General features: G+C 32.8%; 2 protein-coding genes and 1 pseudogene across 5 annotated transcripts; all 3 read right to left on the reverse strand.

Moving 5' to 3' along the window:
* Window positions 1–26,791: 26,791 nt before the first annotated feature.
* On the reverse strand, window positions 26,792–34,232 carry LOC120082451 (truncated transcription factor CAULIFLOWER A). The gene is made up of 8 exons (XM_039037631.1): window positions 33,888–34,232; window positions 30,945–31,023; window positions 30,762–30,826; window positions 29,352–29,451; window positions 29,222–29,263; window positions 27,778–27,819; window positions 27,583–27,701; window positions 26,792–27,234 (listed from the first exon to the last, which is right to left on the reverse strand). Exons 1-8 carry the CDS (start codon window positions 34,070–34,072, stop codon window positions 27,126–27,128), a joined length of 741 nt encoding a protein of 246 aa, XP_038893559.1. The 5' UTR covers window positions 34,073–34,232; the 3' UTR covers window positions 26,792–27,125.
* A 4,434-nt stretch (window positions 34,233–38,666) lies between these two features.
* On the reverse strand, window positions 38,667–38,785 carry LOC120084322 (annotated as a pseudogene).
* A 5,075-nt stretch (window positions 38,786–43,860) lies between these two features.
* Window positions 43,861–48,058, reverse strand: LOC120083522 (agamous-like MADS-box protein MADS2). Of its 4 annotated transcripts, none has more exons than XM_039039298.1 (8): window positions 47,806–48,058; window positions 46,602–46,680; window positions 46,222–46,283; window positions 45,438–45,537; window positions 45,268–45,309; window positions 44,877–44,918; window positions 44,277–44,434; window positions 43,861–44,170 (listed from the first exon to the last, which is right to left on the reverse strand). In XM_039039298.1, exons 1-8 carry the CDS (start codon window positions 47,988–47,990, stop codon window positions 44,080–44,082), a joined length of 759 nt encoding a protein of 252 aa, XP_038895226.1. In that variant the 5' UTR covers window positions 47,991–48,058; the 3' UTR covers window positions 43,861–44,079. The 4 variants fall into 4 exon arrangements, with proteins under 4 accessions (XP_038895226.1, XP_038895225.1, XP_038895228.1 ...); XM_039039297.1 differs by having other exon boundaries at window positions 46,222–46,286; window positions 47,806–48,057; XM_039039300.1 differs by having other exon boundaries at window positions 46,602–46,699; window positions 47,806–48,038.
* Window positions 48,059–72,089: the final 24,031 nt, after the last annotated feature.

A 72,089-nucleotide genomic window follows, 5' to 3' on the forward strand; every position in this document is an offset into this window, starting at 1 on the left:
CCTGATGTGGTCTTCTTCCAATAAGATAGCATTTGTAGAAACAAACACTTTATTCTCACTCGGATCATAGAAGTATCCACGCCTCGTTTCCCTAAGGTAGTGGTGACGAGAATTTTGTGAACGCAATTATGAGATGCATGTCTTAGGTTATACATTGGTTTTCATGTGTCGGTGGTCATGCATTGAAATGGAAAGTATGCGTTAATCTTATATGTGATGACCATGCGTTTCTGTCACAAGTTTTTTTGCACTCTCGCCAAGTATAACGAGATTGCAAGTTTCTCGGGTGATCTGAGGTCGAACTCAGGGACTTGTAGCTAAATGGTATGCGGTAATGTGTATGCGGCGAAGAAATAAAAGAATGATGAAGGTTATGGGCTAAGCACTACTCCTACTCCTAACTAACAGACAAAGTAGTGGAAGTATGACTGAGAGGTAGAGACGCCGCAACTGTTAACGCATAGTAAAATGCATGGAAAAATAGATGAAAAGGCGAGGATGTCTTCACTATAACACTAAGCTTGACCGCAAGGGCAACCCCAGCCAACGCAAGTTATGCTATACACACTTGACGTAAACACATGCGATGTATATGTGACAGTGTCGATCAGCCTATTTCTAAGCCTTTATATGCCCGCTTACGTGCTCTCACACATAAGCGAGATGGCTGCATACCACCATATCCTAATTAAAGGGTGCATACGCTGTGTATTTGCAAACGGAGCTTATTCCTAAGTTCCCCATTCTTGCTTATGCTATCCAATCCGCTCTCCCTAGACTTAGATTTGGTTTTTAGACTACTCTCCCAAGTATGCCTAAATGATGAATGATGTGCTCATAAGACAAGGTAATCGTATAAACTTGGCTGACGTAAGATTATTCCTATCTCTAATGAACATTTGCTTACATCGCTTAATGCGACCCACCACTTACCCTCCTGAGCAGTTAGTTGTTGCTGATTCTACTCATAGACAAACATTGTGTTCGCTTATAGACAAGCGTTGCTACAGCTTCACACTAAGAAAATAAGGTTTTCTCACAACACTCACGCAACGCACACCTCTCGGTGGTTTGCTACATGCTTCATATTCCTATGTCACATGATTAAGTATATGATACTCTAACAGTCTTACTTAGTGATGTAATGAAAGTAAAGGATGCTAGTAAATGAAGCTGGAGATGGAATTGAAGGAAAATATAGAAATGCATTGGTCACAAAATGTATTAATTCCTTAAGCTAAAATGTAATACAATATAAGGAAAGAAGAGAAATAAAGAGCCAGCTGGAAGCAATGTCTTGCTTCCAGCAGATGTGTGTCAAGGCTGTCGGTGATGCCATGGATGGGCGGTGGAGTAGACTCTCTCAAGCTCTAACTCTGGCGAAGGCTTCGATTGTCACTCGGAATGATTGAAGGGATGAAGAACTCTCAAGCTATCTTCTCATGCTTTGGTCTGGATCACAAGGATCCACCTGAGGGTAGAAACTTACAAAGAGAAAACGCACCACAACCAAGGAAGCAACCGCATATCCAAAATAACAATAAATAAAGACAATAAACTAAACTAAGAAACCATGTAAAAGATAGAGTAGAAGACATCCCTGGAGAAATTGGAGTGTTGTCACCGCAAGGAGTCTCCCATGTAGGAGATGGCTCTCAACTGCTTGGGTTAAGGAGTTCGCCCTGACCATTGGAGCTTTCAGCAATTGTTGAACGCATTATGGTTGGCATGCGCCCAAAACTGCTTCCAGCTCATGCGACAGATAACCTTTCTATCTCGGGGTCAATATTTGGCTTCCGACGCATCGTCTATACTCCAAATATTGTTTGCAGCTTGGTCGCACAATCTACAATACGCCTAATATTGAAAGGGTGTCTGCGAAAACACAAAAAATTCACAAAACATTAGCTGCCAAGTGCCCGGCAACGGCGCCAAAAACTTGTTGGGAGGAAAATTGTTTATTATTATGAAGGACGGATGGGCTTATGCGTTTGCACCCATGTGTCTGAGGTCATGCGTTGGAATGAAGATGCGTTAATCTAGTATGCAATGACCACACGTACCTATCACAACTTTTCTTACGCTCGCGCCAAGTATAACGCGAACGTAAGTTTCTCGAGTCATCCGAAATCGAACACATCGACTTGTCACTCAATAATGCTTGTGAAGCAATGTGTTTGAGGTGATGAATAAAAAAAATAAAAATAAGTTTAATGGATTTACACACTACTCCTACTTCTAACTAAACAGATTGAGCAATAGAAGACTTGCGATGAGAATAGTAGAGACACAACAACCATTAACGCATAGTAATGTTTATTATCTTAAATCGCCTGAGTAATCCTAGCTCATTGCACTAACGCATCACACACCTCTCGGTGGTCAGCCGTATGACTATATCTCTATGGTGCATGGTTGCGTCGAGCATAAGATTGTGCCTATCTCTAGGAACAATGCGAACTTTTATTTAGTGCGTTCCATCTCTTACCTTCTCAGGCAGTTAGACGCAGCTATTTAACTTATAGACAAGCAACATCCCATACACAAACGTTGCAACAGTCTTTCACCAAGCAAAAAGGATTAACTCACTATACTCACACAACGCACACCTCTCGGTGGGTTGCTACATGCGTCCTATCTCTAGGCTACACGATTAAGCATGTGATTGCCTTTTATAAATAAATGCTAAAGATAAACTATGATGGATATGAAGATGATGAAGAAGACGGCAATGAAGGAGTCAAGATTTGCATTGATCACAAAATGTCTTAATATCTTAAGCTAAAATGTAATACAATACAGAGATTATATGAGAAATGAAGGACTCTGCATCAAGGCTGCCGGTGGTGCCATGGATGAATGGTGGAGATGTCTCTCTCGAGCTCTATCTCCAGCGAAAGCTCCGGTCGTCACTCGGTCTGGTTTGTGGAGATGTAAAATTCTCACTGAAAATCTTGTTCAAGCTCTCATCTGTGATTACAAACCTCTGCCTTAAGGCAAAAGTTCAGATGTCTTGAAATGACGGTCCAAAGGCTATTTATGAGTTTAAACGCTGACAGCTATCATGATTGCGTTATGGCTCACTGATGCTTTTATCTTGGTATGGGCCATGTAACATCGTCTTATCTTGTTGATACTCCCAAGGTATGCGCCCGTGCTTGATTCAGCTGAAGCATCAACGTGTTCTACCCGTCTTACGATCGTTCTTCTATTATGGTTACCACTCCGTGGCCTTAATTTCTAATTGATCACCGCATTCGCATACGATCACCGCAACCTCCATGCAATGAACGCATACGATCACCACAACTTCCATGCGATGTATGCATACGATCACCGTAACTTGTTTATCTGTGATTGCTTATTTCAAACGCATGCGTTTGATTCCTGCGATAGCTACAAAAATAGACACTTTGGCTTGGAGTAATGCATAATATTGGGGTCAGTGAGGATTTAGGTTCTAATCGACGCAAAACTCAATTTTTCACAAATTCTAAGTATTATCACCGTGTTTTCTACTTATTAACCCTCATAATTCTAAATAAATGGCTTATAATATCTGGCATTTCTACCAGTTATCACCCATCATCAGGTAGCCTACCAAGAGGAAAACATTCGAACGTGATTACAACTTCGTCGGGTTGGTCACAAGCACGTGTGCTGGACACCCCAAGCTTGAAGTGGCGTAAACTGTTGGGGTTGATGCCCTAAAGTCTCGTGTCCTGTAGTTTGTAAACAGTTTATACGAACGCTTGTGATGCATAATATATGATATTTTACTTCTCTTCTTGATTTTGCTTAGTTGAATGTTTTATTTGCTTTAACAAAAACCAATAAACCTAAAATCCCTGGTTATCTTTATGTAACTTAAGCATGTATGCGGTGACATACAAGTGGATCATGTCTCAAAGGATAACCAAAATGGTCCGTAGTATATGGATATAACAGGGAAACCTTATCCTAGTAATGCTACGGATGCGGCCCGCTTTGTGGAATGGTTACAAGTGTTGTGACTTGTCATAGATGGTTTAATCCTGATCATTCCTATAGGAGAAATGTGAGCGGGGGCATCCTATACAAAGGGTTTGTATAAGACCTGACCATTAAGTGTTAACGTCTTGTTATATAACATCATTCATGACAAAGACTTCACTTCATTAGGATAACCATAGGTAACATGACCTCAATCCTAAGTGAGTTAGAAACTTCTGCCATTGAGGGCGGTCCTTTGATTTGCATGGGTGAGTGGCTAGTTCGTCGACTCAAATCTACCACTTTGGAGATTCGTCTGATTTGGGAGTTGGGAACTCACCTACACAAAATGGAATTCACTCCTTCCCTGAAGCATGGGCAAGTAGATAGATAATTCCCTTAAGGGCTGATTCCACGGCTTGAACGATGTGGCGCCATAACCTTCTCTTGGCTCGAGAGGTGTGCACACATAGTTGGACTATGTTGTATTGTTCAATAGAGGGATCAGTGGGACTTAAGAAGTGAGATGTAACTACAGGGGCAAAACGGTAAATTGGCCCAACTATACTTACGAGCATCTGTGAAGGGTTATCGCATTCATGATTGGTTATATCCGATGGACATAGAAATATATCTGTGGTAAAAAGAGTTCAGTTGTCGGTTTTTAGTGGAATGCCTGGCAGTTAACGGGTGGTGGATCTTGTGGCTAAAGAGTTTAGTCAGCTATTCACGTACTGTTGAAGCTTCGAGCCATAGGTCTACAAGGTCTCCTTGGTAGCTTGGATAAAGTTGAGAATCATTTTTTGGGTCAGTTTGAAATGTTCAAATTGACAAGAGGGAGTTCGATTATATATGATATAATTGAACTAGTTAATAATATATGATATGATTAACTAAATGTATGAGATACATTATTTTAGAGGAAATTGGATATATCACCTATGGTCGTTAAGGTGAGATGCAAGTCTAGTATCAACGGCGTTATATACAAAGTCTAGTCATCTCGTGGTCCAGGTCTTATACAAACTCTTTCTATAGGACACCCCTACTCCACGTCTCCACATGAATGGTTAGGATCTACCATCTATAGTAGTTTAAAACACTTGCAAATCTCTACAAAGTGGGTCGTATCCATAGTGTCACTAGGATCAGGTATCCCACCTTAATCTTTATACTATAGACCGATTTAGGTTATCACTTAAGGCATGATCCACTTGTATATCACATATACATGCTTAAGTTCACATAAGATAACCAAGGAGCTTGTTTTATTGGATATGAGTAAATGCCAGAATTAAATAACACTTATTTTATTCATTAAACATTGTGTATCTTTACAAAACAATAAGACTCTGGGAGAATTAAGATACCAATCCCAACAATCTCCCACTTGTCCTAATGACTCGGGAGACTAATGTACAATACAATATAAAAATGTACAATATACAATACTAGGGCATACCCAGTATCATCTCCCACTTGCCCTAGACAAGATTCCACATATCCTGCAGACCCAGACTCTCTAGGTGACCCTCAAACACTTTAGCCGTGAGGGCCTTTGTAAAGGGATCAGCAACGTTGTCCTCCGAAGCGATCTGCTCGACTATGACATCACCGCGACGCACAATCTCCCTGATCAGGTGATATTTTCGTTCTATGTGCTTACCTCGACGACGACTCCGAGGCTCCTTCGAATTTGCCACAGCCCCACCGTTATCACAATACAGTGTGATTGGAAAATCCATATTTGGAACAATTTCCAAATCTGTAAGGAACTTCCTCAGCCAAACAACCTCTTTAGCTGCTTCACAAGCCGATACGTATTCAACTTCCATAATGGAGTCCACGATGCATCCTTGCTTGATGCTTCGCCAAACTACAGCCCCTCCATTCATAGTAAACATGATCCCGATGTCGATTTACGAGAATCTCGATCGGTCTGAAAGTCAGAGTCTGTGTATCCTATAAGAATCATATCCTTATCTCCATACACAAGCATGTAGTCCCTCATTCTCGGAAGATACTTGAGGATCGTCTTGACTACCGTCCAGTGATCAAATCCTAGATTGGACTGATATCGACTGACAATCTCTATTGCATAGCAAATGTTGGGTTTAGTACGAACATTGCATACATCAAGCTTCCAACAACGAAAGCATAGGGAATCCGTCTCATCTCCTCAACCTCTTGAGGTGTCTTAGGACATTGATCCTTAGACAGAACGATTCCATGCCTGAAAGGTAATAAACCCATTTTGGAATCCTACATCCTATACCTGATCAAAATTTGATCAATGTACGATGCCTGAGACAGGGCTAACCGTTTGTTTTTGCGATCCTGAATGATCTGGATCCCGAGAACATACTATGCCTTACCCAAATCTTTCATTTGGAACTAGGCAGCTAGCCAACACTTAATGTCAGTAAGATATCCTACATCATTCCCAATGAGTAGGATATCATCCACATACAGTACCAAGAAAGCTACTAAGTTGTTAATGATCTTCTTGTAAACACAAGGCTCATCAACGTCCTGGTCAACGCCAAACGACTTGATAGCAGTGTCAAATCTGATGTTCCAAGATCGAGATGCTTGTTTCAGCCCATAAATGGACATATTAAGCTTGCAAACTCTTTGCTCTTAATCTGGAACTACGAACCCCTCTAGTTGAGTCATATAGACGGTCTCCTCAAGATTACCATTAAGAAAGGCAGTTTTGACGTCCATTTTTCATATTTCATAATCATAAAATGTGGCTATGGACAGGAGAATCCGGATAGACTTAAGCATGACAACAGGTGAGAAAGTTTCCTCATAGTCAACTCCCTCAACCTAGGTATAACCCTTTGCCACGAGTCTAGCCTTAAATGTTTGCACCTTTCCATCTACACCTCTCTTTTGCTTATAGATCCACTTACACCCAATAAGTCTTACCTCCATCAGGTGGATCAACAAGCTCTCAGACATTGTTGAAGTACATAGACTCCATTTCCTGGTTCATGGCCTTAACTCATTCATCTTTATCAACATCCTCCATTGCTTTCTTAAAAGACAATGGATCCTCGACCCCATCATTCGTAATGACGTTTTGGGCTTCAATCAAATCCATGTAGTGATCCAGTGGATTCATAACCCTCTCACTACGTCAAGGTAGTCTTAACTCTTGAGCTGGTTGACTAGACGTTCTGACCTCAACAACTCTTGTTGATCTGTTGGCCTATTCAACAACTCTTGTTGAACACTCAGCAGTCTCAGTCTCACTAAAACGAGCTTACTTTGTGGTTTATGATCCCTCATGTTATCTTCTTCGAAGAAGATAGCATTAGTGAAAACAAACACTTTGTTCTCACTCAGATCATAGAAGTATCCTCCTCTCATTTCCTTGGGGTAGCTCACAAAGAGGCAAACCTTCGAACGTGGTTCCAACTTCTTTGGGTTAGTCACTAGCACATGTGTCGGACAGCCCCAAATCCTGAAGTGGCATAAACTACCTTTACGGACTCTCCATAACTCAATAGGTGTTTCAGAAACACTTTTCGAGGGAACGTTGTTCAGAATATAACATGCAGTCTGCACTGCATAATCCCAAAACGAGTCTGGAAGATGAGCATAACTCATCATAGACCGAACCATGTCCAACAAGATCCTGTTTCTCCTTTCTAATACACCATTCTGCTGAGGTGTACCTGGGGCCGCGAGTTGGGACGCAATCCCATGTTTTATCATATAGTTATGGAATTGGAGATCCATATAATCTCCACCACGATCAGATCGTAGTGTTTTTATCTTCTTACCTAACAAGTTTTCAACTTCAGCCTTGTACTCCTTGAACTTGTCAAGGGCTTCAGATTTACGTTGCATTAGGAAAAGATACCCAAACCTTGAATAATCATATATGAAAGAGATGAAATATTCATACCCACATCGAGCTCTAACATTCATCGGACCATAAAGGTCTGAATGTACAAGCTCTAAGACTTCCTTGGCTCTTTAACCTTTTCCAGTCAAAGGTCTTTTGGTCATCTTGCCTTTGAGGCATGATTCACATACCAGCAAGAAGTTTTCTTCTAAAATCTTTAGAAGTCCACTCTTCACCAACTTCTCAATCCTATTGAGGTTGATGTGACCTAACCTTAGATGCTAAAGATGGGCGTTTTCCTTTGGAGAAACCTTTGTCTTTTAGTTGTTGTTGCCGTACTGAACATTTCAGTGTTAAACAAGGCTTTTATGACTAACGGCCTTAGTACATATAAGTTATTTTCCATTGAACCAGAACCAATCTCCATTCCATTCTTGAAAATAAACACTTTATTCTCAGAAAATGAGAAGATATAGCCTTATTCAATTACACAAGAAACCGAGATGAAAGTTCCTCTTAATATGAGGAACTACAAAAACATTATCCAGTAACAGATAACGTTTCTTGTCAATAAATAACTTCAGCTTGCCTACAGCAACAGCTGAAACAACCTCACCATTACCGACTCGAAGAGTCATCTCTCCCTGTGGCAATGTTTGCCAGGAACTAAATCCTTGGTAAGAGGAACTGACATGATTGGTAGCACATAAATCAAGGATCCAGGCAAAATCATCATTCTCTACCAGAGATGTCTCCAAGACCAATAAATCATATTTACTGTCTTGTCTCCTCTTTTGGAGAGTAGTGGGATGGAGGTCATTTGCCACGAAATTCATTTCACATGATTCTTTCCACTTTAATAAACCGGTCATTTTTGAAAGCGTTAAACGGAAATAATAACGAGTTGCTGAAAAGAAAGAAAGAAAACACATTGACCTACGTTAGGTTTTAAGCAAATACCCGTTGTAAAACAAAACAACATCCAATAAGGTTTTACAAAACTAACATGAACCCCGTGTGATATCTAGTTTCGCAATGACGCTTCAAAGGTTTGGAAAAAAGTTGCTGAAGGGAGGTCAGTTATCCCTCCTTTGAATTAAGAAGATCTCAACTAGTCATTAATACCAGAACAACTCTTTTTCCTATAACGACTAGCCATCATTGATTTGGCCAAGAGATCATTAACTTACTTAAAAATCTCCCGTAAGTGTGACCCGCCATTTTAAGCCCTATAGGTCCATCCCAAAAGGCCAATCCAAAAGGAAAAAAATCGATTGGGGCAAAACCTAAAGTGACCCTATCCATTTCTGGAGTTTATCTTGATATTGACCAACTGCACAAAACCCATTCGAAGGGGGCTGCATCGAAGTTGACTCGAGGGCGTATAGAATGATCTCACGGTGTGAACCAATGATAGAGACCATAGGACGTGTTGGCACACACCCTTCACCCACTTACTATAAATACTCTCTCCGTCCACCTTGATATTGACTCATGCAAACACCATCTGAAGGGGGATGCATCCTGGGGCATCTCGAGGCCAAGCATGAATCTCACGGTATGAACATACAGATAGAAACGTGAGTGGAATCATAGACATATCTGATACGCCTCCTCCTCTCACTGAGTATTTTATAACCTAGGGTTTAGTTTACTTAGAAAAAACATGGCTAAGGATTTTAACTAAGTGACTTTTAGGTTTTCCCAAAAGTAACTTTTACTTTGGATAGTTGAACAACTTTTTATCATCATCCATTAAACTCTTTAACAGAGTCTTTGACCAAAACGTTGCATGCTTGTTGAAAATCTATCTAATTCACCTTTCCAAGTAGGTTTCCAGTTAGGGGTGTTACGTTTCCGTCAACTTAAGAACCCCAACCTAGCCAAAACCCGCCTTAGACAAAAAGTCCCTTATAGATAGGTTTAATACAAATTTAATCTTTTACTCCAACCAATTTATTCCTATTAAACCAATTTTAAAAGTTTAATTTAGGTTACTAAACTCTTTAGAACCATTTGAACTTAGGTCTATCTCAATCCAATTTTAAAATCCTTTTAAAAAACTTGAGTTCACCTTAAGTCCGCATGCAACTCTGAATTATTGATTTAATTTCCTTTATAACACTTATAAACGAAAACGACCACAATGCGAAGCTAACACATGCAAGGCATTCATAACGCTTATAAACGGTCTAAGTGTCATGCTCATTGTTTTGTCCATTCATTGCTACTTCTTTTATATAACACTTATACAAAACCGAAATGAAACAAGCAAAACATGCTTCCATTCACCCTTAGACTATAACATTTATAATAAAAGGATGATACATGATAATGCTCAATGCATGCAAAATATAACTCTTATATTTCATGATGCATGCGCATGCTTTCAAGTAATTTCTTTATACAATATTATAACATTTATAATACATGATGCATGAATAATTGCACAACCTAAGGTGGGTTTTTAACTATATAAAGAACACTTTGACATATAAGTACCATACATCACATGTATAAGCAATAAAAGTTAATGAACCAAGTACCATACATCACATGTATAAGCAATAAAAGTTAATGAACCGGGTAAAATTGCCTTAAAACACAAAAGGGAAAGCTAACTATTACAAAGACAAGAAGTCTTTGGTTCAAATAGGCGGACCAGGTCTTGAACCACTTGGCAAAGCATCGTTTCTTTAACCATCCATCGTGTACAAAGAACCCCGCGATCGTCTGTACGATAAAACAAACCCTTCATTCTATCGCTTACCAGCGCTCCCAGAGTTAAACGATCGTTCAGCATTACTATACGAGCGTCTAGAAAAATCCAAACAATTGTTTAGCCATTACAACACGATCCTGTACCTTTACTAAGCAATAAAGCCTGAAGTATACGATCGTTTAGCGTGCTCCGCACGACGCCCGCCTTCCGCGATCGTCTAAGCGACTACGATGCCGCACATCGCCTAAGTGATCGCTTAGCTAGTGTCTTCGTGTCGCATACGTGCTAACTACACGATCGTCTAGTGCACACCTTCTACTAAACAATGAGCATCACATGTTGTTCGTTGCTATCTTGATTCGAGCTGGGAGTGTATTGTATAAAATAAATTGGAAAAATAAGTTCTAACTATAAGTGATGCGTTGATGCTTTGATGCGTTAGTAATTGTAACGCGTTGGTACGTTAAAGATGTATGCAACAGAACGCACAACACTCATTCTATTGACGTTCAAGTTTTCCTAAACCAGACCCAAGTATAAATCTAATTTAAGTTCCTGGTAAGTCCAGGCTTGAACTCAGGGATTCAGTTAAACAAATGCAGACCTTGCGTTGTAGCTATTGTAGGGGTTTTCCTAAATATATGAGAAAAATGTGTTATTTACACTAAAGTGTTGTGCCTGTGCAAGAAGATACAAAAGAGTTGAGTAGTGATTAAATGGATCATGCGAAAATGGACTTTAATGTAAGTGATATGCGTCGGTCTAAGATGAGTGTACATAAACCAGAATGTGATATGGATGAGATGAGATAATTTGTTTATCTTTGTTTATGCGTTAGACTTCATTCAACATTTCTTAATGTGAATAACATACAAAACTTATCTCTAGGATGCATGCATCTAACACAGAATGCAATAAACACCAGTAAGTCTATCTCTAGATGTACTAGGCGTCCTACTTGATGCGATTTAGTTATTCTCTTGAACAATCTAAGTTAAAGATGCTTTTACCAATTGATCAAGTTGGCTTAAGTGTTGAAATGAAGTTTTGCATAAAGTGTAAATGCATTCAACATAAACAAGAAATAAACAATGGCAAAATGTGATGGATCAAATATGTGAATTTTATAAAGAAGAAAATTGTCTTTACAAAAGCAATATTCAATCAAATGCAATGAAAGTCATAAATGAGATGAAAGAAACTGAGTCAAGCCGTAGAGTACAATCTCTTGTATCTCTTTGGCTCAATTTTGTTGTGTACAATCACTTGTATAGGAGTTGGATGAAGTGTCTTTCTCAAGCTTGGCTTCCTCCGCTCCCTGACCGGCGGTGGTGGTGGTTTTCAACCCTTCTGATCGTCTTCGCACCACAGCATAACTTAAACTACGACTACGCTAATTACAGAGAGTGAGAGTCTTGATAAATTTCTATATATTATATAACTATCTGCAAACTCTGGAGGGACTTCATCTATTTATAGGCGTTGGTCATGTCCACTTGATGAATGGGCAGCATTAAAGTCCATGCCCTATCAGCCGCCTGACTCTCGGAAGCTTTTCAAACGCCATTTGCTGCAGATGCCCATACTACAAGTGGTGATGTGACATAATCAGCCTGGATCAATGTATCTTCTCTACGTTGAATTCCCTCCGACGCATGGTCCATGTGTTAGAGCTTTCTCTGCGGAACTTCTTGATTATGTGTTAGCTTTCTGTAAAGATCCTGTAATACAATGCGTTAGCGCCGCAGTATTTAGTAATAAAACTTCTTTTGCATGAGTTTGCTAATGTTTGAGTAATTCCATGCGTTTCTACTAAAAATGGGGAGAATTTATCATTAAAAACCTTAGTTGTTCCAACTTAAGAGCAAAAATAACTTTTATTTCTACAAGTTATCACCACCCCCAAATTTGAACAATGCTTGTCCTCAAGCATTCCAAAATACTTCTTTGTTATTCCTTTGTCTTAAGTGTGCAGAGTTCACCTCTCATCATATTTAGTCATAAGCTTGGGACAAGAGTTTGGAAAATGTAACTCAGATTGACTCTTTTCTAAAAGGACTAATGTTCAGTTTCAGATGCAACAGGCCTTTTATCAACAACTCCTTTCGTTTCTCAAAACATTCTCGTTTTTTCTAAACCAGCAATGCGTTAGATGCTTTTTTTAAGATAAATGCCGGATAAAAAGAAAAAAATTATGAATTTTTAATTACCCATGCGTTGTTCTAGGTATCCCACTTTCGTTTTGGCTTGCCCATACGAGTGTCATGCGAGCATCCAACTACAGGTGAACCCTTCACAACTAAACTCATATCTAATATTCATAAGTTTCAAGATACAATTTCTTCAGACAAGATAGAGGAGTTTTATGGGATGCATTGGTTTAGGAGACTTAACTTCGTTTTGGCTTGCCCCCACGGGTGTCATGTGAGTATCCAACTACGGCTAAGTGCCTGTTCCAACTTAACTCATGCCATTTTGAGGTTTTTCTTTTGAAGTAATGATAGAGGAGTTGCGTTTAAGATTTTTCTTATTTTGTTCCCTTTTCTTTATGATGTACTCGTTTGATGCATCTTCACTCGGATTTCCTTCATCCCCAAATTTGGAGATGAGCTATACTCATCCCAAATTTGGAGACGAGCTAAATCCTCATTGCTAAAAGAGAGACAAAATTTCAAAATAGCTTTGAGAGTCTAAAAGGAGTTTAAGACTTAAAAGCTTGTATACGTTAGAAAGAAAACATGTAGTCTTTTTAGATAAGTTCAGGCTTTGTTGATTTTCCTAACACCTACTCTATACTTATAGATTTCATATTGTTGATATCATTGAGGTCAGGCAAAACACAAGACTTCGAAAATATCTAAAGAACAAAAATAAAGTATGCTAAGGTCAAATGCAAGGAACAAAATGATAGGAATTTCTCATTCATTTTCATAGATTCACATGAAACAAACAAACAAGTCAAACAAATACAAAAGAACATCAACTAAATCAAAATACAAAATAATCCAGCACCCCAAAACTTCATTGTGCTAGCACGTCATCTCTGCGTTCTTCTCCAGGGTCTTCATCCATAAAGCGCAAAGGGTTTCTAAGATGGGCAGGCGATGAAGGCAGAGAAAACATTATAACCAAGACCTGGTTGATGTACTGCGTTGTATAAACGAATTGGTCTTGCATCCATCTTGTTTGCTAGAACCCGATTTTCTTACTGAAGACCTTCGATGGATGCGGCCAATGGTCTGAGCTAATCACTGATGAAAGTTTTCAACTCTTCTAGGTCAGCGCTACGTTGAGGTGGTGTAGGTTCTTCACTTCTACCAACTGGGTCTTCAAAATTTGTTGCGTTGCTTGATCCTAACCCAGTTGGTTCAAAGATAGTTGGAGGAGGCACGAAATTGGGAATTAGGCTTAGTGAGGGCGAAAGAAGGGAATAAGGGATGTTTTGATTTATCTGAGTAGGTTCTTGATGCGTTTGATCAAGACTCCCTTCTGATGGGGCCATTGGTGAGTCATGGAGAGTAAGGTTGACGATTGGCTACACTTCTTCACCCGTAAGATCAAGCTCAGCTTCGTATTCTTCATGCTCTGAAGCTTCATCATTGTGTTCAACAATCTGGACGCGTCTTCTTTTGGGGGCGCGCTTAGACGATCGTGGTTTGGTTTCCACTTCTTTGGTAGGTAAGGCAGGTTAATGCGGCAAACCGCGAAGTAAACACCTTACTAACTTGATATCTATCAAACCATCGATCTCTTCATGATCATCCCCCAGAGGGATGCCCCCGCATTCACATAGTGTATAGATCAGCCATGGGAAGTAGAGTTATCCTCGTGGTTTAGTCTTGATGGCCTTGATCTGATCCCTTATTATTCTTCCAACGTCTAAAGGGATGCACTACATGACGTAATAGGTAGCCAGGACGCATTCCTTTGACAGTGTTTCATCATGCGTTGTAGGCATGATGCTTCTTTTGATCAGATAGTACCATAGGTTTACGTCTGGGGTTAAGTTCCTGGAAGCTAGCATCTTTGCTCTGTTTCTAGATGTTTTCCACTTGCTTCCAGGTTTGGCTACCGTTCTTAATGCATCTTCTAATTGGCTTGGCGTTGGCTGCTCCAAGATGCGATTACCTTTCGCGTCCGGATTACTATCGATGTTGAACTCTTCATTGATCTTGTCGGCTGAGAAACACATTAATACCCCATCAACGAAGGTTGTATTCTTCTCCATGTCAAATTCGCTGCTATAGAATATGCGGACGAGGTTGAACCAAATCCGTGTGTGCCCAACATAGAACTGACTTCAGCCCATTGCGTTTATTGTTTTTGTTATGTATATTGGCAATGGGTGGCGCTCAGCAAAGAATCCTTTTTCTACAAGTATATCACTGAATTGACGCTTTCTTCCCGAGGTCTTCTTAGGTAACGCGTCGGTTACCTTGTGTTTTCCTGCTGTGTGTTCTTTGGCTTCCCTTGCTAGCTCTCTCAATTCATTCTCCAATTTCCTTTGGAGAGTTGTCTTCTTTTGCCTTTGCCTTGCGGGCTGATAGTTTTCCAAGTTCTTCTCTAGTGCGTCGTGCCTTGAGCTACTTTCATGCGTTGCATCCTCAGGACCGAATGTTGATTGCTCATCTTCTTCCTCCAATATTAATTTTATTTTCCTTGTTACTCTCTTTGATTTTAAGGGTCTCTCATTCACGTCGGGTTGGCGTGATTAAGACGCGTATGGGCCAATTCTCCTTTCTTCTTCTCCCTCTTCTTCTTCTAATTCTTCTTCAAGCATCATAGCGTACCGCTCTGCTTCGTCCAATTCAAGTGATGCGTTAGTAGCTACTGAAACGCATCACTGTGCTCTTCCTCTTGGCTTTGATTGAGACTCGCCAAATAACACTAAAAACTTCCTGCTCGTCCAGTCGAGCCAATTCTGCCAACTCTTCAGGGTTGCGCTCTGGCAGGACTGTTAGAGAGGGGTCTAGGTGGAGTAAGTGAGGGTGTGAATGGAGTATGAGGCGACTCAGGGGAGGATATGACGATGGGTGAACACGGCGGTTGGCTTGACGCGTCTGAGTCAACTGGATAAATGGTGGTAGGGGCTCGATAAAAAGTGGGGCGGTGGACGCACGACTGGTGATGGTGTGTTGTGAAGGTAGGCTGGAAGTGGGTCATGCATTGCACCCACCGGCGTTATGTTAGGAATGAATGGTGGTAGGCAAGCTTGGTGTAGTGTTTTACTGGCATCCATAGATGACGGACGCTGCCTCGGTTTCGAAGGTGTTTTGGGCTTTGGCTTAGGGGTAGTTTTGGGTTTTGGTTGAGGAGTTTTGGAAGGAAGGGTTGCGATGGCTTTGGTGGTTTTAGAAAGGGGTTTTGTGGGTGTTGTGGAAGGTTTCGACTGAGACGGCCACTGGGAAGAGGAGGTTGCTCTGTCGTGCGTCGGTTTGGTTTGGATATGGGCTTTAGGTTTTTCTAGGCTCGAGGGAGGTGAAATCAAAACAGACGAGAAGAGTAGGAATTAGGTGAGTCGTTCCTGAAGTCAGGTTTGGTTCTAACTATCTGATGCAGAGACAATTGTGGTCGAGAGTTGCTGGAGTTAGATCGGATGCGGTTCGAGACAAAGAAAGAAAAAAAAAAAATGGAAGGCTAGGGTTTTTTTTCTTTTTTCGTTTCAGTAGAATTGGTCGAATTTGCGGGGAAATGAGGAAGAAGGAGAATGAAACATTCGATCTTTTTATAGGCTGAGAGAGTTAGTGGGCTGACGTCAGCGGCGCCTGACGTCTGTAATAAATGTGAAGCTGAAGGGACGTCGTGGGTTTCTAAGCACTCGAGTGCTTTTGTATTCTCGAGACACGTCCCTTCAATTGGGCCATGCGTTAGACTTAAGTCTGACGTGTCCGTTATTCCCATCCCAATTGTACACAACTTAAAAAAAAAAAAAAAGAAAAAAGAAAAAAAAAAAAGAAAAAAAAAAGTGAAATTTCTAACTCAAGAAGGCAGAAACAAAGAACAATAAATCTTAAAAACATAGACAAAGAAACAAGCCAACAAACTCAAATCATATTTGCAGACTCAGCAAAAATTCAGTCGATCCATCCTCTTTTTCTTCACTCCAATCTCTTCAATATATTGCAGACTATCATGCAAAGAGATGTGTTGCATGGGATGCAGTACATGCTTGAAGTAAACCAAAGGAGAAGATGGGTTCCTTATAAGCTACTTTGAAGATGACTTGAAAAAACCCATTTTCAATTTTGTGTAATTTTTCAATTTCCAAAAACTATTTTGATTTTCAAATCATATTTTATTTCTAAAATCAAAATTTATTAATTTTACAAATTAATTTTCTAATAAAATTAATAAATGATTATTTAAACAATTTAAATAATTCTAATTAATTTAATATCCAATATCAAAATTAATTTTTACACAAATTCATCTTCATATATTTAAATCATATTTAAATATATTTTCTCCAATTCCATTTGATTCTAATTTGAACGTTTCAAATTAACTTATCTACTCTAGAGCTAATCTATTTCCGAGCTAGTAGGGGGACCTCATGGACCTACAGATCATGGGCTCCAACGATCTGAGATTAATCGACTAAACTCATTAGACCGATCTAACCCCCATTTATTAACTAATGGGTCACTCCACTAAAGCCCATAGTTGTACTCCCCTTACTATAGATATATTATGTCCACTCGATATAACCATGATTAGTAAGTTAACACTTTCAGGTTGTTCGCAATAACGGCTGGGTCAAATCTCTGTTTTACCCCCAAAATTACCTCTTGTTCCTTAAGTCCCCATTGATCCCCTAATGAACAATTTTTTTGTGATCCAATCACAAAACCGAGTCCTTCTCATACCAAATGAGAGGGCGGGATCCCTTGTTCAAACCCCGGAATAAACAATTAAGGGAACAACCTCTCTATTATCCCTAAAGCGGGTAGGAGTGAATTCCTCTTGCACCTTATGTCCCCAACTATCTATCCAGTCTTACCCCTGAAATGGCAATTATATTAAGCTGGCGCTGTTGAGCCAACCCTTACCTATAAAAATCTAAGGGTAATCCCAGATAAACAGGAGTTCATAGTTAGTTCAGAATTAAGGTCAAGTTACCAAGGTCATCGCTTTGAAATAATCAGTCTTAAACAGTAAACAGTGTTATAAAGCAAAGGTGACTCATTTCGTAGTCCGATCCTATACAAACTCTTTTGCACAAGGACACCCTCACTTCTCATGTCCAACATGAACGAATTAGGATCACTTCATTTGTAGCACTTTACAACTCCTTGTAACAACTATAGAGCAGGTCGTATCCAATACTGTTACCAGAATACCTAAGTGGCATGTAGTAGATGGATAAGGTTGGGTACCTTATCCTAGTTACATTACGAGTATGGCCCGCTTTGTAGGCGTTACAATTGTTGTAAAGTGCTACAAGTGATCTGATCCTAATCATTCATGTATTAGACATGCAAGCAGAGATATTCTATACAAAAGAGTTTGTATAAGACCGGACCACGAAATGTTTAGTCTCATTATATAATACCGTTCAAAATAGAAACTTACATTTGACCAGGATGACCATAGGTAACATGACTTAAATCTTGAATGAGTTGTGAACTCGTGCCTATGAGGGCGGTCCTTTGATTTGTATAGATGAGAGTGGCCAGATCGCCGACTCAACAAGCTTACCATTTTGGGGATTCGTCTGATTGAGAAGCTGGGAACATAGCTACACAAGATGAAATTCACTCCTACCTTGAAGTACGGGTAAGTAGATAAATTATTCCCTTAAGGGCTGATTCTGGATCTTGAACAATGTGGCACCACACCCTCTCCTTACCCGAGAGGGGTTTAGTCATAGTAGGACTATGATCTATTGTTTATTAAAGGAATCAGTGATACTTAAGGAGTTAGATGTAACTATAGGGGCAAAATGGTTATTTGGCCCAACTATACTTATGAGCAATTTGTGAAGGATCATCGTACTATTGATTGGTTATATCCAATGGACACAGAAATATATTTATAGTGGGATTTAATTATATATGATTTAATTAAATTATTTCAATTATATGTGATATAATTGTCATAGTGTATTTGATACATTATAGTTGAGTGGGAGGAAATAAATATTTGAATGAGATTCAAATATATTTTCTATGAATGTGATTCATAGTTGTTATATTTAATATAAATTGAGATTTATACTAAATGCAATTTAAAAGAGAAAATAAACTATAGTTTATATCGTATGTGATACAATATTAAAACTATAGGTTATATGTTATCTTTGATATAACATATAATTTAATATAAATATAATATGATAAGTTAGTTATCATATTTATTTATATTATTTTATTATTATTATTTGAATAATATTCCTCATCTTTTCTCTCCACCCACTTTAGTGGGTGGTTATGTTTTTTATGGCAAAAGGGAGAATAAAAGAAAAACAGTTTTTCTTCTTCTTCGAAGTTGAGCTTGTTGAACGATAGAGAGTTTTACAAAGGGTTCTGTGTTCTTGTGTTCTTGAGATAATTCTCAATCCACCTCCTTCAGTCAAACTTTCCCTCTAACCAAAACAGTCAGAGCCCATCACTCCTGGGTTCTCACCTCAAGAATACCAATAACTCTTTTGTGGTTGTGTCCGATTTTTGGTTCGAGAAAATCTTGAAGAAGGTCTTCAAGAAGTTGTTGATTCTGTTCGAGGGAGGATTCGTGAAGAAAAATGTCTTCAAAGGTAATGTATCTTGAACCCTTTTCTTGAAAAAGCATGTTGTAATTTAAATTTAATTTCATATATGTTATATGTTAACTGTAAACTTTATATTTGATAATTAATGGAATTTGGACGATCCGCTCCCGCTCAAGGTTTTCCTCACACGAGTTCCTTCATTTACAACAATTGTAACAACTACAAAGTGAGTTATATCCATAGTGTCATCAGGATAAGGTACCTAGCCTTATCCATCTACTACAGACCGTCCAGGTTATTACATAAACATGATCTACCTATATGTCTCTGACCTTGGATCTTAGTTTACTGGTTTTTGGGTTAATGCAACTAAATGTCAAATAAAATACAATTTATTTTATTAGATAGATAATAAGTTTGTACAAATACAATTACAAACTACAAGACCACGAGATTTAGGACATCAACCCCAACAACTTGATCATTCAAAGAAGAACTAGAAAAACCTAAATACAACAATCTACCACCACATCCACCACTAATACCACTAGAAGATCCTTCTAGTGAATGATGAATAACATGAGCAACTAAAGGATGCTTAGTCCCTGAATCTTTAACCAAAGCCAAATACCAACTAACATCTTTATTTTGTTTTATTTGGAACACAGATTGAATATTAGTTTGAACAAAATCCAATAATACTGATAAATCTATAGAAACATCCAACTGCATTTCACCCAATATCAAACTAACTAAATCATTCAAGTATATCATATCATCAACAAAAACTCCAACAACAATATAATTCTCATTAGAATTGTAATGTGTCCACTGTCCACCATAAAGAACAACTACAGGAACATTAACCATGTTATCAAATTAGTGCAAAAAAAAATAGGAAGAAAAGATTTTATTAGAAACTAAGAGTAAGTATATGTGTATAGCTCTAACTATCAGTGAAAGACAGCGATAGAAGTCTATTATTGTCTATTATTGATAGACAGAGATAGAACTCTATCACTGTTTATCAGTGATATCAAATCCCTACATCTTCATACCAAAAAGAAGAACTCTATCAAATTAGCCACATAGTTAAATTACAAGCAGTCACTACAAGAAAAATGAGTTATCTCAACGCCTAAATCGAGTGTCGGGAGTTTGGTCGTTGGGAGAAACAGACTCTCCTAACGACGTAAGAAAGCGTCGAAAGTTCTCCGGGAACTCCCGACGTCGTAAAGGCCTATCGGGAGTTCCCCGAGAACTCCCAACAATTAAAATAGGCGTCAGGAGTTCCCAAGGAACTCCCAACGATTAAAAAGGGAGGAACTCCCGACACCATACATTAGCCGTCGGGAGTTCCCTTGGAACTCCCAATGGCTCTCCCGACACCCATCGAGCGGCATCGAGAGATGGGATCTAGTATAAACCAGATCCTTTCTTCCCCATTTTTCCCCATTCTTCCCCCTTTTCTAACCCTAACCCGCCGCCCAACCATCTCCCCCTGTCGCTGAAGCTTTTCCGGCCCTTCTCTCCCATTTTCCTCTCCTTCCCTACCGATCTACTCCCCCTCGCTCCTCTCCCTCGCGCGCCAGCCACTCTTCTTTTAAGAACCTGCCCCCTCTTCTTCGTCCTTCAAAAACTTGTCGCCGTCACCACTGCCTCCTCCCTTCGGTCTGCAGCTACATTCAACTGCCCACCACCGCCGTCGTCTCCTCCTCTCGTTCAGCCGCCGCCTTCAACCGCCCGCTGCCACCACCAATAATCTTCTCATTTTATTTTCTCTTATATATTTATTTAAATCATTATTTTCTCCTGTATATTAATTTAATCATTATTGATTGATTAATTGAAAAATCATGATTTAAATAATTTATGCAAATTGTTATTGTGTTATTGTAGATGTTTCAATTAATCATTGTAGATGTTTCAATTAATCATTATTGATCGATTCCCATTTGTTGTTGAATGTGAATTAATTTTACTTTCCAAATACCATTTTCAAAAGCTCCAAAAATTAAATCAAAACAAGATTCTCATTTTTACAACATCAAAAAATCCCTTAATTTTAATGTACAAAACACCTCCATATATTCAATTTTATGTCCACACACAATCACATTTTCATCAATAGAAATTATATAATGAATTGGAGAATTCAACAATGATTATTCAAAATATGATGATGATGATGATGATGATGATGATGATGATGATAATTCTAATTCAACTACAATAGTTTCCCATGTGATCATCTATCGGTTTGGAAAAGTTTACTTTTAATTTACCAATTAATACCTTTGTTTGCATGATTTTATAACATCCAGAAAATTTTATTGTGGGATGTGAATTATTTTATGGATTGAGTTGTTATTGTTGATTGTAGATGTTTTAATTTATGCAATTTTTTGTGGATTGTGAATTAATTTATAGCATGTTATTGTGGATTAATTTATTGCATGTTACTATGGATTGAGTTGTTATTATGGATTGTGGATGTTTTAATTTATGCAACTTTTTGTGGATTATGGATTAATTTATAGCATGTTATTGTGGATTAATTTATTGCATGTTACTATGGATTGAGTTGTTATTATGGATTGTGGATGTTTTAATTTATGCAACTTTTTGTGGATTATGGATTAATTTATAGCATGTTATTGTGGATTAAGTTGTTATTGTGGATTGTGGATGTTTCAATTTATGCAATTTTTTGGAGTATGAATGTTATTGTGGATTGTTTTTAATTAGCATTATTTTTTATATAAGCCATAGATTGTGGATGTTTCAACTTACTTAATTTTGGACTTAGTTTAAGAAAAAACATCAATAACATTAGGGGCAAAAAAAGTCGAATCACGTATTATAAATTAGTTAAAATTTTAAATACTACGAACAAACTTGGAAATTTTTAATCAAAGTTCATGCTTAATAAATACTTTTTACTTTGTCCTCTAATCCATGTTATTGTTTTGGATTACAAGTTGGTTAGAAAAGATTTATTTTTAAGGATGAATAAAGAATGGATTAAACTAAGAAATAAGTTATCAGTGGAGTATAGAGAAGGAGTATCCCAGTTTTTAGATATGGCAAAGTTTCATGTTAATGATTCCAGACGAATAAGATGTCCATGGAAGAATTGTATGAATTCAATTTGGGAAAAGATAGATATTGTGGAACGGCATCTATTCACATACGGAATATCTCCCTCATATTGTAAATGGGTATATCATGGAGAGCCAGTAACTTATCTAGAAGTTTTGAAAGTCATACAAGTCATTCAATATAGAATGTTGAAGTAGACAATATAGAGAGTAATGCTGTCAAAGAAAATGAGATGTTGAATCTTATAAACGATTTACAAGTTCCATTGTGTTGGTCCTTATTTACTCGTTTTGTATGTTTTTGATGTTCGGTAGGTTCCATGTTTGTCGTGGGGGGTGGATAGAGTTTCATTACACCGGTCTTGTCGTTGAACTTGGAGTTCTTGTGTGTTTATGAATGTTTACGAAGTTTAATGTGTTGTGGAGGGGGGGTTGAGATTGGGTTAAAACATTTTGGGGACAAAGTTTGAGTTTTATGTGTGTTGGTCCTTGTTAACTCGTTTTGTGTGTTTTTGATGTTCGGGAGGTTCCATGTTTGTCGTGGGGGGTGGGGTAGAGTTTCATTACACTTGTCTTGTCGTTGAACTTGGAGTTCTTGTGTGTTTATGAATGTTTATGAAGTTCTAATGTGTTGTGGGGGTGGATTGAGATTGGATTAAACCATTTTGGGGACAAAGTTTGAGTTTTATGTATGTTGGTTCTTGTTTACTTGTTTTGTGTGTTTTTGATGTCCAGGAGGTTCCATGTTTATCGTGGGGGGTGGGTAGAGTTTTATTACACCCGTCTTGTCATTGAACTTGGAGTTCTTGTGTGTTTATGAGAAGTTTATGTGTTGTGGGGGGTGGGGGAGTTGAGATTGGGTTAAACTATTTTGGGGACAAAGTTTGAGTTTTATGTGTGTTGGTCCTTGTTTACTCGTTTTGTGTATTTTTGATGTTCGGGAGGTTCCATGTTTGTCATGGAGGGTGGGTAAAGTTTCATTACACCCATCTTGTCGTTGAACTTGGAGTTCTTATATGTTTATGAATGTTTACGAAGTTCTAATGTGTTGTGGGAGGTGGGTTGAGATTGGCTTAAACTATTTTGGGGACAAAGTTTGAGTTTTATGTGTGTTGGTCCTTGTTTACTGTTGTGTGTTTTTTTTATGTTCGGGAGGTTCCATGTTTATCATGGGGGGTGGGTAGAGTTTCATTACACCCGTATTGAAGTTTGAACTGTTGTAGATGTTTACCGATTATGACATTTGAATGTTTTTGTTTTTGTTTTATTGTAGAATGCTATTCGGAGATGAGCTGGGACAATTGTTGAAGATGTTGTATTCCAAACGTGTTCTTGACGTTGTTTTCATTTTATTTCTTCTATATATTTGTGATATGAATGTTTATGAAGTTCTAGTATCGACTTTGTTTTATCTGAGGATATTGTAATTTTGATTTACTTGTTATAATATGGACTTCATTTTCGTTGTTTAATTATGTGAATCTTTATTTGGTTTATTATGTTTTACAAGTTATTCAGATCAAATTTTAAAAAATTACAAACAATAAATTAAAAATATTCGATAGACAATTTTCAACTAATGAATGAACTCCCCACGCATATATTACTGCGTTGGGAGTTCTTGTAACTCCCGACGCATTAAATAAAACTATCGGGAGTTCCGGAACTCCGGACGCATGGAACAACCGTCGAGAGTTCGGGAACTCCCGACGCACTTTAAAACGGCTTTGGGAGTTAGTCGGGGAACTCCCGACGACATATGGGCATCGGGAGTTCTAGAACTGCCGACGTCGTAGATCAGATGTTGGCAATTACTGAACTCCCGACGCCCTATATGTGCGTCGAGAGTTCCCCGACTAACTCCCACGCCATTTTTTTAAAAATGCATCAGGAGTTCCTCTCCCGACGGGTTTCTCCCGACCAAACTCTCGACGACTCTTTATTCGTCGGGAGAGGCTCTCCCGACGTATTCCACACTTTTCCGAAAAATTGTGATGTCGGGAGAAGTCAGATTTCTTGTAGTGAGTAGATAGACATTGATAGAACTCTATCACTATCTATCAGTGATAGACAGTAATAAAGATCTATTTCTGCATATCACCAATAGGTAGACATAAAGCTGGAAAACAAGCACATTCTAAGTCCAGTATTATATATACATCTGCACAAACAACAAATAAAAGAAAACAAAGAAGAATAAATATTGAAAAAATATTGAAAAAAAAACAATAATACAACAAGCAAATTTTAGAAAAGGGATAGAGTTCTATCACAATCCATCAATGATAGACAGTGATAGAACTCTATTACAGGCTCTCCAATTTGAAATCGATATGCCACATTACCATACATTTTAATTGAAATCACTTGAATTTCAAGTTTCTATCAGTTGAATTATGTAAATTTAATACCAGATAAAAACTCAGTTAATAAAAAGAATTGTGTCTTGTATTTGAATGAGGACAAAGAGCCCCTATTTATACATGAGTACAAATAACAACTCACCTTAGGTAGAAGAAAAAGAAATTAAGTTACAACAGAATGAATTTGCTCAAACTAAATGCAATTTGCAACAATAGTAAGAATTTTCCATAAATATATGGCTCTCATTCATACTGAAAATAAGATAAATAGATAAAATAAACTTTTCTTTCGTTACTTTTTCGAGAAACAACAATTCATAATTAATTATGATTTTGTTTGATTGACTATTTAATTTTTTATTTCTTAAAAATTAAAGGATAAAATACCTTTTTGGTCCTAGAAATTTGGTCTAATTTCTATTTGGTCCATAATTTCAAAATATTATACATTTAATCCTCAAGTTTTGAGTTTGGTTTCAATTTAGTCCTTAGGTTTCAAAATGCTATAACTTTATCCTTGACATTTGAGTTTTGTTTCAATTTGATTCATATGTTTCAAGATTTACACTTTTAACATTGATTTTTCATTATAAATACACACTTTTCGTCTTTAGAGTTAATTTATGTTAAAAAATTAAAATCATTAAAAGAATTATAATTAATTAAGTTTCACTAATTTTATCACTTTTAAAATTAAATTTAAAATTTTACTTCATATTTTTTTAATTAATTAATAGAAATTGATGGAAATGATGGAAAGTGGGTATTTAATGAAAAATCAAGATTAAAAATGTAAAATCATGAAACTCAGGAATTAAATTGAAACAAAACTCAAATTTCAAGGGTGAAATTGTAATATATTTAAACTTATGGACTAGATGGAAACAAAATTTAAAACTTAAGGGCTAAATGTGTAACATTTTAAAACTTAGTGACCAAATAGAAACTAGAGCCAAAATCTATGGGCCAAAAAAGTATTATTCCCAAAATTAAACTATCTGTTAATTAAAAGTTAAAAAACACTCTTGGTCCCTAAACTTTACGAAAGTAACAATTTAGTCCCTGAATTTTGGTTTATAACGATTTAGTCCCTATACCTTCAATGTTATAATAATTTAGTCCCTGAACTTTAGTATGTAACAATTTAGTCCATATACTTTCAAATTTGTAACAATTTAGTTCCTAACGTAAAAGAATTCATCAAAATTAGATGTCAAGTTTTATTATTTAATGATGTAGACTTTGTAATATATAAAAATATTGAGTCTTTAATTTATTTATCGACTTATTTATGCAAAAAATCTTATTAAATCTTACCACTAATTTCTATGTAGATACTAAATCATTACAAAATTTAAAGTACCAAAACTAAATTGTTACATAGTAAAGTTCATGGACTAAATTGTACAAAATTAAAAATACAATGACTAAATCACTACAAATCAAAGTTTAGGAACTAAATTGTTACTTTTACGGAAGTTTGAAGACTAAAATGATTTTTAACCTTAATTAAATTTGGTAAATCAATTCCAAATATCGCAGACTTTTTGTTTCTATCTTCTTGTGTAACTTAATTAAATTATTTTTCTTACTTTTCTTATATAAATTAATTCTTTCTATAAAAAAGAACAGCGTCATTCAACTGTTGAACATAACTGGAATTTTTGATAATAGCATGAATGAATTTTTGCTACTACTTGAAACATTTGACTTCAAGAACAAGAGAAAGAAGGAAACCTCAGCATTTTTAATTAAATCGAACTCCGAAACATAGTTGAACGATAATTAATACATATTTCTTTCGTTTCGAGATTCAAATCTTCTTAACAGAAATTATAACCAAACCTTTATCCTAGTTTCTTTCCTAACATTTTCAACTATATCAATAATAATAATAATCCACCAAACAAATCTAAAGAAGAAAAATCCCACTATACCAAAGAAGAAGAATATAAATGGTTTCCATATATAAAGAAATTAGTATAAAGTGAATAATTCATTCCACACAATACATAAATATAACATTGTCAAATACGAAAAATGAAACAAAGAGAGGTATATAATTGCTAAATTTGAGAAGTAATTAAAGTTAAATGGCTGCCATTTATACAAAATATATACAATCATGTCACTTAGAGCCTTATTCTCTATAAAATGTATCATTTTTTTAACCAATAATAAGCCTCCATGCTTCTTTACCCATTTTACCCTTTTTTTCCTGAATTACTTACTAAAAGCTACAAAGTTTCACAGAGGATTGGATATATCCATTATCCAAAAGGGTTCATACAGCTAAAGAATTTAGGGTACTATTACTACTACACTACTATATATATGATACATCAGGGGGCTTACAATTATAAGTCTGCATCATATATATATATATATGTATATTATCCCTTTAGTCACCAAGATGGTGGCGGAGCATCCACGGCGGGAGGAGGACACCGGATCTGTCGTGATTGGCGGCGGAGTCGTCGTCCCCAGTGTCGTGTGTTGGGTAAAGACAACTGCAAATATTATATCAATCAACAACTTAATATGAAACTTAGGGTGTATCTGAAAACGATTCTAGAATAGATTAATTTATGTTTGGGAGAGATTATCATTCAAAATCATCTTTGATATATAAAAATTTAAATTTTACATGATGAAAAGCGAGTTTTGGAGTGATTTAAACATGAGAACTAAAAGAGTAAAATTAACGATTTCTAAATTACTCTCAAACATGTACGAAAGGTGTGTTTTGGAATGATTTAGAATGATTTTCAAAATCAATCTCAAATATATAGTGTTATAATATATATTATGAAATATGTTTAGGGAGCTAATTAATATTAATTAATTAAGAGACTAACCTCATGTTAAGAGATTGGAATGGCTGAGGTAGAAGAAGTGGAGAAGATTCAATGACATGGCTATTCTGCTGCTGCTCAATTTGTGGATTTTGAGCTTGTGCTTTCTCCTTCTCCTTTATCTATTATTTAAATAATTACATTATTATCTTTTATATATATATAAATTAAAAATAAAAAACAAAAAAAAAATCACACCTTCTTGGCTAACATGTTATTTTGCTCCTGTAGTGCCTTGTCCTGATCAAACAATGCAAGATAATTTAAGCCACTGGAATAACTGTTAGGTATAGAGAAATGTGATTGTTGGGACTAATTAAAAAAAAAAAAAAAAAAAAAAAAGAACTTAGCAATAATGAGTTTAAATTCTTTTTGTGTTACCAAGGTAATCATTAAGGCTAATGAAATTAAAAATAAAAAAATAAAAAAAGTGTAAAAGCAAGTCCACTACCATCCATTCAAATTCAAACCTATTGTCTTAGTATTGATTTTTTTTTTATGTTGCCTAATTTCTAAATCCACTGCATGGTTGATTTACATTTTTTTCTTAAAAGAATGATTGGTTTAAATTTAACAAAGTTGCAAATGATGTTAACCTTATAATAAATTTCATCAATTCATCTCTTCTTTTCATTCATCTTGGCATTACTTTTAAAACATACACATACACACAAAACACAAAATCGACCGACTGTCTGTCAGATTTCACAAAAAAGAATTTGATCGATTTTCGGTGTTGGTTTTCTCTCAAAGCTGACCGACCGATACATACCCTTAGTTTGAGGTATTTAGACCCCTCCCAATCTTGAGAATACTCTCGAGCGCTAATATATTTCACCAAAATATTGTCTACCTTTCTCCTTCCTACTCACTGTATTTATAATCAAACTTCTCTAATAAACTCCTTAACTATTTGCTAATATGCCCTTAATACTCTAAGTATTCACTAATAACATTTCTATCAGATACCATCGTCTCAACTTCGACCTAGTCCTCTGAAGCTAAATTTCTTGTTGGACCAATACTCTTGATCTTGTATATTGTGCTTTGTTATATGTATCTTTCTTTTGTTAAAAAAAATCACAAAACATCACAGATCAAATTCTATGAATGAAATATACGTTGATACATCAAAAAATCGAAGGATTCGATATTGATTTTGGGTATTTATGAATATCTCCAACATATTTTATTAATGCTTGTAAAACATAAAAATGTTATCAATTTAGTTAAATATGAACAAGAATACTAATAACAATATCAATAACTTAGTTCTAAAGTAAAAACAGCTAAATTATTAATCAAAGTAAATTTTATAAAACTTACGATTTATAGAAATATCCATCGATATCGATATTATATCGATATATACGTCAATATATCCATAAAATCAAGATGTCGATATCGATATTTTAATCTTCTATGGTATCATCTATATAAGATTAAAATTCTATATATCTTACTGAATTTCTTGACAACTAAATGATACAAAGTTAGGTATATGGATGTCTTTCGAGTCGAGTCGAAGTACAAACAAGCTAGTTTGGCCCAAAAGATAGCATGTATATCAAATGATTAATGTCTCCTAGGAGTTGCATTTTTTGAGGCAAAAAAATAGGAAAAAGCAAGTCTTAAAGTTTACCTTTTTCTGAAGCTCTGAAATGGATTCATGCATGAGTTGGTTCTGTAGGAGAGAAGGTTTTGGAGATGCAAGTCAGCAAAATATTTATAGTATGTACAAATCTTTAACATATAGTAAAACATATATATACCTTCCTAGCTCTTATATGCTTGAGTGCAGAATCAAGTTGTTGCTCAATATTTTGAAGCTCTTTTAGACTCAATGAGTCAAGATCTTCCCCCATGAAATGCCTGCAAATTCCAACCACGTTCTGTTTGATAATTATTTAGGTCTCGTTTGGTAATTATTTGATTTTTTGTTTTTATTTTTGAAAATTAAGCCTATTTCGTTCACATTTCTTATAATGATTTACATCTTTTTTAAGTACAATGGTTGAATTCTTAGCCAAGTTTAAAAAACATAAACAACTTTTTCAAAGCTACTTTTTTTTAGTTATCAAAATTTGGCTTGATTTTTTAAATTATTAGTGAAAAGTAGATAATAAAGAAAGAAATTTGGAGGTGGAACTAGTGTCCATAAGCTTAATTTTTTTTTTAAAAAAAAATGACTATAAATAGGACCTTAGGTTTTTTGTTTTTTATTTTTGAAAATTATAAGCTTATAAATATTACTTTCACGTCTAAGTTTTTATGTTTTATTATCTACTTTTACTAATTATTAGAGTGTTGATATAATATTGAATTTGTCATAATCCATTCATTCAAGCTTTTGGGTTAATTGATGATTTAATATGATGTTAGAGAAAAATGAAATCTGTTATAGAGTGTTGATATAATATTAAATGATCATAATTTATCATCTTAAATTTTTGGGTTGATTAATGATACTTGTGTTTTAAAAAACCAAACAAAAAAATTTGAAACTAAAAGAAAATTGTAGTTTCAAAAATTTCCTAAGAGGAAAAAATATCAATTTTAAAAAAAAAATACGAAATCAAAATCAAACAAATACTTATGTCATAAGTATTTCAAAATTAAGCCCATAAGTTCTATTTTCACCTGCAATAAGTTTTCATGTTTTGTTAGATTCTTTCTACTTATGTTTTAAAAAACCACACCATGTTTTGAAAACTAAAAAGAATGTAGTTTTCAAAAATTTGTTCTTTATTTTTAGAATTAGTCTAGAAATTCAAAATTTTTTTTATAAATGAAGACCATAACAGAGAAATTAAAAGGAAAGAGACATTAAATTTTAAAACATAAAACAAAAAACAAAATTGTTATGAGATTTAGATTTGCATTCGGTAACCATTCCATTTTTTACTTTTAGTTGTTAAAAATTAAGTCTATAAATATTCATCCCATCTCTAAATTCCATGCTTTGTTATCTACTTTTTATCAATATTTTCAAAAATCAAACCAAAATTTAAAAACTAATCAAAGTAATTTTAAAAAGCTTGTTTTCGTTTTTGGAATTTAACTAAGAAACCAACTCTTATCCTTAAGAAAGATGCAAATCGTTCTAAGAAATGAAGAAAAATAGGTTTAATTTTAAAAAACCAACGATTATTAATGAGGCTGAGTTAAGAGAGAAATTAAACCTGTGGTTTTTCTGTAAAACCTCAATTCTGGCTTTAAGCTTTGCATGTTCAAGAGTCCAATTTCCCTAAACAAGTGCCAACACACAAAGTAATTTTCATAATATTGAGTTAAGAAATTAAGAAATAAATTATAAAAAAAATCAATAATAATTAATATATAATGGGAATGAGTTCGGTATGTACATTTGATTGGTTATCATTTGCAACAAGTCTCCTCTCTGCATATGAATACCTTTCGTAACGCTCAAGGATTTTCTCCATGCTGTTCATATAAACTACACTCATTAACACCATATAAAACCCATAATCCAAATATAACGTTCAATTATAAATTCGGACTTATAATTGAGAGGAAATTAAAATTTAGTCTCTATGATTTGATAAAACCTTAAAAATAGTCCATATGGTTTGATAAAATCCTCATAAATAGTCACTAATGTAAGGACTGAATTCTAACTTTTTCCAAATCATAGGTACCAAAATTACAATTTAACCTCAAAATAAGATATTAGAATAGCCATCACGAGTGTAGTTTAGTAGTTAGCACATCTTCGTCTATTCCGAAGTTCAAATCTCCGTCTTACATTTTATTTACATCTAGTTACTCTAGCATTATATTAATGTATACATTGTGGTTACATTTTGTTATTTTTTAAAAATATAAACTTTTTGTTAATATGAATATAATTCAAGTGATATAAAACTAGTACTATCGGCTTCAAAGTCAGAGATTTGATTCTTCCACCCCATAAATGATAAGAAAAATGTAAACTTTATGGTGTGAAAAAAAATAAAATTCAAATATGTTAGATATGATATCCATGCTTCTTAATATTATCTCCCTATTAAGTAACTCAAATCAAGTAAATTAAATCTCAGGACATTATTATGTAATAATTCAAACTTATAACATAATAAAAAAGATTAACCTGAAGGGAAAAAAAAATAGATAAGAAATAATTCTATTTCTTATCAAAGTCAGAATCAAATGAATATACTTGAGATCAAATTGAGTGAAAATGAAGAAAATATGAAATCATTTGTTCCACAAATAAAAGCACAAAATCACTTAATGAGGAATATATAAGATAGGTCAATTTCCTAACTCCAAAGTTTTTCCTAGTAAAGTAGAAAATGACACATCTTCACATTTATGTGGTTACAAAGTTTAAATGAAAAAAAAATCGAAACAAAAGTCTTTAGATTTAAATCTCCGTAAATTTTAATTAATACAGTTTAATTATTATTTATGATATACATATATTCGATTAAAGGTTAAATGATTCTAATCTATCGAAGTATGTTCATATTGATTGACAGTATAATAAAAAGAGATATATATAGAAATTTATTGACAAATGAATATATTTGAACCAATAAAGGACTTGTAAAAGAGTGATTAATGAGAGGAAAAAAAAAGTGTTCAAGAAAGTAGACTAATCATGAACAACAATTGAGCCAAAAACTAATCTAGTTAATGCAATCTCTTTTCTTCAAATAAATAAATGAATGAATAATTTATAATTAACAATGGAGTCCAAATATATATTTCTTTTATAAGAAATCAAGGTTTCATTATTTTTTTTTTAAAGTGCTTTTGGCATTTTGCTTTTAGGTGGAATCATATAAATCTCATCTATTAAAAAAAAAAATTAAGATTTTTAAAATATTTTTTTTAGAGTAACATAAATAACAAAAACAAATAAAAATGACTAAGTAATGAAGAAAATTTTTAAAATCATAATCATTACTAATTTGAAAGTTACAAATAATCTTTTTATAACTTTTCTTATATTCAAAGTCTTATTCATGAAAAGACAAGTGATTTTAATCCTTTTGAATACTTTAAACTAAAATGAAGAATGAGTGATGAACTCAAAGGATGAATAAGAGATCCACCTCATTTTCAAAATCTTTTACACAAACAAATTCCAAAAAATAAATAAACAAACAAACAAAAATAAAAAATCACTACGACCAAATAGAAATACTTCCAACTTAATACAATGTAATAGAGAGGATTTCATTATCAGACATAAAATTTTAAAATGAACATAACTCAAAACCACTTCTTTTTTTTTAAAATGAAATTTGAATCATGATTCGTCATTCATTCAACAATAATGTATTGTAATACTCTACAATATAAATAGAGTAGATTATTTAATATCAAAAGCATGTATAAAGAACAAAGCTAACATTCTCCTCTACAAAACAGAATTATTACAAAAATGATGCTCTAAGCTAAATTGAAACACTTCATTATTCAAAACATATTACATTAAACATACTTTTATTATTTAAAAGAAAGAAGAGACAGATCCACTTAATAGTACATATTAAATAAAACAACAAAGTATGAATTTATAGAGTTGTTCAACAACTTCATCCAATTATACAACAAGTGCATCAAAGAGGGAGGAGGGGCCAAGGTTCTTCATAGCCAAAGAAACTTTAACTTTACTACCTTTTTTTTTCCCTTCTTTTTTTCTCATTAATCAACACTAAAAAGTAATTAAACCAAGAGAAATTCAAGAAAAACAAAAGTTTCTGCCAAATTACAATGTGCACACAACACAAAGTAATTAACAAGGCCAACTTGAGAGAGTATTAACGTTTAATAACATAATTCCAAAATCTCGAAAATCGAGATACGTATAAATCAATCAAAATACTTAAAAAAAAAAGACATCATAGACTTTAAATTTTCACCTCGACAAAAAAAACACACACACAATGACACAAAACAAAACATGAAAACATGTTTATTGATTTCATTGTGTTATATTTTCATCACAACTACATACAAATAAATAAATAAATACAAAACAAGGAGATCCAAAGAAAAATAGTGTGAAAATATAAATCATGCAAAGGACAATATGTGATTGGACTATAATACTTCAAAACTAACTCCAAAAACAATAATAAACAAAATTTCATGGAGATAAACATAATAGCACTTTAGATTTGGGATTATGGCAAATAAGAAAATGAATTCTAATTTATATAATATACCCATCTCTATCCTTTAATCGGTATTGAAGATTGAATGCATAAAATACAAAAAGTCTAAGAAATTGATGAATGAAAAAGGGAAACAAAAAACAATAAATGAAAACATACCAAGAATCAGTTGAGTATTCAAAGAGCTTCCCCTTTGTGGAGAAGACAATAAGAGCAACTTCAGCATCACAAAGAACTGAAATTTCATGAGCTTTCTTCAATAAACCAGACCTTCTCTTTGAGAAAGTCACCTGTCTATTAATTTTGTTCTCTATCCTCTTCAATTGCACTCTCCCTCTCCCCATTTTTTTCCCCTCACAAAATTCAATTACAAACCCACACCCCAAAAAAAGAAAAAAGGAAAAAAAAACCCTCTCTATTTCATTCAAGAAATAGTGAGGAGAAGAAGAAAAGAAAAAAAAAAAAAAGGTGTAATTTAGTGAGTGAATAAAAAAATTGATGTTTGTGATGAAAAAAACCAAAACTTTGAAATGAAAACAATATTGGAAGATGGGGTAATGAGTTTTGTTTTTTTTTTTTTTTTAAGATGGGTGGTTTTGTAAAACCAGAGTGGTTTCGTCTAATTTGTTGTCGAATTTTGATTGGTTAATGGGGTGTCTGTGACGTATCGTTTTGGCTGTCACCATCTCGGGTGTTTTAAGCCACAACCTTTTTTAAAAAAAAAATTGGGGACCGATCTGTAAATTACAAATATTATATTGCCATTATTTTTTTTTATTTGGATTATTTTTTATTTGTGTTTTTTACTATGGTTGGGTGTATAGGGATGTGAAACAGTTAAATTACTGACATGAAATTACCCTTTGTTTTGGGTATATTTATGAATCAATTTACCGTGATTGCCATTCTTGTACTACTTTTGTTTTTCCTCTAAAGTAGGAAATTATATTTAATTCATTTTTCTAGCTATTTTAAACGAGTCGTGCTTTATTTATTTTCTAGTCAACTTTTAGAATGATGTATAGATCTCATTTGATAATCATTTGATTTTTTTAAAAAAAATATATAATGGTTTGCATTTTTTAAGTACAATGGTTGACTTCTTAGCCAAATTCCAAAAACAAATATTTTTTTAAACCTTTAGTGAAAAGTAGATAGCAAAGGAAGAAATTTAAAGGTAAAATAGTGTCCATAAACTTAATTTTCAAAAACAAAAACAAAAACAAAAAATATTATCAAACGGGACCTTAATCATTGATTTTTGAAAATTTAGGGTTGATTTGATTTTTTTGTTAGTCTCTATATTTTCAACATTTTTAGTGGGTTTTTTTAGTTTATGTCAAAGGTTTAAATTGTTAACTTAGGAATATGGTCTTGCTTTTTCAAATAATATAAAATAAATATGTAAGTTTCAAATATATGGCAAAAAAAGAAAAAAAACTGAATTCAAATGTAATATAAATCAAATTAAGAAAGTGAAAATATGATCTAGTTCACTATCGTCTACCTTAAATTTCTGATCTCATCTATATGTTGTAGAAATAAAGAAAAATATATCTCATGAAAATGGTATAAAGTTTTAAAGATTAGAATATAGAATAATCATAGAAGTTGAAAACCTAAAATTTAAAGTTTTATTTAGTAACCATTTGTTTCTTTTTTTCAAAATTAAGCCGACAAATATTTCTACCACCTCTAGATTTCTTGCATTGTAGTCTACTTTTTACCTATGTTTTCAAAAATCAAATCAAATTTTAAAAACTAAAAAAATAGTTTAAAAAGTTGATTTTCTTTTTCAAATTTGGTTAAGAATTCAATCCTGGTACTTAAAAAGATATACAAACTATTGTAAGAGAAAGTAAAAATACAGGCTTAATTTTCAAAAACTAAAAATCGAAAAAAAAAAAATGGTTACTAAATGAGTCCTAAACTTTCGACTTAAAAAAAGTGTTGTACTGTAACTAAATTCTGTATTTAAAAAAAGATGCAAATCATCGTAAGAAAATATAAGAAGATGGACTTAATTTTCAAAACCTAAAAACAAAAAACAAAATTGTTATAAACGGACTCTAAGCTTTCGACTTAAAAAAAGTATCGATACTATAATTGAATTTAGAATATACATATGTGTATATGTATGTATTTATTTATTTATTTATTTATCTATAATGTGACATGAACGTTTAATTTTCAGATAATATTCACGCATTATATATAATCACCGATAATTTGACAGTAACAACTTTATATATATATATATTCTTTGAACTTTAAAAAAAAAAAAATAGTTAGTGGACGAAGATTTGTAAATTGAACCTTATTTTATTCTCTCCCTCTAGATATTAAATAGAGATATTCTTTGTGATATTTATGTCAAATGTCACCACTAAAATAATAATAACAATAATAATAATAAAATAAGACTCCTTGAGAATTGGAATATTCTTAAATTATTTTCTACACATTGTTTTCATTATTATTTAAAAGAAAAATACTTATGTGTATCCTATTGGTCTTTTTTTGTGCAACGATGTTATAACTAGAGATGTCATTTTTATATGGGAATCCACCCTTAATAAGATTATAATTCTCCATTTAGACGAAGAATGGAAGAGAAAGTGGGAGGAAAAATCTTCGTAAACTAAAGTGAGACGAGGCCCACCACATTAATTTATTTTTTTATTTATTATAATTAATGTTATATTTTATTATTATTATATAAATATTATATTTAAATTTCAAATTTTATTGTTTAATGATCAAGATAATGAATATGTTTGAATTGAAAATTAAATTCAAACTATACATATAAATAGTTTGACAAATAATTAAATCCTCCTTATAAAATTTGAGTAATTTCTCTTTGAATTCAAATGGTATGTGAAACTAATCCTATAAAAAAATTAATGAAAAATTTAACCTCTTTAATTAAGAAATTTTCTTATTAACAATTTAAGTTAAATGATTTCTTTTTTTTAAAAAAAAACAAACAGAGAAAAATTCCCTGTATGGAATTCGATCAAAAAGAATTTGTTAGAGATGGTGAATGAAATGGAGAGCAGGGAAGTCATCTGCAATCCCGTCTGTTCTATAGACATCTCTAATTATAACTCATCCAATTCTCAGACTATAATTTGTCACGTGACACATTATCTTTTTAATAATAAATATTTTTTTTTTTTTTTTTTTACAAAGATAGTACTATAACCCACCCATAAGTATTATTTTGAATTACTTTAAAACCAAGTAGTGCCCATACTAGATCCATATTTTTTTAATTGTACTCTTCCTATATTTTATATTTAAATCCATATAATAGTATAATATATACTGCTTGATTTTTTACTTTGGTCATATATATTATACTTCCAATAAGTTTGTGAATGACCTCTATGTAACAATTAACGTGGACGTTTAAACTACTTTTTACAGCAACTTAAACAATTAATTGACATGTCATCAACGGTTAACTAATGTAATTAAGGACAAAAATCAGTATTAAGATGAAGCATAAATACAGTGAGATAGAAAAATATAGAATTAATGTATTTAGGAAATCAAGTATAATAGTAAAATCAACTCACTTCCGTTCCGTTAGTTTAACAAATACATATCAAAATGAGTAAACTTCGATTGACATAAAATTTATAATATTGACCTTAACGTTAAATGTTCGATTTTCTACTCCATAGAAAAAAAAATGTGATTATTGATACAACTCCAAAAATATAAAATATTAAAAATTGAAAACATTGGTTATTTTGTTTGAATTTCCTAATAATTAATACTCAGTTTAGTTTTCGTTAAATTCAATAAATGAAGTTAATTTTGAAGGCATTGACACAATTTAGGGTTTTTACCCAGAGAATTCCAAAAGAGAAAAAGGGCATCAAGTTGGCCACATGGCATGCAAACACCTTGATCTCTTCAACATTTTTTTAGCAAAAATACATTAAAATGAAGGGAAAATTCTATATTTAGGTACACCCTATAACTAACCACATACTACCCTTTTAAATAATAATAATAATAATTTATTCTAAAAATTGTTATCTAGCAAATTTTTATTGAACAACTACTTGGACTACACAAATATATATGCATATTTTCGACTTCCTAAATCAAACTCCACCCTCGAAAACTAAAAAAGATGAAAAAAAACATCCTAAAATATTTTTTAGGATTGTTAAATTACAAGTTTGGTCTTTAAACTTTTATGTTTGTGCCAGATATATGTCATCGAATGTTTAAAAGTTTCTAATAATAAGTTTTTAAACTTGTCTAATAAGTGTATAAAACTTTTGATTTTGCATCTAATAAATTGTTTTTGGATTTTTAATTTTGTGTCTAATAGGTGACCTATTCAACATATTTTTAAAAAAAAATTTATAAATCAATCAGATACAAAATTGAAAATTTATATCTAATATTTGATAACTATTTAATTTTATTTTTTTTAAATTAAATTTATAAATATATAATAACTTCACCTGTGAATTTCTCTGTTAGCTTTTTGAATATTTATACATGTATTTTCAAATTCAAACATAGCTTTGAAAACTAATGAACACGGTTTTCAAAAACTTATTTTTGTTTTTGGATTTTAGCTTATGATTAATTCATGTGTTTTCTTGAAAAAGATAAAAACTATTATAAAGAAATTGGGAGAGAAAAACAAACACAATTTTCAAAAACCAAAATAAAAATAAAATGTCAAATGGTTAGCAAATGTAATGATCTATATTATACACAAAATTATTATTATTATTATTTTGTAATAGATTTGTTAGCTAGATACAAAATTAAAAGTTCACATGAAATTATTTAACATTCTTATAAAACCTCACGAACTTACCCAACACAAAATTAAAAGTTTAGGAACCCTATTAGCAAGACATAAACATAAAAGTTCAAAGACTAAACTTATTTTTTTTTAAAGGGGTGCAACACAGGGACTTTCCAAGTTGTTATCCAATTTAGTATTATTCTTGCCCAAACACATTTAATTGCGGAGTTCTAATGGGATCTAGTGCATTAGTACTGATATGATTGCACCCAAGACTAGACTTGTAATCTAACCCTTTTTTTCTACACGAACCGACAGAGTTGTGCGTACTCTCAAAACCCTAAAAGAAAGTAATGGAATCCACAGATTACTAGAGTTTGATGCAATAGGTAGCAAGAAAAAAAGATAAAGAGTCATATTTACTTGAAGAAGGTATTGTTGGGTATGTGAAAGAGGCAACTTTCCTACAAGGGTTAGTTTTTTCAAAGATAAGGATGGGAAATGAAAGAAAAGAGTGAAGAAATTGAAATTGCAGATAATGGAAGCAAAATTGGGCTGTCTTTTCAACCCCATCTTTGACCATTTGTTTGCCCTAATGTGGTTATCAAACACACTCTTTCTTTTCTTTAACATTTATATATATTCCCCAAAACGTGTGCTTTCTCTACCTCTTACTTCTCTTCATTTCTTTCTACCCTAATAATCTTTCTTTCCCATTCAAGAAATATATACACAATTATTTCAATACTATATGAACTCCAAGATGTAAACTTACGTGTAATTTTGTAGTCCATGTTCTCTCACGTGAGACGTAGTCATTCGTTTTGATCATCCTAAGGCTCTAACTCGGTGGAGGTTGTTAGAGAGGTCTGTTGGGAATCTTATTTCCTTGATTGGGAGTCTTCTATACCTAATGAGAATCTTGTTTGTAGTTAGTTTGTTGTTGATAAAGTTAAGAAAAAAAAAACTATACGAACTTCAAAACATATAGATATGGTTAAAAGGACATAAATTCTAGGTTTAATTTTAAAGTACCTCCGAATTATATAAGGTTAGTTTTAATTCTATTTCTAAATGATGAGAATGCTACCAACGTGTTAACCTAGTTAAAATATTCTGCTATACCTACTGACTCATACACTATCATCTCTCTCTCTCTCTCTCTATATATATATATATCAAACTTTGAAAAGTTTCATTTAAACTTTTGAAGTTTGTTGAAAGCTTTTGTTGTTAAATTCATGGACCGAAAAGTTTGTGTCTACGTAAGTGAACACTCAAAAGTAAATTTTAGGTCAGGGTTAGTGGATAAAAGGAAGAAGATGATCATAACATGCCTGATTTATAGATGTATCATGTATCTTTACTTATATACATATATATTTAGATTTAGATTGGTTTATATAAACAAATACAAACTTTTTCATTCATGAATTTAACAACAAAGCCTACAAAAATTATTTTGAAACAAATTTCAAACTTATTAATTAAAATATGAAAATTACTAATAAACTTTGAACTCCATCATTAATTTAATTTATTCAAAATAGTCTTAGAATACAAGTTTTTTGTATTATGACGTGGCAACATATTAACACCTAGAATTTGAATTTCTTCCGTTTGTGAGTTTTGCTCCTTAGTCTTATAATATTTATATTATCAGTTCCATGGAATAATATCCAAAATTTATATATCAACAACAGTGACAATGTTTTGAAATATCCATGTTCTAGAATCTCTCTCTCTGTTTTTTTTTTTTTTTTTGCAAAAAAAAAGGTTAAGATGATTCCTAGGTCTATCAGCATGGGGTCAATTCATGAATTATTTAAAAAGGAAAAAAAAATGTATGATTCCTTATTTGACATAAAGATTTTAACTTTAGATAATGTTAATTTCTTGCCACGTGTCTTCCCATGAAACCTTAGCTTCGGAAATTAAAACCTTTGTTCGACTCATTTTAGGATTTAGTTTGAAAAAATGGCAAAATCAACAAATAATAAGATTTTGTAATCCAGATGACATGTACATGGTTACAAATTTTCAAATTCTAGTTTTATCCTTATCTAGTTCGTAATTTTTGTTATTGATGAAACTACAAATACATGGTAACTGTAGAATCATAAACAATGACGAAGTTTTATATACATAGTAATTGTCGATGCTTTTGTTCTCCACTTTTCCTTTATTTGATTGATTTGAAAAACTAAAAATAATCATCTTCCTCAAAATAATCGCCCTTCTTGATTTTACTAACGTAGTTGATGTTTTATTATTAATTTAGATTATGTTTAACCACTTTTCAAATTAATCTCACTTGAATTAAATATCTAGAATTTTCTACCAAATTTATATTTTAAATATGCATATATTATCAAATTTTATTTATTTATTCAAAGGTTTGAATTGTTTTTCATTATTTTATACATATTCTAAATAAATTAATCAAATATTTTTCCATATTTTTTAAGGTTTAAATTGTTTTGTATATGTTATTGGATTCAATTATACCTATGTCATATTTAGTCGCTATTTTAGCTAACATTTTAATGATATTTTGATAATACTTGATTTTTTTTCTTAGTTGGCTCATATGTATAGAATATTAAACACAGTGTAAGTGTAGAGTTTTATTAATAACCAAGATATAAATCCAATGTAAGTTGAAGGCTTAATTAAGTGTAGAGCTTGATTAATAACCAAATTAATTATATTATAATCTAACATATCCAATTTCAAATTTGAAAATGGGCGTCATTCCATAATTGTCGTGTTCTTTTGGAATTTGAATTTATTTTTAATATTCAAGTTAGATTTTGATAACTCACAAACCAATCTCTTCCTTATTTTCAATATTCGGAACTAATCAATCTTTAATTTGTTTATCACCATTATGATTTTAATTTATAATATATCTTTAAATTTTTCATTATTTTATTCCTTTTTTATTATTTTAAATTTGGATTAAATTATTTTATCATGATTAGGATTTTACTTAATATCTTATCCATATTGTCATCTAACGAACTATATAATTCATTTAAATTTGATCATTTTTTTGTATTTTTTAATCATCCTTTATTCATTATCATCTTATTATATTATTATACCATTAATTTGCCTTTTTTTACAAACAAATAAGTATTAAATTTTGCAATCTTGCTGTTTTTTTATGCTTCTACAAGGAGTTAGGCTTATTTCTTAGGTTTTGTAATTGATGGAGTTATAAATACGGTATAATTGTTGAAGCTTAAATGAAAATGGAGTTAAGAATAATTATAAATAAACGAACTCCCATCCTAATTTTTCTCCCCCAACTATATTTGAATTTATAATTTACTATCAAATTAGATTTTATCCACGTACTTATCAAATTAATCACAATAAACAAAAAACTTCCTGATTTTTCTCTCCAATTTATATTTGAATTTATCTTTTATTATCGAATTTGATTCTATCCAACTAACTTTCGATTTGTTTAAATGTTTGTTACAATTAAATTATATCTAAATACTTTTTCATTATTTTATTCATATTGCTATCAAATTAAATAGATCTTGTTTTTCTTCATAGTTTCGATCTTTTCGATTTTTCATATAGAAACACGTAAAAATGGCTTGTTGTACTTAAAAAAAATATATAAATGAAAATTAAACTTTAAATGTTTGAAACATGTGATATATATATATATATATATATATATATATATGTATTGATATCATCATCATCTTCTTCATTATTATTAAAATAAGATAACAAAAAACCCTAAATCTCATATTTTTCATCTTTTCACTTAGGCACCCCCAAAATCTTTTTTTCTCCTTCTCAATCTCATGTCGTTGATTAAGCAACTCTTTCTTGAATTCCATCATCTATCTTTTTCACTCACACACATGTTTCTTGCTTTTATTTCTATTTTGAACATCGTTTTCAACAATGACGTTCTAGGATTATTAGTGTTTAAAGTTGGCTTTCAAGATCCTAAGAGCAAAATGGTCACATGGAATGAATGATGATGAAACTCCCTATAACTGGTTTGATGTCAAACGCAATCATATTTCCAATAGTTACATCATCCTGAAGTTGCAATTCCTTCAAATACTCACTTTCCAACAACTTCACTGATACAATTAACTTTGCTCTTTCTTACCTCAGAGAAAGTCCATCGTGGTAGACATCCATAAGTTTCTAATGACCCCCACCGCCTGGTCGTCATCTTCCCTAGCATACATACATTCTATAGACAGTTGGAAGCATTAAGGACCATATTGTATGATTTTTAATTTTTTCTTCTGAAATGTTTAGATATGGTGTATTTGTAGTTCTAGAATGTGAGTGTATTTATTGTATTTGTGTTGGTATATCTTTGCATCCTCGTTTATACTTAATTAATCTTATTATTTTAGGATAGTTTTGTCATTTACTAATTAATATTTTCTATTATTTAAATTCATTTTACTATTTTTATAATTTTGAAATATTTTTGCCATTTTTTCAAAAAGAACTTTAAAATTTGTTGTTTCTCTTGTCAACCCATAAATAAACTATGGCTTTTGGTACTATATATATATATTAAAAAAATTTGTGTTGGAAGCCCAAATTGATTGATGATGGGGCTCAATTTTTGGCCCAAATTTACAGTATGGGCTCAAGTTTTAAATTCTCTTCCACAACCATTTTATTTTCATTTTTCATTTTTTTTTTTGAAAATTTACCTTTTTTTTTTTTTTTTGGGTAAAAAAGCACTTTTGGACCTTATATTTTCATTGTAGCAATCATTTAATATTTTCAAATTCGTAAAGTTTTAGTTGTGAAAAACAGTGAAGATTAATTTAAATTCAACACATAGGTAAATTGATAAGCTAATTATAAACTATACCGGCAAAATTATTATATAATAAATATCAGCAAGTAATAAAAAATGAATAAAAACAATAATAATAATAAAAAAAATTAACCATTATTTATATTCTGGATTTCTTTATGGATTTTAAAGGGAAAAAATGCAAAAACAATAAAATTCTTTTAAAGTTAATTATTTTAAATGGTAAAATTATTTGAAAATATTTTCAAGTATAGCAAAATGTCACTATGATAGACCGCGATAGACTTTTATCACTAAGTCTATCAACTTCTATCACTCAGTGATAGAAACTTATTACGATCTATCGTGGTATATCATCGATAAACAGTAATATTTTGTTATATTTATAAATAAGTTGGTTCATTTTCCTTTATTTGAAAATAACTCTTCTTCCGATGAAAAAGAAATATAAGTAAACATATATTTTGAGAGTTGATAATTACAAGTTGCATATATATGTGAGTACAACACTAAAAAAAGGCAGCTACATTAGAGAACAAAGTTATAGAATATAAGTAATGAGCAATTGATAGCTCAAATACAGACCAAGCTTCAAATTCATATACTAGGTTATCGTCTCAATCGGGATCGCGCACGGGACTAAATTAATTAACCGAAATTATTCGAAAGCTATATATAAGAGTTTCATTTTTTTTATTTTTTTATTTTTTTGATAGGAGACTATGATTATTTTGAGTTTAGCCTTAAATCATCCAGCCAAAGTGATATGCGTTATTGGCATTTTGAGATGGAGGTCCAACATTATTCAACCCCATTGACCCAACAGAATTGTACCTAAATAAACATTAAAAAAAAAAAAAAAAACTTTATTAGAAATTGTCAATTAAATGAAGTATTAAAAATGCTATATATATATTTATATTTATATTTATATAAATACCCCATTTGTAAAGTGGGAGTGGGTTGAATTATGGGGTGGAAGAAGGCGTCTGATTGTGAAGCAACACGGCTGGGATGCTCCATGCTGTGGCCTCCGGCGGCGCCTTCCCAGCCCCATGCGGCGGCCGCTGCCGCTAGTTGTGCACTGCTTTCTTCCAGCTGCAATCACAATTTCATCCATCCAAAAACATATAATTTAAAGTTTAGTTATAAACTTTGTAAAAATATTCGATAAGTTTCTAAACTTTCAATTTTGTGTTGAATATGTATAGTTCAATAGCTTACTAATACACAAACTTAACTAAACTTATAATTTTGTCAAAAAATTAATTTTGGTGCATCTTAGGCTGCACTTATCCTTTTGCAACCTACTTCAAGAACCCAACAAAAAAAAATTTAATATTTTTTTTCAGAAAGAAAAGTTTGTAATTTGACAAATTGTGGTTAGACAACTTCATGAGATGCACAAAGATAAATTATAACCCAGAATGCAACAAATATGTTTGAGAAAAGAAACTTATCCCATTTAATTCCAATGTAATTACAAACATATTTGTAATAACTTTATACTTTAGAAACATTTATTTTTATTTATTTTTACCTTTTTTCTTAAACCTCGATTATCTTCAACAAGCATATGTTCCTGCATGCACACAAGTATTTAATATATAAAACTTCCAATCTCATCAATATATACTATCTTGTTAATATCATGCAAGTGAAGAGACTTATTATAAATTTGTAATATGAGAAGAAATATATATAGAGTTGTTTTTAAATATAGAAAACTGTTAAAAATATTTTTAAATATAGCGAAATGTTATCGTTTGACGTCTATCAGTAATAGACATTATAAACATCACTAATATATAGTTACATTTTTGTTATCTTTGAAAATATTTTTAAGTAGTTTTTCGATAAATAAGGTTATTTCTTAATAAAGTAATTAAAAAAAAGGCATCATATAATATAACAGACATAAATATATATACCTTGTGTTGAAGTTCTGCAAGCTGGTCAAGTAGGCTTTGTGTCTGTTTAAGGGACAATAATATAATATAAATTGTGTAATTTATAAGGAACAAGAGACAAAACAGCTAAAGTCCAAGGTTTTTTTTTTTGTACTAATTAATATATATGTTTTATATTATTTTTGAAGTACCTTTGTGGATCTAATGCGCTCCAAGGATGTCTCCAATTGATGTTCAAGTTGCTCAAGTTCCTTAGTATTCAATGGACCTAAATCTTCTCCCAAAAGGTTTCTATGTAACACATTATTCAAATTGAAACTTAATAAACCAACATTCAAATCAATTCTTACTTTACTCTATTTTCAAAGAATTTTAATTATTAGTTCCATATAAACGTTATCAATTGGGACATATTCACATATAACAAGATGTCAAACTATTTATAAAAATAGTAAAAAAATTGCTGATAGATACTGATAAACTTCTATCAGCGACTATTACTGATAGATAGACACTGATAGACTTTTATCAATTCTATCAAAGGAGATTAAAATTTTGTTATTTTATATAAATAATTTCATTTATTTTTCTATTTTTGAAAATCTTCTTTATTAATTATATAAATATAATACCTACATCGACCAAGTGATTAATAGGTATCTCCTTATGATTACTACCATTATGTTTTTGACAATCAAATAGAGGAATTTAGAGAGAGATATTAAATCTCTTTTGACAATAAATAAATAGCTAAACATTTTTTAATAGTAGGTCAAAAAGATACAATTGATCACCTACGATTATTTTTAGCAAAAATTTTTATAATTAGTTAATCTCAACATAACTTAACTAGTTATTAGAGGTTCAAATTCTAATCCAGTAAATATATGTTGAATTACAATTAGGGCAATGGGCACATTTTTTTTTTCTTTTCTTATCATTGGAAAAATGTGAAAATAAATATAATATATATACCTTTGAGATTGCTGCATGAATTCAACTGTGGCTTTTAGGTTCAAATAATCATCAAAGCTTGGCTGCTGATGGGAGACATAAAAAAAATTAATAAAAAAAATAATATAGCAAAATTAGCGGAAGAATTAATTAATGAAGAAGTTTGTAGTTTGAATTCTCAAAATACCATTGTACCAAAACAAAAATTCTATGATTTTATATGGTTGCAATCATGGCCAAGAATTATATATTGTTTGTCCTATGATATGTTCGAAAGACCTTAAGAGTTTAGTAGTGATTAAGATTTCGATATATCTCCAAATTAATTAAAAAAATACATTATTATTGAAGCAAAATTCAACGTCGAAGAAAATTAGATTACATGGAAGCTATACACTTACATGATTCTCATTTACTTGATGGGCAGCATCCAATATACCATAACTACATCTTCGATATTTCTCGAGCGTCTTGGTCATGCTTAACACAAACAAACAAACTAAAAGATTAAAGTGATTAGGATAAATGATTCCCTGTATGACTATCTCTCTCATAACCATTAAATTTAACACATATATAACTAAACAAAATTAGAACTTTAATTTTCTTTTACATTTAACCAACAACTTCTCTAACAATTTGATGGTCTCTCTAATGTAATAATAATAACCCAAATATAATAATATAAGGAAACTTATATGCATGGCCAATATATAAAAACATAACAACACACATCTCTTTTATCCAACTTTAAAAGTACTCCAAAATGAGAAACTTGAAGATCAAACAAATTACACAACAGGCAAAAAGATATACTCTTCTTCAAATATATAAATAATATGACAAAACCCTATCATAATAAAGTTGAAAATTTTGAAAAAAAAAACACAAAAGGGTAAAGAAAGAAAGAGAGAACATAAGGTGAAGATAATTATTAATTACTACAAAATTCGTTAGAACAAAGAACAATAACATCAAAATTAGAAATTGTCTTTTTTTCTTTTTGTTGGAATAATTATTTTATCTCTCAGCTCAAACATCATGTCTGATCTGCCACAAAAATCACAACAGTAAACAATCACTTTTAATTTCATGTCTTCAAATCACTTCCAAGTACAAAACCTAAACCCCATCATATATCTCTACATAGATTAGATTCTAAAATACTTATAAACATAAATATAAACTCACATCCCAAAAATTATCAACCCTTAAAACCAAAAACCTTATAATTATTAACTCAATTATTTGACACCAATTAAATCATCTTCTAATTAGTTACCTTAGATTTGGCTGTCTTGAAGGAAAAATAAAAAATAAAAATAATTCATCACTCTTAAATTTCCTTCTTTCCTCCCCCACAAAATCAAGTACTTGATATATACATAAAAAAAATGGTTGATTTCTTTTCAAAAAGTTTAAGAAGTTAGACGACTTAGATCTATAGTTGAGCTATGATTAGGGTTTTTATGAAATCTTGTTTTTCAAGGAAAAAACATAGATCTTTCTCAAGATCTCAATTAAAGATGTACTAACAATTAATAAAACGTAACACAACAGTACATAGATATAGATATAGAGAGATGAAAGAAGAAAAAACTATACCTAGAGCCACTACAAAACTCAAAGAGCTTGCCACGATTAGAGAAGATGATGAGAGCAAGTTCAGCATCACAAAGAACTGAGAGTTCATAAGCTTTCTTAAGCAAACCATTTCTTCTCTTGGCAAAAGTGACTTGCCTGTTAATTTTGTTTTCAATTCTCTTCAATTCAACTCTTCCTCTTCCCATTATTATTATTATTATCTTTCTTTCTTTCTTTCTTTCTAGTCTTGGCAAAGAAACTGACCAACCCTTCTCAAATGGGTCTGAATTTTCGTCCTAAAAACATCAAAGGAAAACGATTACACGAGAAAAGAAAAAAAGAGAGAACACTCATTAAACCCTCAACTCGGAAACATTATAACTTTTTGTACCTTTATTTTGCCACTCTCTACCCTTTGTTTCAGGTTTTGGCCCAGGTTTTCAACTGTGTCTCCATTTAATACACACACACCTAAACTATACCCAACCTCTTGTCTATATTTTGATTTTACGGATCTATCGATAAAATATCTTTCTCCACAAACAAAAGAAATGGACAAATTGCAACGAGATTTTAGTTGCAATTACACACTCAAACTTCATCAAGTGTTAAAATTGGATTTTCAAATTTACGATAGTTGTTGAAATTGAACCACCGAATGATAAAAATTGAACCCTCTAATTTATACAATTGTTACAATTTCTACGATTATGTAAGTTTGAGAGTCTAATTTTGAAATTCGTATAAGTTTGAGGACTCAATTTTTACTATTGAGAAATGGAGGGTATGATTGCAACTATCACCATAATTCAAGGGCGGTATTTGCAATATACCCTAAACAAATTTAGGGCAAATTGCAAAAATCACCCTTGAAATATGACCGTAGTTGCAATTATACCTTCAAACTTTAATTGTAAAAGTTGAGCCCTCACTTATAAAAGTGTTAAAATTAGACCTTAAAAAAAACTAATTTGAGGATTCAATTTTTATCAATTAAAGGTCTAATTTTTACCAAAATTATAAGTTTTCGGGTTAAACTTTAACACTTTTATGAGTTTAAAAACTCAATTTTTATAATTAAAAATTTAAGAGTGTAATTGTAACTACCACCATATTTCAGAGATGGTTTTTACAATTTACTCAAAAATTTATTAAAAATTCTTATTATTAGTATTCATGCCCAGATGATAATCCAAATATATTGATTAATATTTAAGAGATTTTTTTTTAAAGAAAAAATTATGGATTTGATTTTGTTGGTGATGGTTTCTAGCCTCTAGGGTATTGGTGTGTATTGAAATAACTGTACACTGTCTGAGTTACATGTCAATGTCTGATGGTCGTTAATATTAATCTTAAAAAAGTTATTCACGTTTAGAATTTGCACGTGTCAATCTCTCCGTAACTCATGCATAATTTTTTCTTTGGGTAAAAGGGTTTGGATTTTGCTTCTAGGGCTTTTTAATAATAATAATAATAATAATAATAATAATAAAAGGTTTGGATGAAAAAAGAAAAAGAAGTGCTATATTTTTATTGTAAGATTTAATTTTTTTATTATTATTTTGATAAAATATTTGGAGAGGATATTTTCAAAGATTATTCCATAAAAAATGAATCAAATGGATCCGACAAAAACGGCAATGCTTCTATAGTTTGCACCAAATTTACATCAAACTTTTTGACTTATGAGCCAACTTGGTGTAAAGGCTCATCACAACATGATAAGGAAGAGAATCACACCATTCATCGAATTTCTACTATTGCTCCAACTTTTTATTTTGTTATTTTTTATCATTCTTTTGAATCCGATCCCACCTAGGTAGGTTGATCATTTCAACTTTTCAAATCACCTCTTAATCGAAGGTATATACTTTAGTCGGTTTAAATTGAAATACAGTGAATTTTGGATTAAGCAAAGTCCATAAGAAGATTATTATACTTTTAGAAAAGAACATAACCTCAAATTTGAAAAAAATGTTGTCAACTTATAAAATAAGTAAGGTCTTGTTTGGTAACGATTTAATTTAGATTTGTCTATTTTTGAAAATATAGGCTTGTTTTCTCACTTTTTTTTTTTAATGATTTTCATATTTTTTAAAGTAAATATCTGAATTTTAGTCAAATTTCAGAAGAAAAAAAAATCTATATATAAAAACTATAAAAAAAAAATCTTTTAAAAAACTTGTTTTTGTTTTCAAAATTTGGCTAAGAATTCCAATGCTTGATTAACAAAGATGAAAACCATTTAAAGAAAATATGGAAATACAAGTGTCCACACGAGGATTCTAGAGAAATGTATTTTGTGGAGTTGAACTTGATTGTGATGTTGATTTGATGTGATGTGATTTGAATCTGTATGCTTGACTTATGGAAGCGGAGCTCAGGGAATCTGTAGAGAATTCTTTCTAGGCTCTGGAGTTTAGAATTACAACTCCCATAAATGAAGATCTCTTCTATTTATAGGGTTCTCTAGTGAGCCTTGTAGCTTAGACTTGGTTGGTCCATGGGTCTGGCCTTTGGACCTAATTAACTAAACCTGGGCCTACTTTGGCATTTGCACTAAATTAAGCCCATTTTTGGACTTAACTGGACCATAACCCAAATTATAATATCAAAATTGGCCAAATTAATTTTGTTCAATCCAATGCTTGGGATGAAAACATGTGGGCTCATCGAAATTTGTCTTCAACTTCAATTTGGGACACATGTCAACTTCTAATTGGCCCAAATTTGATGATTTGGAATTTCGTCTTAGTGAATGAGGTAGCAATTTGTGATTGGTTCAAAATTTCTCCTTCAACAATACTCCTTTTCAAGATTTACGCACATATGTGGGTGAATGAATCTCGAAAAAAATGAAGTTAGAATAAAAAATATAAGTTATTTGCTCTTGATTAAAACATCATTTGATGTGTTAGTCAACCTATGAATTTAGTATAAGTTTGACTAGAATTTGGGATAAAACTTGGAATATGGCCAAATTTTAATTTGGGATAAATTTTAAAATTTATCCCCAATTTAATTTAATTTGGAGATAAAAGATCAAAAATTTGAATTTAGCACAAAATTTGAAATATATTTCAAATGTTATCCCCAATTTAATTTACTTTGGAAATAAATATCAAGAATTTAAATTTTAAAATTTGAAATATGGCCAAATTTTAGTATGAGATAAATTTAAGATTTTATTATTAATTTAATTTGATTTAAGAATAAGAATCTAATTTGAATTTGGGATAAAACTTGGAATGTGGCCAAATTTTAATTTGAAATAAGGCTGAAACTAAGTAATTTATTCTTGATTTTGGCTTTATCTGATATATCAAATTTGGGGATGAAATTTGAATTTTTCCTAAATTTTGGGGATAAAATTTGAAATATGCCCAATGTTGGGTTTTGTGCCCTAAAACTCGTAGATAGTAAATGTTATTAATTGATCGACACCAATAAAGAGTTATAGATGTTTAATCAATAAATGTTATCGTTTGTATTGTTGTCTAATTTGTCTTAATAACTCTAAATCCAATAAACTAACATCCAAAGCTGCCTTATGAGTCTTGAACTGTATGTGGAGACATACGAGGATCAATATGCAAGATTTAGCCTAAAGGGTCTATAGTAGAGAGATAAGGTTGGGTACCTTATCTTGGTAACACTATGGAGGCGACCCACTTTGTATTCTATACAAACGTTCGTATAGATGACACGTTAGTGGAGGTATCCTATGCAAAAAGTTTGTATAAGACTGGATCACGAAATATTAACCACTAGATGTAACTGAAGGAACCTGTAAAGGTCCTGAATGGAAACGTGGATCGTCCCAATTTTTGGTTTCTCACAAAAACGAAAAATATAGAATATGATTATGTAGTAAACACAAAATTACAGCATACATTAATTAAAAATAAAAAGATGAATTAAGGATTAGAGAACCTTACCCTTGAAGAACTTTTCTTCATGTGATCCTCTTCTCTAGAAAGGTCATGTACAGAACGCGAACGGTCCAAATTGGCAACCACTAATTGGAGCCTTATGTATTCTCTTCTGGGATGAGAATCTCCAAGGAGTTGAGCAGGCTCTTAGTTTTGGAAGAGAGGGAGAGGAAATTAAGAGAAGAGAGTTTGGAAAATTTTTTTTACTGTGAGAGTTTAGAGAGAATTCAAAGATGCCAAAAGCTTATGTAAATTCTTTGTGAAGAAGAAGCAAAAAATCACCCACATCTCAACCCCACTATCACGAACGATTAGGAGAGAAAAGAAGGGGAGCAAGTTACAACTCCCTCCCATATTAATTTTAAAAAATTAATATAAAAATAATTTAATAAAATTATTTTAACAAAAAGTTTAATATATTATATGATAACTACCTTATCTATAATATATATTAAAACTATATGTTATATTCAAATATAAACACATAACTTATAGTTTAATATTGTTTCAAATACAATATAAACTATAGTTTTCATTCTCTCATTAATGCATGGTATTTAATATAAATCTCATTTATACGAAATTTATTATATGAATCCAATTCACATAATTAATATTTGAATTATATTCAAATATTTATTTCCTCTCAAATAAACTTATATTATAATGTATAAAATATATTATATTAATTATATCACATATAATTAAATTAAATTAATTATATCATATATAATTAATTTCCTCATTTAATTTGAACAATTAAATTAATCCAAAATTGATTCTCATTAAATCCCTATTGAACTACAAAGGGACCTCATGGACCTGTAGATTGAAGCTCCAATGGTACTTGAATAATTAATTAAACTTCTTTAATTAAATTATTCAACATCCATTAATTGTCGGGTACTCCACTAAAAACCTACAGCTGCATTCTTTGCACTACAGATATATTTTTGTGTCCATTGGATATAACCAATCAATAGTGCGATGACCTTTCACAAATTGCTCGTAAGTACATGTAGGCCAAAATTTTCATTTTACTCTTGTAGTTACATCTAACTCCTTAAGTATCATTGATCCCTCTAATGAACAATAAGTCATAGTCCAACTATGACCAAACCCCTCTCTGGCCAAGAGAGAGTGTAACGTCACATTGTTTAAGTCTAGTAATCAGCTCTTAAGGGAGCAATTTATCTACTTACCCTGACATTGGGGAAGGAGTGAATTCCCTCTTCTATAGTTGTGTTCCTAGCTCCCCAATTAGACGAATCCCTAAAATGGTGGGCCTATTAAGTCGGCAATCTAGCTACTCTCACCCATACAAATTAAATAACTGCCTTCATGTCACTTATGGTCATCCTGATGAAATGTAAATCTCTATTATGAACGATGTTATATAACGAAACTAGTCATTTCGTGGTCCGGTCTTATACAAACTCTTTTGCATAGAACACCCCCGCTCACATGTCTCCACATGAATGATCAGGATAAGATCATTTGTAGCACTTAACAACAATTATAACACCTACCAAGCGGGTCGTATTCGTAGTGTCATCAGGATAAGGTATCTAGTCTCATCCATCTACTACAGACCATTTAGATTATCACTTAAACATGATCCACCTGTAGATCTCTACATACATGTTTAAGGAACAAATGATAACTTTGGACGTTAATTTATTGGTTTGTAGTTTTAATGCTACTAAATATCAATTAAACATCTCATATTTTATTAAATAATTTAATTGTTTTTACATCACAATTACAAAGTACAAGACCCACGAGATTTAGGGCATCAACCCCAATAGTAACACCGTTGACTAGTTTGGTTCCTATTTCAATAGGATGACCTAGGTGACTTAATTTCAATTTTGAGTATATTATGAACTGTTGTTCATAAGCGATTTGATGAAGTTAACATACAATTAGCGGAAGAAATCAGGATCAATAAGCACTTTAATTCATCAGTTTTAGCAATTAAAACAATATGCTCATAAGAAAAAAGAGGGTTTCATAAAATACCTTTGTAGAAGCTCTTCAATCCACGAATTCAACAACAATCTTCAATCCAAATGGATGTAAAACACCACTTGATCTTTCCTACTATTCTCTTAGATCTTAGATTGATTTGTGGGAATCAAAATGAGCTGAATTGATGGAGTATTATGGAGAAGAAAAGTTGATTTTGAGAGCATGCAATGAAAAACTTTTCTTCAACCTTGAATCTAAAAAAAAAAATTGCAATTAACTCAGCTGAAGTATTCAACTTTTATCTCTCTAGCATACAATTCCAAAATAACATGAAGTAGACACCTTCTACTTCAAGAATTGAAGTGGAATTGTGAATGTTTATGCAAGTGGGAAAATCCCACTTTAATCGATTTTTTTTTTCCAAAAATCCAATTTCTATTTAATTTTGGAATTATTTTCAAAATAAAAACCAAATTTCAATATTAATTCCTTAATCAGTCTGAAAATTCATTAATTTTACTAAAATTAATTCAATAATCAATTTTTAAATAAAATTAATAATCAATTAAACAATTCAATTAATTCTTTTTAATTTAATATCAAATATTAAATTAATCAAATATCAATTCTACAACCATGAAACCCTATTCATGTAATTAATATTTGAATCAAATTTAAATATTATTCAATTCTCCAATTTCGTTTAATTCAATTATTAAACCTGTAATTATATCGCATACAATTACTAATCCCTTAAATTTGAATTTGAACATTTCAAATTAACTCATCAATTTATTCTAAGATTTAATCTATTTATGAGCTAGTAGGGGGCCCTAATATAGGGGACCTAATGGACCTACAGATCATGGGCTCTAACGATCCGAGATTAATTGGTTAAACGCTTTAAACCGAACTAATAACCATTCGTTAACTATCGGATCACTCCACTAAAGCCCAATAGTTGCACTCCCCTCACTGTAGATATAATTGTGTGCACTCGATATAACCATAATTAGTAAGTTAACCCTTCACAGGTTATTTGTAATAACAGCTGGGTCAAATGCTGTTTTACCCTCGAGATTACATCTAGCTCCTTAAATCCCACCGATCCTCTAATGAATAATTGGTTTATGATCCAATCACCAAATTGAGTCTCTATTGAGTCAATGAGAAGGTGTACATCCTTGTTCAAGAATTAGAGTCGGCACATAAGGGAACAACCTCTCTACTAAACCTAAAAGCAGTAGGAGTGAAATCCATCTTGCACCCTAAGTCTCCAGTTATCTACTCGGTCTTACTCTTGAAATGAGAGGTTTATTGAGCCGGCACTGTAGAGCCAACCCTCATCTATAAAAATCTAAGAATAATCCCGAATAAACAGGAGTTCATAGTTAGCTCGGGATTAAGGTCCAGTTACCTAGGTCATTGATTTGAAATAGTCAGTCTTAAACAATAAACAATGTTATAAAGTAAGATTAGCTTGTTTCTTAGTTCGGTCTTATACAAACTCTTTGTCCGAAAGGGTAGGATAAGACAAGGCGGCTAGGCTGAAGGCAAGGAAGTCCCGTCCGGCAACTGCTGGCTGGCTAGGATGCTCCCACTTCATGTCTCCACATGAACAATTTAGGATCATATCGTTTATGCTAAATAAAAAGTGGGTTGCATCCTATAGTATTATTAAATTAAGGTACCCAACCTTATTTGTATATTATAGACAATTTAGCTATGTACTCGAACTTGATCCATCTTTATGTCTCCATATAAAGTCCAGGTACTCATGTAATAGCCATGGATCTTAGTTTATTAGAATTAAGCCTTTAAAAGTGCAATTTACATATTTATTAAATAAACTTCAAGAAGATCCTTTATTTCATATAGAATATGTTTATTGTTACAAACTGCAAGTTTAAGGACATACAACCCAACAAACTCCCACTTGGACTAAAACTTCAGTGGAACTACATATATACAAATATAAAAACCGTTGAGTATGAAAGAATAATAAATACAATAAACTAGGACATCAGATATCCAGTATTTCTCCTATTTGCCCTAAATTTATGTATCTCGTAGTCCAAGTCCCATTAGGTGACCCTCGAACACTCTAGCTGTAAAGGCCTTAGTAAACGGGTTAGCCAGGTTATCTTCTGAGGCTATTTGTGTGACAGTCACGTCTCCTCTGTGTTTTATCTCCCTGATGATATGGTACTTACGTTCGATGTGCTTTACTCTTTTATGGCTTCTTAGTTCTTTTGAGTTGGCAATTGCTCCATTGTTATCACAATGCAGGGTAATTGGCAGATGCATATTTGGAACCACTTCCAAATCGGTCAAGAACTTTATGAGTCAAACTGCTTCTTTAGCTGCTCCACACGCAACTACGTATTTAGCTTCCATGGTGGAGTCAGCACTACAACCTTGTTTAATGCATCTTCATACTATAGCTTCTCTATTTAGAGTGAATACTAATCCCGAAGTAGATTTCCTTGAATCTACATCAGTCTAAAAGTCAGATTCAGTATATTTAGTAAGGATCAAATCCTTAGAGCCATACACGAGCATATAGTCCCTAATTCTTCAAAGATACTTGAGGGTGTTTTTAACGGTAGTCCAATGACTATATCCAGGGTTGGATAGGAACCTGTTGACTATTCTGACTGCAAAGCATATGTCCAGACATATGCACAACATAGTGTACATTAAACTCCCGACTGTTAATGCATAAGAAATTCTTTTCATATTCTCAATTTCTTCAGATGTCTTAGGACATTGTTCCTTAGACAAATGAATTCCATGTCTAAAAGGCAATAAACCTGTTTTAAAATTTGCATGTTATATCGCGACAACATTTTATCAATATAAGATGTTTGAGATAGCGTTAGCATTTTATTCTTGTGACTCCAAACTATTTGGATTCCAAGAACATACTGTACATCTCCTAAATTTTGAAATTTCGATGCTAACCATCTCTTTACGTCAACAAGGAAGCCTACCTCATTCCCAATGAGCAGGATATCATCAACATAAAGTACCAAAAAAACTACAGTTTTGTTGACTATTTTCATCAACATTCTGTTCAAAGTCTAAGATTTGATCGCAGTGTCAAATCTTATATTCCAGGACCAAGATACTTATTTTAGTCCATAAATGGATCATTTAAGCTTGCAAAATTTTTGCTCTTGTCCCCGTTCAGTTAACACTTCTGGTTGAGACATATAAATACTTTCTTCAAGATGACCATTCAAAAAGGTTGTCTTGACACCCATTTGTCATATTTCATAATCATAAAAAGCAGCAATGGATAAAAGTATTCTTATAGATTTAATCATGGCAACAGGAAAGAAAGTTTCTTCATAGTCTATCTCCTCTCTTTGGGTAAAACCTTTTGCCACAAGTCTGGCTTTGTAGGTCTATACCTTACTAGTTTGATCTCGTTTTCTCTTGTAGATCCATTTATATTTAATAGGTTTTATCATATCAGGTGGATCTACAAGTTCCCAGACAGAATTGAAGTACATTGAATCTATATCAAGATCCATGGCCTTTATCCATTGGTGTCCATCTACATATTCCATTGCCTGTTTAAATGTCAATGGATCCTCTAAGCCATCATCTAGTATGACGACTTAAGTTTTTGTTAAACCCATGTATAGGTCAAGCTGTTGAATAACCCTCCCACTATGCCGAGGCATTCTTAATTCATGACAAGGATGTGATGGACCAGTTTGAACAACTTTTGTTGAAGGACCAGCTTGATCAACAACTTTTGTTAACGTATTTATAGATTCTCTGGACATTTAATTTAATATTAGTTTCCTGTGAGGTTGATGATTTCTTATGTGGTATTCCTCTAAGAATTTAGCATTTGTCGATACAAGTACTTTGTCATCTTGAGGATCATAAAACAGACCACCTTTTGTTTCTTTGGGGTATCCTATGAATAGGCATACTTTTGAACGACGTTCCAATTTCTTTGGATTTTGCACTAACACATATGCTGGGCATCCCCAAATCTTGAAGTGACGTAAGCTATCTTTATGTCCTCTCCATAACTCGTAAGATTTTTTTGAAATACTTTTTGTGGGAACCATGTAAAAAATATACACTATTGTCCATACGGCATATCCTCAAAAGGATTGAGGTAACTGGGCATAACTCATCATTGAACGAACCATGTCTAACAGGGTTCTATTTCTCCTTTCTGCTACACCGTTTTGTTGTGGTATACCAGGTGTAGTAAGTTGGGATTGAATTCCATGTTCTACTAGATAGTTTTGGAATTGTAAATCCATATACTCACCTCCTCGATCAGATCAAAGTATTTTAATATTTTTACCTAATTGGTTCTCAACCTCTGCCTTATATTTCTTGAACTTTTCAAGTGCTTCAGACTTATGATGCATTAGGTAAATATAACCATATCTTGAATAATTATCTATAAAGTTAATGAAATATTCATATCCTCCTTGAGTTTTAACATTCATCAGACCACAAAGGTCTGAACGTAATAGCTCTAAAGGTTCTTTGGCTTGAAGATCTTTTCCTGAAAAATATCTTTTGATCATCTTACCTTCAAGACAAGACTCACATGGTGGTAGAGAGTTATCTTCTAACTGATTTAGAAGTCAACTTTTAACCAATCTCCTAATCCTGTTGAGATTAATTTGACCTAGTCTTAAGTGCCAAAGATAGGCGTTAGGAGAAATATTTCGTTTCTTATGTTGAGTATCAGCTGTTTTAAACATCTCCATATTTAAAATAGTTTTTTCCTCAGTTGGTTTTAATACATACAAGTTATTTTTAAGTTTAGCAGAACATCCTTGAACACCTCTTAAACTATTGAACACTTCATTTATATCAAAAGTAATATTGTACATATGTTATAATAAACAGGAGACAAAGATTAAGTTCCTTTTCATCTTAGGTACATAATACGCATTTTCTAATAAAATGCATGCTTCTCCAAAAATAACTTGAGATTTCTCACTGCTTCAGTCGAAATGACTTCACCCGTTCCTACTTTGAAAGTCATCTCATTTTCTGTCAGTCGTCTTCAGGAACTAGTTTCCTAAAAGAAAGTGTAAATATGATTAGTGGCGTCTGAATCTAGTATCCAGGTCAAATGAGAACTTTCCACTAAGCATGTTTCTATTACAAATAAATTAGATTTACCTTGGTTTGCCTTTCCAGTTTTCTTTTCTACAAGATATTTTAGGCAATTTTATTTCCAATGCCCATCAACGTTGCAATGAAAACATTTTCCTTTTGCAAATTTAGTCTTGCTCTTCTTAGTAGGAGCCTCTTCTTTCCTATTCCCTTTTTCTTCATTTGGATATTTTTATCTTTTGAAAAACCAGACTTCTTTTCAGAAAGTTTCGTACCAGATGTCGATCCTTTCTAAAATTTCTTTTGGGTAACAACATTTGTTTCTCCTTCTTAACTTTTATTTTTCATTAATGATTGATAAGTCTGAAGTTTATTTAAGAGAGTTATCAAATTATAATCAATCTTATTCATCATAGCGTTTGTGTGAAAAGTTAGTAAGCTCTTCGGAAGAGATTCCATGATCATATTGACTTAACTTTTCTTGTCTATGACATCACTATTTACTTCTGCAATATTGAAGTGGACCATCATGTCCAGGACGTGTTCCCTAATAGAGGTCTCTTTCTAGCAGTGACTATGGTTTCATGCTTTTTAATAACCACATTAGATATGCTTGCTAAAATATAGGCTTGGGCTTTTTCGTTTGCTCTAACCCATCTGTCATAGGTATTTCGAACATTTCAATTTGCATTTGAACTAGAAAGCGGAGGACATTCCTCCATTAAAATGAAACTTAGGTCATTAACAACTAGTATCGTATTTATGTTTGATTTCCAGTTTGAATAACATTCGGCATTGAACTTATCGGAAGCTAATGGATTATCGAATTCGACATGCTAAAACATAAACAAATTCTATCAAAAAAATTGTATCTAAATCTAGTTTTTAGCAAAGATAATAAAATACCCAAAATTCTTTATTTATTTGCAATGATACTTTAATGTGTCAGAATAGATGCTACTGAGGGGCAGTCACTCCTTCATTACAGCAAGACATTCTTGACTAAATACTAATTCTAGAATAACTCTTTGTTTTATTAGTTATTTAGTTACCGTTTTCGGTCATGAACTTACTAACACTTATTAACTCCTTTAAGTGTGACCTTCCATTTTTAGATTTCATAAAATGATATCAACAAACCCTGATTTGAAAGATAATGTTGAAAACAGAATTAAGAAACCCTATTCATTTCTGAAGTCTGAGTTGTTCTGAATCTTATGTTACAACCCTCTGAGGGGATCATCACGAAAAACGACTAGCTAATGCCGTCTAAAAACGATAGCAGACACAACATAAGAATCTTACTTTTCAGATTAATGGAATGGAAAAGACTGTAGGATATGCTGACACATTTCCTGCACCCACTTACTATGAACAACTTCCCTTATTCACATTGTTATGGAGCCATGCAAACACTTTCAAAATGGAGTAGCCGTGGTAAAAGCGACACGAAGCGAGCATGGATCTTACAGTGTGAACTCTTACGGACGTAAGAGCTAAAAATAATATATCGTATATATTATTAATCTCTTACTGAAATGTTTTATTTGTTTTGGGTAAAAATTTACTTAGGTATATTTTGGCTAATAAAAAAACCTAAGTCTAGGTGATTTATCCAAGTAGAACATTTATATTTAGATTCTAACCTACGATGTCTAAGTGATAAACCAATTTTAAAACCTCACATCGCTCACGCATGCTCATAATCTGGTTCACTTGGACCGTAGGTTAGGTCAAGCGTGCGCTTTTTGGGCTGGGATGAGTAGCATTGCAACGCTCCATCCCAGCGTTGCAATGCCATGGGGTGGCTTCTTTGATTTTGGGCTGAACGATGAGCAGTGTTGCAACGCTCTAGGGCCAGCGTTGCAATGTTGGCTGGCAGTGGCTTCAAAAACAGTTTTCTACTACTAACCTTCTTTGCTCTAACAAATTTACATACTCTTAATCACACATTAAGACTCATATACAAAGAGCCAATTACAACAGTTAACACTTAAATCAAGAGAATTTTAATACCAAAACTTAAAATATCCATATCAGTCACCATTTTCATAAAACCTATGAAAGACACCCACCAAGCTAAAATTAGCATGAATTGAGTGCTTAAATCATGCTCTGATGCCAATTGATGGAGTTAGCATGCAATTAGTGGAAGAAATCAAGATTAGTAAACACTCTAATTCACCAATTTTAGCAATTAAAACAACATGCTCATAAGGAAAACGAGGGTTTTATAAAATACCTTTGTAGAACCTCTTCAATCCACGAATTCAGCAACAATCTTCAATCCAAATAGATGTAGAACACCATTTGATCTTCCTCACTATTCTCTTGGACCTTGGATTGATTTGTGGGAATTAAAATGAGCTGAATTGATGGAGTATTATTGTGAAGAATAGTTGGTTTTGAGAACATGCAATGAAGAACACTTCTTCAACCTTGAATCTAAAAAAAACTTTAGTCTTGCATTCAATTAACTCAACTGAAGTATTCAACTTTTATCTCTTCAACATGCAATCCAAAATAACATGAAGTATGCACCTCATACTTCAAGAATTGGAGTGGAATTATGAATGTTTATGCAAATGGGAAAATCCCACTTTAGTGGGTTTTTCCAAAAATCCAATTTCTATTAAATTTTGAAATTATTTTCAAAATAAAAACCAAATTTCAATATTAATTCCTTAATTAGTCTGAAAAGTCATTATTTTTTCTAAAATTAATTCAATAATCGAATTTTAGATCAAATTAATAATTAATTAAACAATTTAATATCAAATATTAAATTAATCAAATACCAATTCCACAACTATGAAACCCTATTCATGTAATTAATATTTAAATCGAATTTAAATATGATTCAATTCTTCAATTTCGTTTAGTTCAATAATTAAACATGTAATTATATCGCATACAATTATTAATTTCCTAAATTCAAATTTAAATGTTTCAAATTAACTCATCAATCTATTATAAGATTTAATCGGTTTGTGAGCTAATAGGGAGACCTAATGGACCTACAGATCATGGGCTCTAACGATCCAAGATTAATCGGCTAAACTCTTTAAACTGAACTGATCAATATTTGTTAACTACTGGGTCACTCCACTAAAGCCCAGTAGTTGCACTCTCCTCACTATAGATATAATTGTCTCCACTTGATATAACCATAATTAGTAAGTTAAACCTTAACAGATTGTTTGTAATAACGGCTGGGTCAAATGTTGTTACCCTCGAGATTACATCTAGCTCCTTAAGTCCCATTGATCCTTTAATGAACAATTGGTTTATGATCCAATCACCAAACTGTGTCCTTCTTGGGCCAATGAGAAGGTAGGGCCCCTTGTTCAAGACCTGGAGTTAGCACTTAAGGGAACAACCTCTCCACTAACCCTAAAAGCGAGTAGGAGTGAATTCCATCTTGTACTCTATGTCCCTTGCTATCTACTCAGTCTTACCCTTGAAATGGGAGGTTTATTGAGCCGACACTGTAAAGCCAACCCCCACTTATGCAAATCTAAGGATAATCCAGAATAAACAGGAGTTCATAGTTAGCTTAGGATTAAGGTCCAGTTACCTAGGCTGTTGATTTGAAACAGTCAGTCTTAAACAATAAACAACGTTATAAAGTAAGAGTAATTTGTTTCTTGGTCCGGTCTTATACAAACTCTTTGCATAGGACGCCCACACTTCTTGTCTCCACATGAACGATTTAGGATCATATCGTTTGTACTAAATACAAAGTGGGTCGCATCCTATAGTGTTACTAAAACAAGGTATCCAACCTTATTCGTATACTATAGACCATTTTAACTATTTACTCGAACTTGATCCATCTTTATGTCTTCAGATAAAGTTCAAGTACTCATGTAATAGTCATAGATCTTAGTTTATTGGATTGAGGCCTTTAAAAGTTAAATTTACATATTTATTGAATAAATTTCAATAACATCTTTTATTTCATATAGAATATGTTTATTGTTACAAACTACGAGTTTAAGGACATACAACCCAACAAAATTATCCTTTGATTTGCATGGGTAAGGGTGGCTAGAGCACCGACCCAATAAGCCTACCATTTTGAGGACAAGACCAAGTGGGGAGCTGAGAACATAATTATACAAGATGGAATTCACTCATTCCTTCTGTGAGGGTAAGTAGATGAGTGTTCTCTTAAGTGGCGTCTCTGAGACTTGAACAAAGGGTCCTACCTTCTCATTGGCCTGAAATGGGTTTCTGTATATTGGTTGGCCATAAACAGGTTGTTCATTAAAGGAGCACTGGTACTTAAGAAGCCAGAGGTAATCCAAGGGTAAAATGGTGATTTGACCCAACTGGAGTTACGAACACTCGTGAAGGATTAACTCGCTATTATTGGTCTACATCCGTGGACACAGAAAATATATCTGTAGTGAGAAGAGTGCAGTTGTGGTTTTTTAGTAAAGTGTAACCACAGTTAACGAATATTGATTAATTTGGTTAAAGAGTTTGACCAATTAATCTGATATCATTGGAGCTTCTGATCTATAGGTTCACCAAGTCCTCTCATTAGCTTACTAGAGGATATTTAAAAGGGATAATTTGAATTGTTCAAATTAATTTGAGGAAACTATATATTAATGTGAATAATATATAATTAATTATCGATATGGTCTATAATTAAATTGGAAAAGTAATATTTGAATAAGATTCAAATTAACTAATTCTAAGTGAATTAGATTCATAAAGAATTAACTAATAGAGAGGTATTGCACATATACATGCGATATATATGATAATTAAATATATACATTAGACTGGGACTAACGTATAAATAGTTATTTAATTATTGAGCAAATTAAAATTAAATAAGTGTTATTAAATTGGGCTAATTAATTAAATAAGTGTCATTTAATTAATTATAGAAAAGGAAATATTTAATTAAATAGGCTAATTAATTAAATACGTGTTATTTAATTAATTACAGTAAAGGAAAATATATATTTACTGAAAAGGAAAATAGATATTAGAGAAAGGAAAATATATTAGGAAAGATCTTTGACCCTTCCCTATATAAAGACCTTCTTATGACCCCTTGGAAATACACATTCCTACACAACTTTAGTTGTAGAGAAACTTTGATAATATATAATTCTCTAGTGTTATTGTGCAGAATTTTCTCTAAGTCATAAATCCTCTCAATTCTCCAAAAATCCTATTCTCCTCTCAGATCCGGCACGAGGCTCTTATGTACATTTATGATGTGCACATGAATGATAGTCAATAAGTGAGAAACATGTTCTTAATCTGATGGTCCACTTCAATGTCGTTAAATGGATGGTGCAGTCATAGACGAGCATAGTCAGGTGTCCTTTATTTTGGAATCTCTTTCGAAGAGTTTTCTTCAATTTTTTAGCAATTTGGTTATATGGTCCACGTCAATGTCGTCGAAATGGACGGTGCGATCATAGACGAGCAGAATCAAGTGTCCTTTATTTTGGAATCTCTTTCAAAAAGTTTTCTTCAATTTGTAGCAATGCAGTTATGAACAAAATACAATACACACTAACTACCCTTCTGAATGAGTTACAGACTTTTCAGTCTCTTATGAAAGATAAGGGACCAGTAGAAGGAGAGGCAAATGTTGCCTATTCCAAAAAGTTCTATGAAGGTTCATCCTTTGGAACTAAGTCTGTTCCTTCAACTTCTGGTACTAAGAAGATCCAGAAAAAAAAAAAAAAAAAGGAAAAAGGAAGATTCCCACTACTAGCAAAGGCAAGGGTAAATTTAAGGCTGATAAAGGCAAATGCTTCCACTGTAAAGTGGATGGTCATTGGAAAAACAATTATCCCAATTACCTTGTTGAGAAGAAGAAAGAGAAGGAAGATAAATATGACTTACCTGTCCCGAAAATTTGTTTAGTGCCAAATGACCATGAGACTTGGATACTTGATTCAGGCGCCACTAATCATGTTTGTCCTTCTTTACAGGGAATTAGTTCCTTTCAGCGGCTAGAAGAGAGTAAAATGACGCTCAAGTTTGGAACAAGAGACGCCATTCAGCTTGTGCAGTGGGAGCTGCTAATTTGTCTTAAGGAAATAGATTTTTGTTTTTAGAAAACTTATACATTGTTCCCAAGATGAAGAGCAACCTTGTTTCTATTTCATGTTTGATTGAACAATCATACTCTATTTTTTCTAATTCAAATGAAGCATTTATTTTGAAAAATCGTGCGATTATTTGTTCAGCTAAACTAAAAGATAACTTATATGTGTTAAGACCAACTGAATCAAAAGCACTTTTAAAATCATGAGATATTTAAAACTGCTATTACTCAAACTAAAAGACTTAGAATTTCTCCAAGTAACCTAGAAAAATGACCAAATGACCTTTTACTGGAAAAAGTTATAAAGTCAATGAGCCTTTAGAACTCATATATTCAGATCTTTTTAGTTCGATAAATGTAAAGGCTAGAGAAGGGTACGAATATTTCATCTCTTATATAGATGAATATTCGAGGTATGATTACTTATACCTAATGGAACATAAGTTTGAACCCTTTTCAATGTTCAAAAAGTACAAAGCTGAAGTTGAAAATCTATTAGGTAAAACAATTAATACATTTTGATCTGATCGGGTTGGAGAGTACATGGATTTAGAATTCTAGGACTATTTGATAGAACATGGAATTCAATCCCAACTTTTAGTACTTGGTATACCTCAGCAGAATGGTGTATCAGAAAGGAGAAATAGAACCTTATTAGATATGGTTCGTTCTATGATGAGCTATGCTCAATTGCCGTACTCATTTTGAGGATATGCAGTGGAGACTGAATTCACATTTTGAACAATGTTCTCTCGAAAAGTGTTTTTAAAACACCTTTCGAGTTACCCTAATGAAACGAGGGGTGGTCTGTCCTTTAATCCTCAAGAAAAATAAAGTGTTTATATCGACAAACGCTACATTTTTAAGAGGAAGACTACACGAGAGATCATAAACCACGTAGCAAAGTAGTACTAAATGAAACTACTGAAGAATCAACAAAGGTTGTTGATAAAGTTGGTCATTCATCAAGAGTTAATGAAGGAGATAGCAATTTAGGTCAGTCTTGTCCTTCTCAATCGTTGAGAGTGCGTCGACACAGTGGGAGGATTGTGATACAACCTGACCATTACCTGGGTTTATCTAAAACTCAGGTTGTCATATCAGATGATGGTGTTAAGGATTCATTGTCCTATAAATAGGCAATGAATGATGTAGACAAGGGCTAATGGGTCAAAGCCATAGACCTTGAAATGGACTCCATGTACTCTAATTCAGTATGGGAGCTTGTAGATTTACCTGAAGGTGTCAAACCAATAGGGTGTAAATGGATCTACAAAGAAGTAGAGATGTAGTTGGAAAGGTACAGACCTTTAAATGTAGACTTGTAGCAAAAGGTTATACCCAAAGGTAAGAGGTTGACTATGAGAATTTTTTTTTTCCCTTGTTGCTATGCTTAAGTCTAAAAGAATTCTCTTTTCCATAGCGACATATTATGAATATGGGGTATGAAAAATGGATGTTAAGACTGCTTTTCTAAATGGCAATCTTGAGAAGAATATCTTTATGTCTTAGCCCGAAGAGTTCGTAGCCCAAGGTCAGGAGCAAAAAGTTTGCAAGCTGAATCGATCCATTTATGGGTTGAAACAGGCATCCAGATCTTGGGACATTATATTTGATACCACGATCAAATATTTTTATCAGAATGTTGATGAACCTTGTATCTACAAGAAAATAAAAAATAATCAAAGATAAAGTAACTTTTCTAATACTTTATATGGACGATATCTTACTCATTAGGGAATTATTTAGAGTACCTTACTGACTCTAAGGAATAGTGTCCTTAGAAACCTCAAGAACTTAAGGATATATTCCCTATATGCTACACTAGGCCAGACATTCGTTATGCAGTGGGAATTGTCAGTAGGTACCGGTCCAGTCTAGGGTAAGATCATTAGCAATGGTTAACAACATTCTTAAGTATCTTAGGAGAACGAGAGAATACAAGCTAGTGTATGGAGCTAAGGATTTGATCCTTATAGGATATACCGACTCCGATTTCCAAACTAACAAGGATTCTGGGAAATCCACGTCAGGATCAGTGTTTACCCTAAACGGGAAGTTGTAGTGTGGTGTAGCACCAAGCAAGGATGCATTGAAAATTCCATTATGGAATCTCAGTATATGGCTGCTTGTGAAGCAAAAAAGGAAAAGGTTTGGCTAAGGATGTTCCTAAGTGATGTTGAATGGTTCCAAATATGGACTTGCCCATCCCTTAATACTGTGACAATAGTGGGGTTGACACTGCTGATTTATTTATAAAGGCTTTCTCGACTATAGTGTATGAGGGTCATCTAGACAATTAAAGTCTACGAGACATGTACACTGGATAATCTAGGGCAAGTGAGAGAAATGTAATGGGTATATGGATGCTCTAATTTATCGTATTTATTTACAATAATCCCGCCTTTGATTGTATACAATCCACTGACTAGAATTTTAGTTCAAGTGAGAGTTTGTTGGGTTTTTGTCATAAAACTCGTAGATAGTAAACGTTATTAATTGATCGTCATCAATAAAGAGTTATAGATGTTCAATAAATAAATGTTATTATTTGTATTGTTGTCTAATTTGTCTTAATAACCCTAAATCCAATAAACTAACATCCAAGACTGTCTTATGAGTCTTGAATTGTATGTGGAGACATACGGGGACCAATGTTCAAGATTTAGCTTAAAAGGTCTATAGTATATGAATAAAGTTGGGTACCTTATCCTGGTAACACTATGAATACGACCTACTTTGTATTCGATAGAAACGTAATGGTCCAATGTGTTCATGTAGGTGACACATGAGTGAAGGTTATCCTATATAAAGGGTTTACATTAGATTGGAACGCGAAATAGTAACCACTAGATGTAACACTGTTGACTAGTTTCGTTCCTATTTCAATAGGATGACCTAGGCGACTTAGTCTCAATCCTGAGTATATTATGAACTCCTATTCACGAGGGATCGTTCTTTAATTTTCGTGGGTGAGGGTGGTCAGATCGCCGAACTAATAAGCCTACCATTTCGTGGACGAGAACGAGTGGGGAGCTGGGAACCTAATTATACAAGATGGAATTCACTTCTTCACTTTTGAGGCTAAGTAAATGAATGTTCCTTTATGTGGTGTCTCCTGGACTTGAACAAAGAACCCTACCCTCTCATTGGCTCGAGAAGGGTTTCTGTATATTGGTTGGACCATAAACAGGTTGTTCATTAGAGGAGCATTGGTACTTAAACCCAAGGGTAAAATGGTAACTTAACCCAGTTGGAGTTAAACACTCGTGAAGGATTAACTCGTTATTACTTGTCTATATCCATGGACACAGATAATATATTTGTAGTGAGAAGAGTGCAACTGTGGGTGAAGATGAGTGATTAACTTAGTTAAAGAGTTTGACCAATTAATATCATATTGTTGGAGCTTCTGATCTATAGGTTCACTAGTCCTCTTATTAGCTCACTAGAGGATACTTAAAAGGGATAATTTCAATTGTTCAAATTGATTTGAGGAAACTATATATTAATGTGATTAATATGTAATTAATTATGGATATGATCTATAATTAAATTGGAAAGTAATATTTGAATAAGATTCAAATTAATTAATTCAAGTGAATTAGATTCATAAAGAATTAATTAATAGAGAGGTATTGCATATATACATGATAATTAAATATATACATTAAATTGGGATTAATGTATAAATAATTATTTAATTATTGTGTAAATTAAAATTAAATAAGTGTTATTTAATTATGAAAATTAAATAAGTGTTATTTAATTGTGAAAATTAAATAAGTGTTATTTAATTAAATGGTCTAATTAATTAAATAAGTTTTTTAATTAATTACATAAAAGTAAAATATATATCTACAGAAAAGAAAAATATATATTAGGAAAAGGAAAATATATTGGGAAAGATTATTGACCATTCCCTATATAAAGAGCTCCTCATGGCTCGTTACAAATACACATTCCTACACCACTTTGGTTGTAGAGAAACTCTGACAAAACACAATTCTCTAGTGTTATTGTGCAGAATTTTTTCTATGCCAATCCTCTCAATTCTCCAACCCTATTCTCCTCTCCCTCTCCAAATAGTTGGATACCACCTATCCTTCTATCAGAACCCTAGAGAATAATGACGTTTCTCTTGTGGTAGTGTTCGAGATCACTCAAGGAGTTGTTCGTGATCGAGACTATTTGGAGATCCGTTCGTTGGAACCTTAGAGAGGCTTATTTGTGGCGCTAGAGAATCTACATAGGTAAGAACCATTTTAGCTCTTTTCCCTATAAGCATGCTAATTTATGTGTTTATTTATTCTGCATAGTATAACGATTTTGTTTAATGTAAAATAGAATTACGGGATGCAAGGCGATCTCATGCGAGACGCTTCTGCTGCAGGATCTGATCCCTACACCCAAATCTTGTTTGAAAATAAATTTGAGGATGGAATCAAATAAAATCAAATCAAATAAGACCTTTATTAAAAAAAATATCTTTTTTTTTTTTAATTCAATTTGAAATTAGCATAAAATCAAATTAGAAAATCTAATAAAAATATAATAATTTAAATCAAATTTTCATTTGGTTTGGATTTCTTAATTTGTCATGGGACCTGGCAGAACCTCTGTAAATAGGACCCCAAACTCTTACATTCCCAACTAAAAGAAAAAGCCATTCATGCAGGTAAAGAACATAATTTTTTTATCCCGAGCCACGGCCCTTGGAGCTGCCAGCCATGAAGGTTGGTATTTGATCGTCCAACTGCACCTGGAGCCACGAGCCGTGAAGCTAAGAAGCCAACTAGCTGCTCCACGAAGTCGCTCAACCACCTTAGCCGCTCCACGAAGTCGCCCAGCCATGCCGAGCCACACCATGAAGTTTCCCAGCCATGCTGAGTCGCCAGAGCCACGAGCCATGAAGTTGCCAGTCCCTCTAGTCGAACACTTCTTCGCACATGTCGACCACCACCGCACCTTGCCGTTGCATTGTTCATTTGTTGCTTGCCATTGAACTTCCACGACCGCTCAACCACTCAATGTTGTTTTGCCACTTATTCTCCACGCTCACTGCTCACCGGAAGCCCGTTAGTGCCCACCGTCGCTCACCGTTTGTGAGAAAAGAACAACGGAAAGAGAAGGACGGGCGAGAGAGAAAGGGGGAGGGGCAACACACGTTGAAACTAGGGTTTCTTTTCATTTATTTATTTTATTTTCAACGCTTTTGTTCTTTCTCTTTTCATCCTTTTTTTGTTATTCTTTCTTTTCCTTTTTTTCTTTCTTTTTTTATTTAACTAAATTAATTTCAACCCTTTTTTCTTTTCTTTTTCTTCTTTTTTTTGTTTTTTTTGTTTTTTTTTTGTTTTTTTTCTTTTTTAACTAAATTAATTTCAACATTTTTTCTTTTCTTTTTTTTAAAAAACTAATTTAACTTCAAATTTTCTTCTTTTCTTTCTTCTTTCTTCTTTTTCTTTTTTAAGAACCAATTTCTTAAAAACTAATATAATTTTTCTCAAATTTGATTTCTTTTTTTTTTTACTTATTTGCCTCTAGTTTTTTTTTTTCCAGGATTTAAGCTATTGTGACTTGAACTCGAGGGGGTATTCATCTTTTTCTACTTTTTCGACTTCCACATATCCCTACAAAAGGTGGGTTTTTTCTTTTTTTTTTTTTGTTGCAGTAATGTCTTCAATATGTGACCGCCACCTTTGTTGCTCTCAGGGAAGACTGGCTCATCTGAGCTAGATCATCTTGAACTTAGAGAGGTCTGAACCATCTTAACTTTAGAGAGAGTCGAACCCTCTTCCCCTGGAGAATAATCTTACCCTTAGAGAGGGATAGGTCATTTTCTCCTAGAGAGGGTAAGATCATCTTGCCCTTAGTGAGGGCTGGATCATCTAACCCTGTCGAATTGTCTCACCCTTAGAGAGGGTCAGATCATATTTCCCTTCGTGATGGCTGGGTCATCCTCTCCTAAAGAGGATTGGATCATCTTGTCATTAGTGAAGGCCAAATTATCTAACCCTACTAAATCGTCTCACCCTTAGAAAGGGTCAGATCATCTTGCCCTTAATAAGGGTCGAATCATCAAACGTGCTTGCATCGTCTAAGAATAGTGACATTATAAGGCTTCTTAAATGCTCTCTGTCCATGTAGTCTCAGCATATATTCGAGCCCCATGGAACTCACCATCTTTCGATTCCTACTTCTTTTAAATTGTACCACTGAAACTTATTTCTCCTTGGTGACACTTTTTTTTTTCTTTTTACAGAGCAATGTTTCATTTCATAGAACATGTCTCATCGGGGAAGAAGCATCTTGTAGTTCTTGAAGACAAGAATCAACCTATAACCAATGGACTTAGCTTACTTGTGGAGGAGCCATTAGTTAGTCCCTTCGTAAATGTATGGCCTGATTTGGATAACGGCACGACCCCACTTAGATTATCAGTGGAAGTTCCCTTGACTCGGGGAGAAAAAGTGTGGATATTACAATCCTCAATTCATAACAAAGCTCCTACTCCTGATTAGAGTAGGAGAATTACAATCCTCAATTCATAACAAAGTTCCCTTGACTCGAGGAGAAAAAGTGTGGATGTTAACTCATGTTAACTCTGGAGAATTTAACTTTACTGACTGCTATTGAGAATGGCTAGAGCTCGTAGTTGGTTGAAACGAACGAGCCCTTCACATTATCTGTTTGTTCGATGTGGTGACATCTTCTTTACATATGTATGATCAAAATAGTGACGTGACTCGAGCTTTTTGTGAAACTTGGTGTCCATCGACCAATACCCTTCACACTATAGCGAGTGAATTATCCATCTCTCTATGAGACCTGTGGTCATTCAGCAGCCTTCCGATCAGAGGGGGCCTCTACGAAGAGGTCATGCCCTGTCTTAGAGAGTTAACTAGTTCTCGTGGCAAAAGGAGATACCTCTCAAAGTCTTGTGAACATCTTTTCCAGGCATACCATTCAATAATTTGCTTGCACAAAGAGCGTGCATTGTAGAAAGATCGTGCATCGTCTTCTAAGAATGACTCCCTAGTGACCATTATCTTGTGGATTTCATTTTGGTTCCTTGGGGCTCGAATATATGACAAGCCTGCTACTCGGAAGAAAAAAGAAAATCTCTCCTTCCCAATTTACTCAAAATCCAAATGGCACAAACATCAAGCCTCGGGATTGGTCGAGTAGAAAAAACATGTTATTCAAGG

The sequence above is a fragment of the Benincasa hispida genome, chromosome 8 (assembly GCF_009727055.1).
Source record: "Benincasa hispida cultivar B227 chromosome 8, ASM972705v1, whole genome shotgun sequence".
NCBI classification, from domain to species: Eukaryota; Viridiplantae; Streptophyta; class Magnoliopsida; order Cucurbitales; family Cucurbitaceae; genus Benincasa; species Benincasa hispida.

What these genes read in the sequence shown, in the direction of transcription:
- LOC120082451 (XM_039037631.1), bottom strand. Translation starts at nt 34,072, where the DNA reads ATGGGGAGAGGGAGAGTGCAATTGAAGAGGATAGAGAACAAAATTAAT. An exon ending in TTTCAGAGCTTCAGAAAAAG is followed by an intron (nt 27,820 to 29,221) that starts GTAAACTTTAAG and finishes TTGTTTGATCAG; the next exon opens with GACAAGGCACTACAGGAGCA. An exon ending in TTCCAATCTCTTAACATGAG is followed by an intron (nt 27,235 to 27,582) that starts GTTAGTCTCTTA and finishes TAATATTTGCAG; the next exon opens with TTGTCTTTACCCAACACACG.
- LOC120083522 (XM_039039297.1), bottom strand. Translation starts at nt 47,990, where the DNA reads ATGGGAAGAGGAAGAGTTGAATTGAAGAGAATTGAAAACAAAATTAAC. An exon ending in TTCATGCAGCAATCTCAAAG is followed by an intron (nt 45,538 to 46,221) that starts GTATATATATTA and finishes TGTGTTACATAG; the next exon opens with AAACCTTTTGGGAGAAGATT. An exon ending in ACTCCCACTTTACAAATGGG is followed by an intron (nt 44,171 to 44,276) that starts GTATTTATATAA and finishes ATGTTTATTTAG; the next exon opens with GTACAATTCTGTTGGGTCAA.